The sequence below is a fragment of the Schistocerca piceifrons genome, chromosome 5 (assembly GCF_021461385.2).
Source record: "Schistocerca piceifrons isolate TAMUIC-IGC-003096 chromosome 5, iqSchPice1.1, whole genome shotgun sequence".
In the NCBI taxonomy this organism is placed as follows: Eukaryota; Metazoa; Arthropoda; class Insecta; order Orthoptera; family Acrididae; genus Schistocerca; species Schistocerca piceifrons.
The window spans coordinates 125128329-125184885 of record NC_060142.1 but is presented as its reverse complement, the minus strand read 5'-3'; the positions used below and the strand labels follow the sequence as shown (position 1 = coordinate 125184885).

Here is a 56557-nt window from a genome sequence, read left to right as displayed (position 1 = left end):
CTCCCTTTCTGCTTCTGACATTACCTATGGGTGCCCCTCTGATAGTGTTTTACTGAATTGTCTCGGTGAGACCCTCATCTCCTGGGCAGTCGACATCGATGCTGGCGATGGACGTTCTGGAGGTGTACAGAGCAAAGGACCCCCCTTGGTGCAGTCAGTTCCTTTCCTGTCACAACGATGTGCACTTCTGTGGGGGCTAATAGGGAGCTCCCTGTGCTTCCCCCATGTTTCAATCGCCCGTCCTCCTAGTAATGGCAGCTTTTCAGACTTATCACATAGCCATGTTCATGTGTCAATACCAGTCGTGTATGCCACAAATACTGGCTTTAGTCCATTACTTGCTGTAAGTAGTGGGACAAAGCTGGCGTCCCACCCCACTCTGCTTTATTGCCAATTTATTCAAGATCATGGATCCAAGATGGCGGCCCACCTCCACTAACCTAACCCCACTCCCCCTCCCATCCCCTCCTCTCTCCATTTGGAAATTGGAGGGAAAAAGACTCAGTCTCAGTTGGGCTTTGGATAGGATGGACGAAAGTCTTCATTTTTTATGTATTGTTTATTTAAACAGTTTGAGTCAGTCTGTGCTGAGTTGCTGCATAGGACAGACATAAGTCTTTATTTTGTATGCATTGTCTATTCACACAATTAGAGCTGTCCTAGACAGTAATTCCAACCAGTGTGTTTACAATGAGGTCTGGAGTCCAATTTATCTACTTCACAACAGGACCACAAGACAGTGCTGTTGGCCCTCCCCACCCTCTCCTCCTGTGACATAATCCAAGATGGCGTCTGGGGAAAAATGGCGGGGTCTGTGCTGGAGGAGGAAGAGTTTAACAGATACATTAGCTGTAATCACACAACTGAGAACTGTGTCGATAGCTAACTGTAAAATGATTAGAAAGCAATGATATTTGGTGAAGACAAATACACTTCATCAAATAATGAAGATGCAGTGGGATGGCGCTAAGTTACATTTCGCAACTCGTGCTGATAAATGCATGTGCTGTAACTGTAGATAATTCGATAAAAGTCCATTCAGTCTTCCTAAAGCAAGTGGCAAGACGTTCATTCCACTGTGCCTGCACTCCCTGCTCCATCATAGGTAGCCCCTGGAGCAGCCGCAAACTTCCTGTTGCATTAGAAATATCCTATCCCCGGTGCAGGGATATCCTTTGTCATTGAACACGAACTGCTTTGGGAGTTATTGCATCTGATGTTTAAAGCCACGCGGTATTAGCCGAGAGGTCTAAGGAGCTGCAGTCATGGACTGTGCCCCTGGTCCTGGTGGAGGCTCGAGCCCTCCCTCGGGCATGGATGTGCGTGATTGTCCTTAGGATAATTTAAGTAATATGTAAGCTTAGGGACTGATGACCTTAGCAGTTGAGTCCCATAAGATTTCACACACATTTGAACATTTTTTTGATGTTTAAGCAATGTGCCATACATAACTTGAAGATGGCACAGAAAGTGAGATGACACAAGAATATTTAAACAATTTTTATGTAATTACGCGTTTTTTTCGAGGAATGCCACTACTGTATTTGAATACAGGCTCTAAAAGAAAAGATCGCGACACATTTGTGAAATCATCCCCGAGACTCTTTCCACACATTTATGGGAAATACCCTTGTCTTCGAGCATGATCTGCTTCAGAAATTAGTAAACCCCATTGAATATGACTGTCCGGGGTGGCCGAGCGGTTCTAGGCGCTACAGTCTTGAACCGCGCAACCGCTACGGTCGCAGGTTCGAATCCTGACTTGGGCATGGATGTGTGTGATGTCCTTAGGTTAGTTAGGTTTAAGTAGTTCTAAGTTGAAGGGGACTGATGACCTCAGAAGTTGAGTCCCATAGTGCTCAGAGCCATTTGAACCCATTGAATATGTTTCTAAATGCAATTTCATAAAGATGGCTGCAGAGTAGTTTGCTTCAATTTTGCGATATATACCGCCACACTAGAGCACATACCATAACAATCAAAACCAAAATACAATTTTGACCATAATTTTTGAGAACATAGGCTATGTATTGATTGCAAAGTATGGAAAATATGGTGCCTACATTTTATTTCACGCAATGAAGGAGGAAGACTCCATTCACCACATTCACCACTCGTTCTTAGGTCACAAGATGAATCGCTGTCCTCTGGAAAAGCAGTATAGAGGGAAGATTGCTCTCATTTCCTCATTCCCTCTTTACTAAAAAGAGCCAACGGGAATGAAAATAAGTTGCATTCCATAAGCTTTGCAACATCTTTGTCACTATATTTTGCAATGGCTGTCCCTTGGAAAATTGTCAGAGAGTCTACAACTACTGTTTCACTGTGCACTTTTACGGCATTGTTCATATTAGCCAAAAACAACACTACATTCTTCTTAGAGTGATTTATGTCGCCAAGATTAGAGCCAATGTTACTTTGAACTATTCTGGCACCAATTTCTAAGGCTTGATATTTATGTTCTCGTTTCTGATTATCCCTCTCGGCAGAGACCTAAGTGAATTCATTTTCGGGAAAAGAGAATGGTCAGTCAACCGCTCATAAACCTTTGTCCGGTCTTGTCCATCCCTATTTTGTCATGATACCCACAGATCAACATGCTGCTCCCCACGAAAAAGTCACTACAAAAAAACGGTTCAAATGGCTCTGAGCACTATGGGACTTAACATCTGAAGTCATCAGTCCCCTAGAACTTAGAACTACTTAAACCTAACTAACCATAGGACATAACACACATCCATGCCCGAGGCAGGATTCGAACCTGCGACCGTAGTGGTCGCGCGGTTCCAGACTGTAGCGCCTAGAACCGCTCGGCCACGCCGGCCGGCAAAGATCACTACAGTAAACTCCTCCAGTGACGAGCAAATGGTATTTGCTCCAGAGGCTCCTCCAACCCACGTCACTAGAACGGAAATGGCTGTGCCTCTTCCTCATGTCAGACCACCTGATCTTTCAACAGAGTGCATTAGAGTCCGCTCTATGGTCTTGTCTGACGAAATCCCTGCCCAAGTAGAAGCAGTTCGATTTGTGGTGAAAGAACTCTCACCTGCAAAACTGTTGAAAATAAGTGGTGGCTAGTTTTTAATACTATCATGTCATGCATGTAAAGATGAGCACATTTTACATATTCAAAATGGCTGCTTGAATGGAAGAATGATATCATTTTCTGGACACAAGCCAATTGACCATTCTAATCACCACAATGTTCAGAATCTATAAAAGTGTTTGTTAATGATACCATGTTAAGATACTGCACTCAAAAAGCAGTAGTAGCTCCATTGTCCTTGAGACGAGCCAACTCATTCCTAAATTTATTAAAAATTGATGACAAACAAGCTTTTCCCTCAAGTTCTTATACAGTAATATCTTCTATATTGCTCAAAATGTTGACAATACAACTCTTTCCTCCTTCTGAGCCACTGATGCATCCTAGAATGATCCAAGTTAAAACTGTTTGAACAAGTAAGTGTCCAGTTAACATCGTGTGTACTGATTTTTCAGCATAAACTAAACGGAACACTTCTTTCAGCCCAGACCCTGCCATTGTGTGATCAATGCATGGCATGTAGCACATGAGTGTACAAAATTCATCCTGCCATTCTCACGAAAATAATCCGAGACTGCATGGCATGATGCTCTGGCTATCGTTAGCGGCGTATTTTAAGGCTGTGTACACTGTATTGTAATTACCTGGTGGCACGTTAGTGAATGATGGCAAATTTACTGCACTTCTTTCATGATAAATTGTGTTACTGGCAGACTTCATAAATCCCTTCCACTAAGCAACTGCTGGTAGTTGTAAAGTGGGATGGAGCCAATTACCACACATCCACAGGATATTGAGCCGTGCACGGCTCGCGTTTATCCCATTTATTGTTTGTCATCTATTACGGTACTGCCGCCACGTTTTCTTATTCCATTTACTGTCGTCACTAACTTCCTGCCTTACTTGCCCGTGAGCAGCAGCAGCAGTGTGAATCGATAAGTGCACTGTTGTACCATCTCTGGAGTGAGCGATATTATTACTGGGTCGTCGTGTGCCTCCGAGTCAGTTCGGGATAGACCAGCAGTGCAGTCGGGACGCGGCAGCAGTGAAGTCGGGGGCGGAACGCCACTGAGGTGCGGACAGCCAGTGCTCGCCGACCGCTGGCGACACACATGAACTATCCACGGAGGGACATTGGAGCAGGATGACCATTGGTTGGTCGTTCGGTGGGTCGTCTCATCAGCTGACGATATTTGCCCTATCCTTACTTACACCAATGTTGCACATATATTGTGTTGTAAATTCTGCAAATCATCAGATAACCTAAAAAGGCTAGCATTCTGCCTCACGTTTGGCATCCGCCTACCTACCGCAACTCACACTTCCTACCAGCTCACCCATTTCTCACACTTTCTTTTCTTGGAACAACTTCAAATCCATTGCGTGAATGGGAAAAATCAGTCCCAGCGCCAAACATCCTACACTCCAATCATCAACACCAATCCAGGTGCCCCACTGCACCACTATACCCACATCCCACCTTCTATGGACCTTCACATCTTGATAAGAAGGAACAGAATGTTGAAAAACTTCACAATCCATTTCGAATGCAGGTATTCACCTAAGCTGTCACTAAAATGGAAAAGGATGGGATGAGATGTCAAGGTCTCTCAGCAAATAAGTTTTGTTGTTGATGTTGGTAAGGGAAAAGCGTCCTGATCTGCCAGCATTGGAATTTAACTTATTTTCGTAACACAAACTTAAGTTACAGTAGATGTTGTGCTCTAGTGTGCTCTTGGAGTTTATTTTATTATTTTGCTTTGTTGCTGAGATAAACTACAAGTATTCCATAATGACTTCGATATTTTTATCATTGAGTGTTCTTGCATAGGAGAGGCCAGACATCTGAAAGTAAAAAACGATTTAAATTTTATGATAACTGAACAGAGCTGATGTATATACTGTGCATAAATAAGAAGATAATTGGAGAAACTATTTTCATTAAAGAAGCTTATATTAAGTAAAAATGTCAGCTCTATTGAAGGATAAAAATACATTTGTTTATGATGCTATTCGCTATGTAGGAAAAAAATAGTGGATAAAGTAAATAGGCTCTATGTATTCCCCCTCTTTGATGTGTTTGGATATATATATATATTCGCTAGCAAATTAATATTTATATTTTGAAATGTTGTTTCATATAATAGTATTAAAAATTAATTCAGTACTGTTATGTTCTTAGAATGCTTAAAAATTTTCATACAGAACTATACACGAAAGCCACATATCAAATAAGTTCTCTTTTATCATCCAAAAAATCTTGCTTAGTGAATTGCCAAAGGAAACAAAAAGAATTACATGTATTTAGGAAAAAAAACTTCAAAAAATTTTAATTAGTAAGAGTTTTTTGGAGTCCAGGATACTTGAATCATTAGCAATCATAGGAGAACAGCTTATTTCCTTAGCTGTAGTGAGTTTAGTTTCTTATTTTAAAAAATAAACTGTATTCATGCAGAAATATTTATTACTCTAATTAAGTGTATTCTGACCATTGTTATATGTTTGGTTTAATGTTGTCCATAAGATTATATTACTAATCAGCACATAATTTTGTAAAGCTGTTTCATGTACTATTATCTGTGTAAAGGTAGTCCACCCACAATGATTTGTCTGAGCACTTCACATTTACACAGACAGATCGTAGCATGTGCCTAGGGGATTTGAGAAGATATGAAATGTGCTCAAACCTGGAAATTGGAGTTGGAAGTTAGAGCACAACTGCTCAAATCTGCAGGCATTAACCACATCTGCACAGAAAAATTGTAGCAAGTGGACAGGAGATAGCTGCAAATTTGGTCCAAAAAATGTTACTGAATCAGCTATTTGTTCCATCTAATGTTTCTCGTCGGCGTGTGCGCAGTGAACTTAATGTGGCAGATACACATCAATACTCTAGAGAGTTCATTACTGAATTTTTTGACATGTATAGAAATAATACATATTTTTGGAAAATTAAGAGTCAGGAATAAAGCAATCAAGATAAGAAGGCAGCTGTTTATAACTCTTTAATAGAGAAAGTATGAGTGGCTGACCTTATGGCAAACAGGGAAATTCGTTGTGGACTGTTTACTACAAAGAGCTCAACACTGTAACGAAACCCCTATATGATATGTAGTTCATAACAAGAGTGAGTTAGAGGTGAACTGGAAAGTTCACTACCACAACACTAGAAGTAATACTTTTGAGACTATGAATCCATATCTAGCTCTCAGAATTGAGTTTTATTTTCTGGTATAAAAGTTTGTTACAGGTTGCTGGTAGGCTTAAGACAGGAAATTGAAAATTCCGACTCAGGAACGAACCAAAGTATAGCACACTGGCCATACCAATAATTTCTTAGAATTACTGAGTTCCAAACACATCTAAAACAGTAAGAATATGATCTGTACTTTGTCACAATATTGATATATTACAGGATTGAGCTACTTTATTTGACTTCAAGGAATCCTCCTTTAGGACAGCTTTGCTTGTGTTGAGTATGATTTCACTCAACACTTGTTTCAAAATTTCGGTAGAAAATTCTAGATCCTTGCCACTTCCCCCTGCAGCCAGGAATCTTAACATCATCATCTGTTGCTCATGTGGTGAAACTTTTCTCATCATACAAGTATTTGTCCATATAATACAAGGATGATAAATAAATTGAATTGAAATTATCGGCAATTCACCATACAGAATTGACTAGTGACATTTTTGCTTAGGCCATTAATAGACTTCATAATTGTTAGTTCCTTACTTCCGATATGGACAGTATCTTATAACCTCACTTTGTAAACACACTGCTACTTGACACTGATGTCACTTGCTGCTCTACTAACAGCTGGTGTGAAACAGCCTCAGCGATCTCTATATTACCTGGATGTCGAACTTTAGCTGGTTGTATGTGTTGGCCAAAGACGCTCGATTTAGTTTCTTGCCTGATTACAACATGGCTGGCACAAAATGTTAAGAGAACACAAAATGAAGATACTTTTCGAGTGTGATTCCACATCAGTCCATAACATCATATGTTGATATAAATTTTTAAGTAAGGAATTATTTATCATATACAGGTAGGTGGAAATTTTTTGCCTATCTACAACATAGCGTGCTAAACAGGCGACAAGAATCTATAGGCATGTTGAAGTTCCGTGCTCTAAGATCAGAAATCTACTTCCAGATAGTACAGTTATTACCGATCATCATTTATCCACCCTCTTCTGCGGAACTTCAACCAACCCCCAACAATGAAATTCTTTCTGATATATATGGTCACAGACTTGTTTGACTCATGAACTGGCAGACGCTAGCACATAGACGGCAATTATTCCGTGAAATTTTAGTTATGAAAGTAGTAAATCGTCTCTTATATGTTACGTGTAGTGCAAATTCTTTGGTTACTGGTTTTGTCTCCAGATTTCGAATGAACTAATGGAATACAGACTTTCCTTGCAGTTTCGCTGTAGTGTTGAAGAAATAGTATCATTACATGACACAAAGTCTTAAGAACGAGTATTAAAGAATCTAGAAATATATCACACCTATAGGCACTGAGAAGACAAGATTAGACCTAATTTTATCATCCACATAGAATTTAATGAGTCATTCTTCTAGCACTCCATAATCTATTGGAATGGGAAGAGACCCTAATGTGTAGTTCAGTGCTAGGTACCTCCTTCTACGGACTTCACTATGGTTTGTAGAGTAAGCATGCAGAAGTAAAGATCTATTACAAGATGTCTCCGATACTGCTGCACCCATTCAGGAGGTGAATATATTAAGCCTGGCATATGATTATAATTTTTTTTTTTGTAAACACCAGCCTTAAGGGTCAAATTGAGTCCTGATATATCTACTGAAGTAGCTTTGTACTGTTTGTGAAAAGCATATGTGCAAGTTTCAGGTGTGTTGAAGACAGAGTTTTAATATGTTAGTGAAGTTCACAATTGTTTAACATAGTGTGAGGATATATGTGTAAGTCATACAACTTGAATTCTATTTCGTGCAGGAATGAATTTCCTTTCTCAAGTTTGACCTGGCTACACATTTGTTTTCTTACATGATATTAAAACTGATACAAGAATTACTTTTGCATTTCTCTTATGTGCTATTAACTGTAATTTTTATTAAATGATGGTGATTAAATATATATATCAAATGTACATTCCAGAGAGAGAGAGAATTCTATTTCTTCGATTCAGAACATTTTTATTTTTATTGCAAGCAAACAATGCTAAAGAGGCGAAAAAGCTATCAAGAAGCAAAAAATAAAACAATTAAAACTGCTAACATCCGATGAGTTTAAGTTCCAGGCTTCCACAGAATATACATACAGAGTGAACAAAGCCTACTGTGCATGTTCTTAACATCAATCCACACTAATCACATGATTTTGGGACGATGCTGTCTGCCTACAAATTTCAGTATTAGCGAAATTGTAATATTTCAAGTATTCGCTTTGTTTTATATACATTTCTACATATTTCAGTTTCAGAAACAGCTATAGTGCAGTACTGCCGTTGCTAAAGATAAGTATGTGAAAGGAGGGCCAGTTGCTTTTCATAGATATGTACAACAAAGGTATAATTCTAAATGTCATATTGATATGAGGCACTTTCTACATTGAAAAATAAAGAGACACATGGTTATAAAGTCTTGTATTGTAGAGATAATTTCTGCAATCTTAGGGGTATATGTTTATGAGACAAGAGTTAGACAAATTTGCACATGTGCTTGAGTAAACTGTCAGTCAGTCAGTGTACACATACTGGTGCAGTGTTCGTATGCAGACAAAATTTATACATGACAGTCTGATTAATTTCCTCCAATTTATGCAAGTTCTTAAACCCTTGTGTGTGAACGAGCGAGTTAGCATAATGGTTAGCACACTAGAATCACATTGAGGAAGACAACTGTTCAAACTCATGTCCAGCCATCCTGATTTATTTCCCTAAATCGCTTCAAGCAAATTCTGGGATGGTTTCTTTGAAAAGGTACAGCAAACTTCACTCCCTTTCCTTCACTAATCCAATGGGACTGATGTCTCTCTGATTGGTCCCCTCCCCCAAATTAATCAACCAACCTTGTGAATGTCTAAGTATTTCTGCATGAGGCAGTTTCATATACAGTGTCATTGCACTGTAATTAATTATAACAGATTCGACAATATGAATCAGCGCAATAGAAAATGTAAAAAAAGAAGTTCTTAGCTCTTATCTTTTTATCACTCCAAAAATCTAGCATTAGTCTTGCATTTTTTATTTTTTTTTTTGTGCATAGTGTATGGTTTTGCTTTTCTGATTAGATGGCGAAAAGATGTTATAGATATTTTACTTGTCTGTAAAAATCAGTATGATAAATAAAACAAAATTGAAAACAATACTGGACAAGCAGAAGGGTAAATCGCTTACCATACTTACTGTAACAGTTTTATAGTTCCAAACTGTTGTTTGTTTGTGGCACTGTTGCGCCCTCTACAGTGTAATTGTAACACTTTTAATTAGAACAGAAAGCCTAAAAAATATTGTTGGCTATCATTTTTTATGTGAGCTATAACACAATACCGAAAAAACACAGTACCTTTGCTCCTCATATCCATAAGCTAATTTCAGTTCCTGGTATCAAACTGTTAAGATAACAGTAAAATGCATATACAAAAGTTTCACAGTACTTCTGAAGCTGATCCATCTGTAGCAGCAAAGTAATAACGCTTAAAATATGCTGAGTGCTATACAAGCTATGATGCTCCATTTAAAGATCACGTGACTTGAATCGAATGAGATGTTGCCATGTTGCGGACAGAATTCTCACTCTGCGCCTTCCAATGATCATTCCAAAGATATTTACACTCCATGGTAACAATCACAGTCTAACATAACAGTCGCGACACTCACTGCTGTAAAAGTTGTTGCCGTTTGACAGATGGAGCGACACTAGCGCTCAGAGCGGCAGGTAAGGTGAACGTCAGACGCGTCGTAAGCATAATGTTTGTTTGCATCCATTTCCTACGTAATTTCCGAATTATTAGAGTTAGTTTCTTGCCTCCAAGAGTTTGTGTAGTATCAGAAGGCATATATGTTTCTAAAAATGATTCTAAAATAAGCGCAAGTATGGACAAAAACCATGAATAGAGTGGCAAGCTACAACACATTCGTGAAGAAACACTTATGACATTTGACAGAATTGCAGCTTACCACGTTGATATCAAAAGAATATAAACACACAGATTCACATGTAAGAAGCACAGACATGTACCTCTACATGCAAAAGTGACGGACAGCTCGTTTGTCGTTCTGTAGGCCTACTGTGTTTGTCATTGTCACTTGTTTCCACGACCTTCATCTTTATATTATTCTAAGTGGGACAAGCAACTGACAAATAGTGGGAGAAATATGCTGAAAACATAATGAGCTGATTACATTACATTTCACGAAAAACCAAATATTTGAATAATTTTCAAACAATCTGTCTGTAGGCACTTTCTTTGTCCCATAATAGTTTCGCTCGAAGTCTAGCGATCTGCACATTCTGACACTTCACACGCTTTTGTAAGACACGAACAGCTGCACTTAATCTAACCACTTCATCGTCAAAGCAGGTCTTGTGTTGATGATTCTCACGAATCTGGTACTAATAAATGGAGAGTTGAACTAGCTGCTTCTGTGTCATAGGACTGTTTTACAGCTTTAGATTGACTGTCGAATCTTTGTGGCAGTTTCTTCTTCATCGTCAGTTGAGGTGGCTTATTTGGAATGTCAAACAGTTTGGATACTGCATTCCACACGAGTTTGTTATTGTCTGCGTTCATGACCTGGTTTTGTTCGAAATGTAGCGAAAAAAACCCAATATTATTATACAGGTAAACCGGGTCTTTCTTCATAAGGTCTTCTCGTCTGCCATTAACTAGTCATTTTTTCCTCCTAAAACGAAACATTCATGATTTATACACATACATTTGCAAATGAATCCTGACGATACAGTTTAGTAACATGATGGTATATACCTCTCACGATCCTTAGGAAACCTAAAAAAGACAGCTGTGGTGTCTTCTTCCTATTGCTGCTGCAATTTATTGCGCTACAAACGCTCCAGATGGTAAAAACCACTGTATAAATTAAAATAAACAATCACTATTCGCTTTCACGATCGCGCCGAACTCACAGTTCAACCTACCGGCCGCTTGGAGCGCTGCTGGCGCTGAAGGCAACAAAATCGAGGCGAAGTGTCGCGACTGTTATGTTAGACTGTGGTAACAATACAGTCTGATATAAGAATCTCAACACACTGTTTCATTTTTGTTACACACAGCAATAGCAGCGCCCCAAGTGGACGAGATAGAGAAAGCATTTGACATAATAAATATGAACAAGTATCTGGTGCGAAACTGAATAGAAATAAGTCCGGCATAATGAATATTGGAAGTGGATTAGGAGTTCCCATACGTTGACCAATAAAGGAAACTGTCACCATGACATGTCTTGGGTGGAATATACAAGGAATATTCGGCAGACCATTGCAGTTAATTACAGAAGAATCCTCAACACTATCCGTGCTTTTACACGTCAGCACAATCTCCGTACTCTTGATGAGATACAAAGAGTAGCTCTCGTAAACATCTATTTATACTCTAAATTAAATTACATGACGCAAGCCCTGCAAATGCGGAGGGAAGTGGCGAACGGGATTTTGGATGCTTTTGGCCACTTCGTCAGCTGCAGCCACATCTTCAAAATCAAGTACCAAACGTTGACACTACCGACTGAGAACAGTGTATTGAACCTTACAGATGTGTATAATAAAGCACAAGCATTGTACGTCTGTAAAACATATAAACTGTGGAAGCGGTCAGTCAATAGTGTTGCAGTATTTCTGTTAAATGAAACAGCGCCGGCCAGCCAGGACGTCCCAATAGACGTTCACCACATCCCAAATGAACTTCACCACCTCAAATATTTCTTCGTAGAATATAGCTACATTAGACATGGGAACACCCGAGAAAGATGTCATCAAAGTCAAGAAATACGTCGGTCACTCTTTGCATGACATCTGGAGGAATATACACCACCTGCATTTACCAACAAAAGTGCGGTCATTAGGGTATTATTTTGTGAATAGGAAATTTCCAATGAACTCCAGACTACATTCCATTCATCTGACTGATTCCCCTTTGTGTATCACTTGCAACCTCCCCCTTGCCTGTGGAGCTTGGAGCTATTATCCTAGCCATTACACCTACAGATGGACTATGTAACGCGTCTTTTTACGCTATTGACCATCACGCAAAATTCCGAAATTTTTTTTCGTCAATTACTCCCAAACGAGGGCCCACAAGGGTGAATGGCTGCAGTGTGTGATACCTGGGTCCTTAATCTGCATCACCACACACTTGGTTTCTAAAAGTCGACCGCTGGGGATCTCGCTTTGTGTGCAGCAGTATGCTGTGATAATATCGCTGAAGCCGAAGGATTATCTGTGCAAAATACTTTGAAACTTGAAAGTGGCGGGAAAATCCCTGTCACTTTTCTTTGTTGTTATTCTTTGATGGGTTGAATCTGTCAGCTGTTGGAAAAATGTTTTTCGAAAGAAGCTTCTTCCCGGATTATTTTTCGATAGATGATATAATGGCAACACAGGAACGTGTTCCATGTAAATTCGAAGTGCAAGTGTTGCGCTTAGGTAAGTGGTCTGTATAAAGGGTACGACTTTTATATGCCGTTATCCGATTTTCCTGCTGTTGTAATACGCAAACTGGTCCGATAACGCTAAATGAAAAACAGGACCGCATATAGCATTAAAAAGAAATCTCATTCAGGTGGTGACCTTTTAAAATGTGTGTTTGGCTTTAAATAACACCACCCAGTTCGCTTTCAGATTATATGGATTTTGCGTGGAAGCTGGTTGTGTCATAATATTTAGTTTTTTCCCCATCGTAGGTATACTGCAGATTGCGAAATTTTCGCACCAGACGCCGTTTCCTTTTATGAGTAAACATTATCGTTGGCATAACTATAAATGTTACAACTACATCTTTCGATTAAAATTTACTGAAACCAACCCGTGATTGCTTGAGAATTACATATTGTCTCATATTATGCGAGAAATGTCATCCTACTACTGAGAGATAATCAACTAATATGCTTGTTAATTCATATGTACGACTATATTGTTACAGAAAAGAATTGCTTCCAAATAACTTTAGTGCGGTTGAACAAGATAATCAGTAATCTCCATGTTGAACTGTGGGTAGTAACTGTTATAATCAGCAGATAATTGGATACTACACTCAGTGCATATGAAGAAGACATGTATTGCTGAAGCACTATAATAAGTGTTAATTGCCTCATGTGGAGAGCTGAATCAACCGATCTTGAGACTAAAGACCATAGCAACAGCAACATAGCCACCTGAAATACTTTACTCATAAAGGTGAAATGAGTCTGATGAGATGTTTCCAGTCTGGACTACACTTAACACGGGAAAAAAAACGGTAATTAATGCAACAAGATAATCAAGCAAATTGTTTTATTTACTAGGTTTCCTCGATCAGGGTTCCGAAAGTGAGCATATTAATGCTGGTACTAATATGGAACTACCATATTGGTTGGCACGTGCCCTTGGCCATCAAAGACAGAAGATTGTATCAGTGGACATTCCAAAAGTGTATAAGGAAGCATACAGGTATGACGCAGTTTATTCAGATACACACAGTTTTGTGCTGGTTAGAATAAATCCCAGAAACAAATTAAAATTATCTCAAATCCCCTGGTTCAGTCCTATGTTTTAAGGGTGATTTCTTTGGTTCTCAGGCAGGTATCCTGCTCAAGGAATCGCATGTGGTGGGAACACAGTTGTTGCATTCCTAGCTCAGTAACATTTACATGATGAGAATGGGGTACAGCAGTATGCCCTGTTTTCTTGGATACCAACATTCGTTATGAAGTGTTATGCAGGTTGAAGTTATAAGTTAGATGTCTTTTAAATCAAAAATGGGTTATGTGTTGTAGGAAGGAGATAGCTCAGTGTAAATTGAATTGTGATTATTTATTTACCTTTATTAATACTCAGCAAAAAGAGTCAAATGATTGTGGTGATAGCAACAATTAGTAATAATGATAGAAGCAAAGTAATAGCAAAATATGAGCCACTGTTATGATCGATGATTGAACACACATTGTAAATGGTACAGCTGTCTCCCATCACAATTTTTTTGCTAGTTTCAGTTTATGATAAGAATAAAAAAACAGGAAAAAAATGTCAGTTCTGGCATGCATAGAAATACTTATAAAATTACAAACAGTCGGAATGGCTGTGCGGTCAAAAATCCAGTGCTGCCAGTAACCTAACTTTGCTGCCTATTTTGGAATAATGGTCATATTTGCTTTGAAAAAGTAGTGTATATGCCATCCAATACTGTTGTTGCAGACATGTTTTTTCTTATGTTGGAGTGAGTTCCATCAATGACTTCTACTCTCAGTATCCTTACAGTTGAACTTAATTTTGCTTGTTCATTTGAGTTAATTGATTACTGTGCATTTACATTTAAGCAGCTGTGTCATGATTGACCTTTGGTACAAACTTACCTTTTCAATTTCTTTTCTTCATATTTCAATTACTCAGGTACACAATTCAATTACTGTACAAGTATGATTGCTTGCAGCAAGCTTAATAAGCAACCCAAACATGACTTTGGGGTCACTTTATAGCAATTTAAAAGTATCTAGCTCATTGTGAGAATGATGCTAAAGTGTGATGACATGATAGAAGAAGAAATGAGGAATCAATATGGAAGACTTAGGGGATCCGATATTAGAGTCAGAGTTTAACAGAGATGTGGAAGAATTGTGATCAAATAAGAGGGACGAAGTAGATAACATTCCTTCAGAATTTCTAAAATCATTGAAGGAACTGGGAACCAAATGACTACTCAAGTTGGTGTGCAGAATCTACGAAACTGGAGATTAGTATCAGACTTGCTGAAAATATCAACACAATCCTGAAGATAGCAATGACAGATAAGTGTGATAACTATCTCACAATCAACTTAACAGCTCATGCATCTAAGTTGCTGACAAGAATAATACACAGAAGAATGGAAAAGAAAATTGAGGGTTTGTTGGGTGATGATCACTTTGACTTCAGGAACAGTAAAGACACTGGAAATGCAGTTCTGACATTGGGCTTAATGATAGAAGAAAGACTGTCAAAGAAAATTAAGAAACATTAACATGATTTGTCAACCTGTAAAACAAGATTAACAATGTAAAGTGGTGCAAGATGTTCGAAATTTTGAGAAAAATAGGAGTAAGCTATAGGGGAAGATGGACAATGCACAATATCTATAAGAACCAAGGGGGAATGTTAAGAATGGAATGCTCAGATTCTAGCACTCAGATTGAAACACTTGTAATGGAGGGAAGCAGTCTTTTGCAATTGGCATTCAATCTATACAGTGGCAGAAATGAAAGAAATGTGGGATTAAAATTCAAGGTGTAAGCTATCAATGATAAGTTTTGCTGATCTTGTTGCTGTCCTAAGTGAAAGAGAGGAAGGTTTGCAGGACCTGTTAAATAGAATGAACAGTCTAATAAGTACTTATGTTTGTGCATACATACTCCGTAAGCCACCATACGGTGCGTGGCAGAGGGTACCTTGTACCACTGCTAGTCATTCTCATTCCTGTTCCACTCGCAAATGGAGCAAATAAAAAATAACTCTCTTTACACTTCCGTATGAGCACTAGTTTCACTTACGTTGCCATTGTGGTCCCACATTAAATGTATGTTAGCATCAGTAGAATCGTACTGCAGTCAGCTGGAGTATATTTGGCGTGTGCTTGCTTGCACACGTGTGTGTGTGTGTGTGTGTGTGTGTGTGTGTGTGTGTGTGTGTGTGTGTGTGTTTCTTTTCTGAAAAAGGCTTTGACTGAAAATTAAATGTGTAATAGTCTTTTTGTTGTGCCTAACTGCAACTCAGTGTGTCGTCTCTATAGTGTGTAGAAATCTATCCTTTTCCTAATATTTTTCATATGCCTACCTGGAGTTTCTATTGTTAGATTTTCTCAATAATGTTTTGTAAAAAGACCGGTATTCTGCTACGTTGGAAGAAAGCTAACACATGATAGACAAAACAAGGGGGACAGAGAAAACAGAGGCAAAGAGGGCATTGCTGATCAAAGAAAGTTTACTAGTAGCAAAAAATTTCTAAAAATGTGCGTTTGGAGCAGAGCACTGTGTGGTAGTAAAATGTGGACTTTGGGAAAGCTCAAATACAAGAGAATCGAAACATTTTGAAAATTATGTGGAGTGGTTAGATAAAAAATGAGGTGGTTAACTATGGAACTGGAGATTCTCCATATGTTCTTTTCAACATATGGAGAATACTGACAAGAAGGGACAGGATGATGGGATGTGTTAACATGTCAGGGAATAACTTCCATGGTGCTAGGGTAAGCTGTAGAAGGTAAAAACTGATGGGGAAGACAGAGATTGGAAAATATCCAACTAATAATTGTGTATGTAGGGTGCACATGCTTCTCTAAGATGAAGAGGTTGACATGAGAGGAATTTATGGGAAAGGGTGGGAGGGCTGCACTCACCAGTCAGAACACTAATGAATACGAAAGAAAAACATCATGGAGAGTCCCTCCCATCATGATCTATTCCACCATATACAGGATGTTTATATATGAACAGTGTGGTTTTAAAAACTAAAAATAATTTAATTTAGTGCTTTATATAGACAAACCTTACAGCATAAGCAGTGGCAACTGTCACAAGTTCTTGATGCATTAATCACAATCCTTCAGTATGTTCACCCTCTGTCACACATCTACATAGTAATCAAACTCTTCTCATATTCAGTGCAGCATATTCTCCATTGTGGTGTGCAGTGCGTGATTTATCCAGCCACACACTTCCTGAAGGGATACGGGCATTGGCAGCATGTAAACTTTCTCAAGCTCCGATTGGAAGAAATCTCAGGGTATTAAATCTGGCAAATGGGGTGACGAGGGGAGAAGGTTGTCGTCTGCTGCTGCAGTACATCCAATCCAGCATCGGTGGTGAACACGATTGAGAAATTCTTGTACATTCCTCTGAAATTGGGGTGGAGCACTGCCAGTTGTAAAATGTAATCTTCATAACTGGTGCCTGGCTCGGGTAACAGCCAGGTTTCCAACGTGTCTCAAAATGAGGTACCCATCACCATTTGTTGTTCATAGATAAATTGGCACTTTCTTGTGTGACACTGAATGGAAAATGATCATTTGTCGAAAGTCACAGGGATGTTCTACCAGTGCATGTGCTTGTTCTCTTTCCAGCTATGGACATTATGTGTGTTCATCGTGTGACTTACACAGGAAGTGGCTTCATTGCAGCAGATGAATCTTTACACAAAACCAGCATCCTCCATTTGAACTGCAGTCCTTCAAGAAAGTCATCCCTTTTCACTTTGTCTGCTGGTGTTAGGGTATGCACTAATCCCAGTTTGCTTTACTAAGTGACTTGCGAGGACTGTGGTGAAATGCCTCGTGCACTCTTTCAACATTTGCATCTGACACGAGGTCAAGGAGGACTCTTCCACATACAAAGGCATCTGGTTCCTATGAACTGTTGGTGTCACCTACCTTTGTTATTCTGGGCGTGGGGCCTTCCTAAACCATGCATGAAATTCATGTTGCACTGTAACCACACAATACCATTTTATGTCGCAATGCCGTCTCGGAAACGATTACGTAGTAAGCATGACAAGCGAACAGTGCGTGGCCCATGAAAACCTTGGACAGTTGCTGCTGCTTGTACTGTCAGGTTTGCTGGTATAAAATAATAAATTGATTTAGTATTAATTTTTAAAACTGCACCATTTATTTATAAACACTCTATACAAATTGATCCAGTGCATAATCAACTACTCTTTTACACTTGAGCCGCAGTTGATATACACACTCCTGCCAAAAAGCAAAAGTTTTGAGTTCCTGTTTGAGATATATGACACTACTGCCTCTTTATTTAGTTTACTGACCATGTAAATATTTCTACTTGTTTTAATTAACTTTTGTATTTTGGCAATCATTATTGCTACAACTACCTCATGGTCACTGAAACCAGTCTCAGCATGGCTGATCAAAAGTATCTGCCCCACCCCCACATAATGCAGAATTGATGACTAGATGTCACGAGAGATGGACATGCCAGTATAAAAGTATTATGTTGTCAGTGGAGAAGCGGTAACAGCATACTTGGTGCAGATCATTGGTGAAATCTTCATTTTCGTACTACTGTAAAGGATCTGTCATAAGGAACTTATTATTGCAGTAAAAAAAAAGTGTTGGTTCGTTGAAAACAAACAGTTTAATCCTGGTATTGCCAGTTTCTGAGATATGATCAACTCCTGCTGGAACCACTTTAATATCTACTGATGATCCTACTTCATGATTTAATGTATGGAATATTTTCAAGTTTTTGTTCAGAAGACAAATTAGGTGCTTCGCCAAAAAGTTACATAGTTTTGTTCATACAAAGCTTGTAATTTTGGTATACAGCCTGTTACCTTATGTTTTGAATTTGTACTTTTCCCAATAAATCATTGCTAACTGCTCAGCACTTCGTCCCTATTAATTTAAACCCACAAGTTGTTGTTAAAAAAAAAAAAAACTTTTATTAGCAGTATTATTTGATGAAGCATAATTTACAGGGTTATTCTAAATGATGAACTCATTTTCAAAAATTCGTATGCATTCAAGTACAGATCCAAAATGAACAAGCTTTATACCAGTGAAAAGAGAAAGTTTCAAAGTTTAAGAAAAAAGCACCAGCCTACCGCATGTGTCAGAGGATGATGTCCGACAGATTCAAGAAAGTTTTGTGCGCAGTCCCAATAGAGCCAGTCAAGAACTTGGAATACCCAACCAACTGTATGGAAAGTTCTGAGACAGCATTTGCTGTACAAGCCCTACCACTTACAGCTTGTGCAGGCTCTCAGCCCCAATGAAAAAGAAAAGCATCTCACATTTTGTGGTTATGTGCTACCAATAATGGAGGATGACGCATTCCTACAGCATGAAATTTTTAGCGACGTTCTACCTTAGTCGAAAAGTCAACAGACACAATGTTCGCATATGGGGTTTGGAAAATGCACATTCGCCATTTCAACACTAAAGAGACTTACCAGAGATCAACATGTTCTGTGCCGTATACTGTACAGAGGTTTATGGACCATTTTTCTTTTCCGAAAGAATTATAATGGGAATCACATACCTGGACATGTTGGAACAATGGCTGTTCCTTCAAGTTATGGAAGATTCCCAGGTCTTCATTTTCCAACAGGCTGAAGCTCCACCCCATTGACACCGAGATGTATGAGGCGTTTTGAATGAATCCCTTCCTCAGCACTGCATTGGTCGCAGGGCTCTTGAGGACTTGTCTCTGCACTTCTGGCCACTGAGATCTCCTGATCTCACACCCTGCGATTATGTCTTATGGGTTATGTGAAGGAAGCTGTTTAAGTTCCGCCTCTACCAACCACTCTGAATGATCTACAGCCATGCTGCCATGCACTCAGTAACAGCAGATACACTTTTGTGTGTTTCAGGCAAGTTTGGCTACAGCATCAATGTTTGCCGTGCAGCCAATGGTGGCCGCATTGAACACTTATAAAATTTATCACATTTCTAATTATTAAATAAATATTAAAACCTAATTACAAATTATTAAATTTATATCAAACATAATGACAAAAAACTTTGAAACTTCCTCTTTTCATTAGTATAAAACTTGCTCATTTTGGATTTGTACTTGTATAAATACGAAGTTTTGAAAATGGGTTCATCACTTAGAATAACCCTGTACTTAGTTACTTAATGCAAGTAATACCCAAGAAAATAAATTTTCACTCATAAATGACCTGAAGACGAAAACATTGTACTTGTAAATGACAGCTACATTCCCTCAGCTCCTCATGGGGTCCAAAACTCTTTTGTGGATACATGCGTGGCGAGCACGGGGCCCCAAGCTAGTGCAGCTCTCATTCCTTTCCGGGCTGCATACCTTCCCTTTCCACATCCCTCTCTGTCCCCAATCCTTCCTCCCCACCCCACCCCTTCCCCATCTTCCTCTCTTCGGGAATATGTTTTGTGCCTGCGTCCAGAGATGGACGCTTGTGACTGTAAGACGGGGTTTCTCTTCTTTTATTTCTCTACTGGAAATCCTCTATCCTTACTTTGTCCTCTTTTCCTGGACTCTTTTCTTTACCTTCTTCTCCGCTGCGGCATTTGACAATTGTTCTCTTCTTTCCTTTTTTTTTTGTTCCTCCCTTTCTCGTTCTTTCCTCCCTGTGCATGCCTGAAGGCTGACCCACATGTTCCCACGTGTAACCAGGTGATGGGGTAACGTGTAATTCCCCGCCTTGGGTAGAGAAGTAGGACACGTACGTACCCCTTGGTAAAGGCCACGTCCAGGGAGCGATGATTACCCGACCTAGCACCTTCCGAACGTGCCATTTCTCAGGAGGTGTGACCTGAGATGTGGACAATCACCTAAGGCGGGAGTGCCCTCAGAGAGGGTCCCCACTTGGAAGGAGAGCACAGCCGGAGATGCCAGTAATCCTGGTGGATACTTGCACAATGGTTTCTTCTAATTCTACAATTTCTGCCCACAAGAGAAAGCTAGATGAGTCTCAGCCATGGACAATTCTTCTTTCAGTGCCAAAGTTCCTAGTTGTTTCTCGATCTGATGAAGGTCAAGACTTCTTCACAGTCAAATCTTTCATTATTCAGAAGGATGTTGATGCAACTGTAGGTCTTGTAAAGTCTTGTTCCTGGTTACGAAATGGCACCTTGTAGTTAGAAACAGACGGTGCACTCCAGGAACATAAATTGCTTCGAATTACACTGCTACACACCTTCTTTGCCTGGGTGGAAGTGCACCGTACCTGAAATTCATCGCGCGGGGTGGTTTATACAAGATCGCTTGATGGATTATCCAATGAGGACATTCAACATTACCTTTCTGATCAGGTCGTACTGGCTGTACATCGAGTCATGAAAAGGGTTGAAAAGGAATTGGTAGCGATACGCACTCACTTCTTGACGTTTGACAGAGTTCAGCTTCCATCAAACATTAAAGTGGGATATGAGATAATTTCTGTTTGACCTTACAACCCCAACCCTACACGTTTCTATCGGTGCCAGTTGTTTAATCATACCAGCCAGTCGTGTTCCAATATGGCCAAATGCGCTACGTGTAGGAGGGATGCCCATGAGAATGATTGTCCACCTCCATCTACTTGTTTCTTCAACTGTATGGGCGACCATGCTGCTTCCTCTAGATATTCCCCTATTTTTAGAGATGAACGCATTATTCAGGAAATCAGAGTGAAGGAAAAGGTAAGTTACTTGCCAGTAGAAAGCCCACTGTGCTCCCAGTGGGTAAATAAAGGCACTGTCCCTGCCTTTCCTCGCTCTACTAAGGAAGTAGCCACGCAGACTTGCAATCTCACCTTTAGTGCCGCAGTCGTCATACTGGCCATCTCAAAGATCACCCGTTCCACCTCCCCACTATCACCAGCTCACTCTAGGGCTCAACCTTCATCAGCTTTTGTTAAATCACAGACCTCAAAATCGGACACCCGAACTTCCAAAAAAGCACCTATTGTGAAGATTTTTTACATACCCAGGCCTCACATCCATCAACTCCTCTTCCATCTCAATGTCCTGCTTCCAAGAAGGCTCATAAGGAAGTTCCTCTCCTTCTCCACCACAGCATGTGTCTTCTACAGTGCCACCCAGCGGTAGCCGCCCTCGGCCGTCTTCCGTGCCGCCGAGACACACCGCTTTGCCGAGACACACCGCTGGCGGCTGATCAACCAGCCAATTACTGGCGGCAGGAGCTGTCCCCAAACAATCCATGGATCAGGATCTTCTGCCTTTGGCTGAATGCCTTTCCATGCCGTCGGCTGCCAACTCTCAGCGGTCGTTGAGTTGATGGCAACCTTGGTGATATTTTTCCCTTTTCTGGCCACCCTGTGTCTATCCATTGGAATATCTGCAGAATTCGCTCCAATTGGGATGAATTGTCGATCCTCTTATGATCCCGGTCGTCTTCTGTTTGTAGGAAACAAAGCTATGTCCGCATTATCGCTTTGTCTTCCCTCATTTCCAGTCAGTCTGGTTTGATCTCCCCTCTGTTGATGCCACTCCAACACTTGGGGGATTATGATTCTTCTTCATGATACTACCCATTATCACCCAAGCCCCTTCAACAGTTCCTCCCAAACTGCCACTGTACGTCTTTTCCTTTTTGGATACACCTCTCTGTACCATTTACATTCTATCGCCCACACCAATGGCAAGAGCCCATCTCCTTCATCTCCTTGGTCAGCTCCCACCCCCCTATTTGTTGGTTGGGGACTTGAACGCCCACTGCCTGCTTTGAGGATCTCCATGTCCTTGTCTGAGAGGCTCCCTATTGATCGATCTCTTCCACCAAGCGGGTCTTGTTTGCCTCAACACAGGGTAACCTACTTTTTTGTATGCCTCCACGTCAACCTACTCTCATTTGGACCTTTCGGTTGGTACTGTTCTGCTAGCTCGGCACTTTGGATGGTTTGCTCTTGCTGATACACATTCGAGTGTCCTTCGACTACAGCCACAACTGCCATCTATGCACCCAAGACACTGGTAGTTTCAAGCCGATTGGGCACTTTTCTCCTCTATAGCAGCATTTGATCCATCAGTTTCCTAGCATCGACGATCATGTCACTCATGTTACGGAAGTTATCCTTACAGTTGCAGAACATTCACTACCTTGTACCTCCCCTTTGACCTGGTGCCCCCCCCCCCCCCCCCCCCTCCCAGTTCCTTGGTGAAATGAGGCATGCCATGACACAATACATGAGAGGAGGCGTGCTCTTTGCGTTTTTTGCAATCATCCTATGTTGGCCAACTGTTCCCACTATAAGCAGTTATGTGCACGATGCCGTTGCATCATCTGCGATAGGGTGAAGGCAAGCTGGGACTTCTTTACCAGCTCCTTTAACACCTTCACTCCCTCATCTGTAGTTTTGAGTTGAATTCAACAGTTATCCGGCATGTCTAGTTTCTCCCTGACCTCTGGGTTAACAGTCATGCGAGGTACTTAAGTGAACCCGGTCGCAATTTCTAACTCATTGGGTGAGCACTTTGCTGAGATTTTGAGCTCTTCAAATTACCCACCAGCCTTTCTCCCGAGGAAACGAGCAGCAGAAGTGCAACCTCTTGCTTTCTCATCTCAAAATTGCGAAAGCTGTAGTACCATTTTTTTCTAAGCAGGAACTCCAACACACACTCTCCATCTTCTACTCCAGGACGAGACAGCATCAACATCCAAATGTTGCTGCATTTATCATACCATAGTCTGTGTTACCTCCTTTGTCTTCATAATCAAATTTGGACCTACAGTACATTTCTCAGAAGATGGCGGGATGCCATCTTCATTCCTGTTCCGAAACCTGGAAAGAGATAAACATCTCCCCTCTAGCTATCACACCATCTCTCTCATGAGTAGTGTATGTAAGGTTTTGGAGTGTATGGTAAAGTGCCATTTAGGCTGGTGGCTGGAGTCCCTAAACCTTTTAACACATGCCAAATGCGGTTTCCGAAAGCATTGTTCCACAGTTGATCATCTTGTTACTCTCTCCACTTACATGATAAACAGTTTTCTCAGGAAATGCCAAACGGTAGCTTTAACGCTTGGTCTGGAGAGGGCATACTATTATACCTGTTGGAGGACAGACATCTTCAGCACACTGTTCTCTTGGGGCTTTTGAGGTCGGCTATCCCTTTTCATCCTTGAATTTATGACAGAGCGCACATTTAAGCATTTAAGGTGTGGATGACCACTACTCTCTCCCATACTTTCACCCAAGAAAATGAGATGCCCCAGGGCTTCGTGCTAAGTATTGTACTGTTTGCCATGGTCATAAATCCAATTATCGATTATCTCCTACCCGATGTCTCGGGCTACCTCTTTGTCGATGATTTTACAATCTACTACAGCTCTCAATGGACCAGCCTTCTTGAACAACATCTTCAAGGATCTCTCGATTGCTTCCACTCATGGAACAGCGAAACCGGCTTCGGATTTTCTTCCAGCAAGACCATCTGTTAAAATTTTTGGCGTCATACAGAGTTTTATCCGCCATCCCTACATCTAGGCCCTGTCTACCTTCCATTTGCTGACATTGCCAAATTCTTGGGACTTATGTTTGACAGAAAACTGTGCTGGTCTTCCCACATTTCATATCTTTTGACTCGCAATGTGCGATCCCTCAACACTCCGTGTTCTGAGTGGTCCCTCCTAGGGAGCGGACCGAGTCGTCGTCCTCCGCCTGTGTCACACCTTAGTGTGCTTGAATTGGACATTGGAAGCATAGGTTACTCCTCTGAACAGCCATCTATTCTTTGGCATCTAGACTCTGTCAACCACCATGGATTGCATTTAGCATCTGGAGCTTTTTACACCAGCCCCGTGGAGAGCCTTTATGCTGAGACAGCTGAACCTCCACTATCCAATCAGTGAGGGAACTCTATTTAGTTGGTACTTCACATAAAAACACGAGAAGTGCGAACTTTTGTTAATGTGGTTATTAGTTCTGGAACTTTGTAAACTGTGAATAAATGTTCAAGTTCTGTTAAAACGCTACCTGAGCTTTTGTGGGAGTATCCTAAGTTGACAGATACTTCCGTTTAAAATTTACCAGCAACTGATTACAAAGTGGTTGTGTTTGCTGTCTTTCACAACAGCCCATTAGTAAAGTATCACATAGTTCTCCAGATTTTACTATGTAGCACTATTTACCAAACTAGCACTGTGTTATGACTTGAATGTGTTGGTTCATTCTTATTATTTGTAGTCTGCTCTGTCATTGTGTTGTTTGTAACTGTCATAATATTTTGTTTCAGGGAAATTCTCAAGGCAGATTCTTGTGTTGTAGATCTCTACAAGTTTGGTGCATATTTTTACGAGTTTGGCATCTACATATCACTTCTGGGACACCGTGAGGGTCCAGAGATCAGGGAAATTCTTGTAAAGGTAAACAATTTTCAAAATTCTTTAAGAAACTGATATTTACATTTACTCTTAAAGATATTTTTATGTCTTAAATATCCACTGTTGAATAAAATCTTCCATCGTCAGAAGATGGGAGAAAATATGGATTGACGGGGGAGTTAAAAGCACCATTGGTGAAAAGAAAAAAGAATCACTGAGCAACTTGAATCAGGTAGATTATCAGGTACATAAAGAATTTGATGTGGCAGTGGTTAAATTGTTTAGATCCCACAAAAGGAATGAAAAAGTTTAAATTGAAACAAAAGATAAAATTGGAAGGATTTGGAAATAAAATGGAGAAAATTGAAATATGTGAAGAAAAAGAACCATGAACCATGGACCTTGCTGTTGGTGGGGAGGCTTGTGTGCCTCAGCGATACAGATAGCCATACCGTAGGTGCAACCACAACAGAGGTGTATCTGTTGAGAGGCCAGACGAACATGTGGTTCCTGAAGAGGGGCAGCAGCCTTTTCAGTAGTTGCAGGAGCAACAGTCTGGATGATTGGCTGATCTGGCCTTGGAACACTAATCAAAACGGCCTTGCTATGCTGGTACTGCGAACGGTTGAAAGCAAGGGGAAACTGCAGCCGTCATTTTTCCCGAGGGCATGCAGCTTTACTGTATGGTTAAGTGATGATGGCGTCCTCTTGGGTAAAATATTCCGGAGGTAAAATAGTCCCCCATTCAGATCTCCGGGTGGGGACTACTAAGGAGGATATTGTTATCAGGAGAAAGAAAACTCGTTTTACGGATCGGAGTGTGGAATGTCAGATCCCTTAATCGGAAAAAAGGGAAATGGATAGGTTAAAGTTAGATATAGTGGGAATTAGTGGAGTTCAGTGGCAGGAGGAACAAGACTTCTGGTCAGGTGAATACAGGGTTATAAATACAAAACCAAATAGGGGTAATGCAGGAGTAGGTTTAATAATAAATAGGAAAATAGTAATGCGGGTAAGCTACTACAAACAGCATAGTGAACACATTATTGCGGCCAAGATAGATTTGAAGCCCACACCTACCACAGTAGTACAAGTTTATATGCCAACTAGCTCTGCAGATGACGAAGATGTTGATGAAATGTATGATGAGATAAAAGAAATTATTGAGATAGTGAAGGAAGATGAAAATTTAATAGTCATGGGTGACTGGAACTCAATAGTAGGAAAAGTAAGAGAAGGAAACATAGTAGGTGAATATGGAATGGGAGTAAGGAATGAAAGAAGAAGCCACCTGGTAGAATTATGCACAGAGCATAACTTAATCATAGCTAACACTTGGTTCAAAAATCATATAATAAGGTTGTATACATGGAAGAAGCCTGGAGATACTGGAAGGTCTCAGATAGATTATTTAATGGTAAGACAGAGATTCAGGAACCAGATTTTAAATTGTAAGACATTTCCAAGGCGGATGTGGACTCTGAACACAATCTATTGGTTATGAACTGTAGATTAAAACTGAAGAAATGCAAAAAGGTTGGAATTTGAGAAGATGGGACCTGGATAAACTGACTAAACCAGAGATTGTAGAGAGCTTCAGGGAGAACATTAGGGAACGATTGACAAGAATGGGGAAAGAAATACAGTAGAAGAAGAATGGGTAGCTTTGAGAGACAAAATAGTGAAGGTAGCAGAGGATCAAGTAGGTAAAAAGACAAGGCCTAATAGAAATCCTTGAGTATCAGAAGAGATGTTGAATTTAATTGATGAAAGGAGAAAATACAAAAATGCAGTAAATGAAACAGGCAAAAAGGAATACAAACATCTCAAAAATGAGATTGATAGGAAGTGCAAAATGGCTAAGCAGGGATGGCTAGAGGACAGATGTAAGGCTGTAGAGGCGCATATCACTAGTGGTAAGATATATACTGCCTACAGGAAAATTAGAGAGACCTTTGGAGAAAAGAGACCTACTTGCATGAATATCTATAGCTCAGATGGAAACCCAGTTCTAAGCAAATAAGGGAAAGCAAAAAGGTGGAAGGAGTATATAGAAGGTCTATGCAAGGGTGATGTACTTCAGGACAATATTATAGAAATGGAAGAGAATGTAGACAAAGTTGAAATAGGAGATATGATACTGCGTGAAGAGTTTGACAGAGCACTGAAAGAGTAGACAACATTCCATTATAACTACTGACAGCCGTGGGAGAGCCAGGCCTAACAAAATTCTACCATCTATTGAGCAAGATGTATGAGACAGGCGAAATACCATCAGACTTCAAGAAGAATATAATAATTCCTATCCCAAAGAAAGCAAGTGTTGACAGATGTGAAAATTACCGAACAATCAGTTTAATAAGCCACAGCTGCAAAATACTAGCACGACTTCTTTACAGACGAATGGAAAAACTGGTAGAAGCCGACCTCAGGGAAGATCAGTTTGGATTCTGTAGAAATGTTGGAACAAATACTGACCCTATGACTTATCGTAGAAAATAAATTAAGGAAAGGCATTTGTAGACTTAGAGAAAGCTTTTGACAATTTGACTGGAATACTCTTTCAAATTCTGAAGGTGGCAGGGGTTAAATACAGGGAGTGAAAGGCTATTTACAATTTGTATAGAAACCAGATGGCAGTTATATGAGTCGAGGGACATGAAAGGGAAGCAGTGGTTGGGAAGGGAGTGAGACAGGGTTGTAGCCTCTCCCCGATGTTGTTCAATCTGTATATTGAGCAAGCAGTAAAGGAAACAAAAGAAAATTTGGAGTAGGAATTAAAATCCATGGAGAAGAAACAAAAACTTTGAGGTTTGCTGATGACATTGTAATTCTGTCAGAGACAGCAAAGGACCTGGAATAGTAGCTGAACGGAATGGACAGTGTCTTGAAAGGAGGATGTAAGATAAACATCAACAAAAGCAAAATGAGGATAATGCAATGTAGTCGAATTAAATCGAGTGACGCTGTGGGAATTAGATTAGGAAATGAGACGCTTAAAGTAGTAAATGAGTTTTGCTATTTGGGGAGCAAAATAACTGATGATGGTCGAAGTAGAGAGGATATAAAATGTAGACTGGCAATGGCAAGGAAAGTGTTCTGAAGAAGAGAAATTTGTTAACATAGAGTATAGATTTAAGTGTCAGGAAGTCATTTCTGAAAGTATTTGTATGGAGTGTAGCCATGTATGGAAGTGAAACATGGACGATAAATAGTTTAAACAAGAAGAGAATAGAAGCTTTCGAAATGTGGCGCTGCAGACGAATGCTAAAGATTAGATGGGTAGATGACATAACTAATGAGGAGGTATTGAATAGAATTGGGGAGAAGAGAAATATGGGGCACAACTTGACTAGAAGAAGGGATCAGTTGGTAGGGCATATTCTGAGGCATCAAGGGATCACCAATTTAGTATTGGAGGGCAGCGTGGAGAGTAAAAATCGTAGAGGGAGACCAAGAGATGAATACATTAAACAGATTCAGAAAGATGTAGGTTGCAGTAGGTACTGGGAGATGAAGAACCTCCCACAGGATAGAGCAGCATGGAGAGCTGCATCAAACCAGTCTCTAGACTGAAGACCACAACAACAACATGAAATAAAAAATGAAAAATGAAACCTGTGTGTGTAGATAGGAGATAGTTGGGTAATAATGTAAGATGTAAGTAGAAAAGGGGAGGAAGGAAGGCTGAAAAAGACACGGGAGATACTGGGGGCGAAAGGATGAATAGAGAAGTGTGGAGGGCTTCATCTTGGCGGTTGTTCAGATCAATAATTGTAATAGTTCTTCCATTGAGTCTTTTCTGTACGGTAAAAATGAAATGCCATTGTAATGTAATGTTAATAAACGCTACAAGATACATTCACATCACACCAACAAGATAGATGTTCTGTGTATCCAATCCTGGACAGAGTTAGTGTTGGTATATACAACTGTACTTTTTTAACAATAGAATTATCGCTTTCAAGACTGTCTTCAGATCATCTGTACCAAAACAAAATGGTATCACAAGCAGTAGAGGCATAATAAGTGTTCCACAAAATGGTTGTGGGCACTTGTACATAAGAAATTATTAGCTCAGCATAATACACTATTGACCATTAAAATTGCTACACCATGAAGATGACGTACTACAGATGCGAAATTTAACCGACAGGAAGAAGATGCTGTGATATGCAAATGATTAGCTTTTAAGAGCATTCACACAACGTGCTGACATGAGGAAAATTTCGAACCGATTTCCCATACATAAACAGCAGTTGACTGGCGTTGCCTGGTGAAACATTGTTGTGATACCTTGTGTAAGGAGAAATGCCTACCATCACATTTCCGACTTTGATAAAGGTCGGATTGTAGCCTATCATGATTGCGGTTTATCGTATCGCGACATTGCTGATTGTGGTGGTCGAGATCCTATGACTGTTAGCAGAACATGGAATTGGTGGGTTCAGGAGGGTAATACGGAATGCCGTGCTGGATCCAAATGGCCTCATATCGCTAGCAGTCACGATGACAGGCATCTTATCCGCATGGCCGTAACAGATCGTGCAGCCTCGTCTCGATCCATGAGTCAACAGATGGGGGGACGTTTGCAAGACAACAACCATCTGCACGAACAGTTCGACAACATTTGCAGCAGCATGGACTATCAGCTCGGAGACCATGGCTGCTGTTACCCTTGATGCTGCATCACAGACAGGAGTGCCTGTGATGGTGTACTCAATGACGAACTTCGGTGCACAAATGACAAAATGTCATTTTTTCGGATGAATGCAGGTTCTCTTTACAGCATCATGATGGTCGCATCCGTGTTTGGCGACATCACGGTGAACACACATTGGAAGCATGTATTCGTCAGCGCCATACTGGTGTATCAACCGGCGTGATGGTATGGGGTGCCATTGGTTACATGTCTTGGACACCTCTTGTTCACATTGACAGCACTTTGAACAGTGGACGTTCATTTCAGATGTGTAATGACCCGTGGCTCTACCTTCCATTCGATCCCTGCGAAACCATACATTTCAGCAGGATAATGCACGACCACATATTGCAGGTCCTTTACGGGCCTTTCTGGATACAGAAAATGTTGGACTGCTGCACCGGCCAGCACATTCTCCATATCTCTCACCAATTGAAAACTTCTGGTCAGTGGTGACCGAGCAACTGGCTCGTCACAATACGCCAGTCACTCCTCTTGATGAACTGTGGTATCGTGTTGAAGCTGCATGGGCAGCTGTACCTGTACACACCATCCAAGCTCTGTTTGACTCAATGCCCAGGCATATCAAGGCAGTTATTACAGCTAGAGGTGGTTGTTCTGGGTACTGATTTCTCAGTATCTATTCACCCAAATTGCGTGAAAATGTAATCACATGTCAGTTCTAGTATAATATATTTGTCCAATGAATACCCGATTATTATCTGCATTTCTTCTTGGTGTAGCAATTTTAATTGCCAGTAGTGTACATACAAGCTTTATTTTACAGAATGTGAATGATCCCATTTTAATATAAACACAAAACATGCACCAAATGATTAAATAATTATACTGTTAATGAAACAAACTTTTTAACTGTTAATCAACTTAGTAGAATGGCTTACATGTTGTATGATCTGTGGAAGTGAATGCTACTTCTAATGCTCATGGATTCAACACGAGCATCTGTACATCATATTATGTTATTACATCTGTTTGCTACCCTCAGCAACTACTATCTATATTTTAGCACTCTTGCTTAAAGGAAATATTTCACAAGCTGCAGATGATTGTCTTACTGTATGATGTATGGGTAGTATAGTAAGATGACAGAGACTTTAGTGCAACATCACAGTGTATATCTTACGAAAGTATAACTGAAGTCAACGTGATAGGATGCATTTTAGGTTGTAGATTCTTCATTATAGTTTCTGCTTTTCTATTTACAGTTGATCCAATGTGAATATTTTAATAGCTGAAGAAATTTTAGTGCTTACTATAGGCCATAGTAGATACTACTTGTACTTTGAGAGACTTTTCATGGCTAAAAATATGACATCTTTGAATGTTCCACATTAAATTTTACCAATCATTGCCTGTGAACATTAATGCCATCTTGACAGGTTTTTATAAAAAAAAAAAAAAAAAAAAGAAAAAAAAAAGAAAGAAAAAAAAGAAAGAAAGCTTGATGTATAATCATTTTGGCACTTCTGACCTCTGGTGCCATCCATATGACAGTAGTAGAGCTAATTCGGGCTGGAAGTGGGAAAAGATTTTATTTGTTTTCATACAGTTTCATTTTTCTTTAGTACGTAGTTAGGATGTTGTATTTCAGTGTACTTGTGATTTGTTAACAGTGAAAAAGAGTTCATGCTAACAGTCTGCTTTATTTTTGTTGCTCCTGGAAGCTGTCAGGTAGGCAACCTGCAACTGGTACTGCATTCCAGGCTAGTGCCCCTTCTACCCCACACAAAATCAACCTCGTGTATTTCTTAACAACTGAGCCTAGCCAAAGTGTCAAGTTTAGAGAGGAATACTGTGTAATCTAACTGGGAAGTCTGCAGAGGCCTGTACTGAAAAGTTTTTTTCCCATGAAAGGTCAAAATGTTCTGCACAATCATCAAATATCTGGTCATGCCAGTGTTTTAACATGTCTAATCTTTTGAATGATACATTATATTTCGCATATATGGCATGGCTGGTATGTGTGGGAGAGTTTGAATTTTCAAGGGGGAAAAAGTATTCAGTATAGGCCTCTACAGACCCCCTGCCAAGAAGATATCAAGGCTTCCTTTGGAGGGGAACACAGGTGTTCTGACAAGAGAATGGTCCTATCTGACATGTCAAAATCTGCCCTGAAATTTTTTTCCTTGTGTGAAATTCAAACAAATGTATTATTCAAGTGTGTGTGGGGGGGGGGGGGGGCACGCGCACATGTAAAATATTGAAAGTTGCCAATTTCATTGCCCACCAGATGTGTGGAAAAATGCTTAGTGGAGATGAAGCAGACAGTGCTTGGGCAACACTTTTGGTGTGCAGTTTTGTTTGATGGCACATCATTAAACAGATACACAACATATTCTGATCATAATCTGTAAAACGATATTCAGTTTCTGTTGATAGTTTTGATACACTTGTTCACAACTAAGATTTAGTGGACTTTGCAACTCATTTGTTATCAGTTCCTTTCACAGTATCAGTAAATGTTAACAGTGCAAATAAATCTGAATTAATATTGTTGTTTTTCCCCCATATATTCCGGTTAAGAGAAACTGGTTTTGTGTGGGTCACAGCGGAATCCAATTCAGTTAACATTCTCAATCTTGCGGAGATGCAATATGAAGAGCGTGGTATGCGATTGGCATCACCTAATTTTTCTGAAGACGTATATCCGTGATTTGCTGGTTAATGTCACTGGGAACTGTTGTCCAAGCAATGATAATTGTGCCAGTCAGAATCAAAACACGAAAACCTTTCTAGCACAAAGAAATATGCACTGCAAATGCTTTTAACAATAAGGAAAAGGCTGTGAATTTTTTGTTAAAAGGATTTTTTATTTATTTATTTTACATGTCTAATTTCATAGGACCAAATTGAGAGCAAATCTTCAATTTCTTGGAACATGTCAGTACATGAAATTACAACATAAAAGTAATAAGAGATAAACTAAAATGTTTATAAATCCAAAAAAATTACAAGCCATAAGTTTATGTAAATGCAATCAGCCATGTAACACAGGAATCAACTTAAATTTCGAGGAAGTCCTCGACAAAATAGGAGTAGTGACCCATCAGAAAACTCTTCAATTTTGATTTGAATGTTTGTGGATTACTGCTAAGATTTTTGAATTCTTGTGGTAGCTTATTGAAAATGGATGCGACAGTATATTGCATGCCATTATGCACAATAGTCAAGGAAGTGTGATCCAAATGCTGAGTGGACTTCTTTCTAGTATTAACCAAGTGAAAGCTGCAAATTCTTAGGAATAAGATGCTATTGTTACCAAAAACTGACACGAAAGAATATATATATATTGAGAGCCCAATGTCAGGGGTCAACAAGAGGTTTGTGAACTTACAACACTTATTGCTCAAACCGCCCACCTCTGAGCCAACAATATCCTTGAGAATAGGAAGTATTACCCCAAAATATAATACCATACGGTACAAGCGAATGAAAATAAGGAAAGTAGACTACTTTTAGTGTTGAATATCACTTATTTCAGATACCGTTCGAATGGTAAAAGTGGCAGCATTAAGTCTTTGAACAAGATTGTGAACATGGGCTTTCCATGATAGTTTACTATCTATCTGAACAACTAGAAGTTTGAACTGTTCAGTTTTACTAATCATATGCCATTCTGTAAAATTAAAATGTCAGGTTTTTTTAATTGTGTGTTAGAAACTGTACAAACTGAGTCTTACTGCAATTTAGTGTTAGTTTATTATTTTTGACAAACCTTGAACTTGTTGCTTGAACTGCACTGTTTGAAACAGTGCCAACATTGCACTCGACATCCTTTACTATCAAGCTAGTGTCATCAACAAAAAGAAACATTTTAGAATCACCTGTAATACTATGCAGCATATCATTTATATAAATAATGAACAGGCATAGCCCCAGCATTGATCCCTGTGGCACCTCCCCCCCCCCCCATTAACTGTGCCCCACTCATACCCCACATCACAGTCATTCTCAGCACTGTGGGGAGTGACCTTTTGGTGCCTGTTATTAATGTACGAGGTGAACTAATTGTGAGCTCCTCCCCGTATTCTATAATGTCCAATTTCTGGATCAATATTTTGTGATCAACACAATCAAATGCCCTAGTCAAATCAAAAAAGATGCCTAGTGTTGAAAACCTTTTGTTTAATCCATACAGTACCTCACGGATTCTATAATGTCCAAATTCTGGATCAATATTTTGTGATCAACACAATCGAATGCCTTAGTCAAATCAAAAAAGATGCCTAGTGTTCGAAACCTTTTGTTTAATCCACACAGTACCTCACGGAGAAAAGAGAGTATATCATTTTCAGTTGTTAAACCACTTCTAAAACAAACTGTACATTTTTTAGCAAATTATGTGAAATAAATTGATCAATTATCCTTACATACCATAGCCTTTTCAATACCGTTAGCAAACAAAGATGGCATAGAAATAGGTCTAAAATTGTCTACATTATCCCTTTTTATGTAGGGACTCTACTACTGAGTACTTTTAATAGTTCAGGAAATGGACCATTCTTAAAAGGAAAAACGACATACATAGCTAACATGTGCAGCACAGTACTTTAGTATTCTGCTAGGTACTCCAGCATATCCATGAGAGTCCTTAGTTTCCAGTGATTTAATTATTGATTCAACCTCCCCCTTGTTAGTATCACAGAGGAGTATCAATATTATGAGAATGAAAATTGCTACTCACCATATAGCGGAGATGCTATCCATCCTGGATTTTCCATTGTTTCACAGAGAAATATTTCAGATATCACTCTCGGAAAGGCATTTTCCAAGAAAGTTGTATGATTCCCTGTAGAAACTAAGTTTTTATTTAATTCATCAGCAGTGCTCAGGATGTGATTGCTAAATACTGTACGTATATCTGACTTACCAGTAACAGAAACATTTTTACTATGAACTGAATTTATATCATCGACCTTGTGCTGCTGACCAGACACTTCCTTCACAACGGACCATATGTTTTAGTTTTATCATGTGAATTAGCTATTCTATTTGTGTCCCACATACTCTTTGCTTTCCGAACAACATTTTTAGGTGCCCTACAGTACTGTTTGTAATGGGCACTGTACCTTGATTGTGACTTTCTAACCTTTTGATGTAATTCCCACTTTGTTCTACATGATATCCTTACCCCAGTACTCAGCCACCAGGGCTGTCTTTTACTGGTGGTAGCCTATTTAGACTGTTCTAATGGAAACCAACTTTCAAAGAGCATGAGAAATGTGTTAAGGAAAGCATTATGTTTGTCATCTATGTTGTCGGCACTGTAAACATCCTGCCTTTCTTGTTCCTTAATGAGGTTTAAAAAAAACTCTATTTTGCTATTGGACAAGCTTTTCCACATAGATTGTAATTATATACAACATTTGTCTGAGTACAAAAACCTTTCAGTATTAAAATTTTGTGCATCATGGTCTGAAAGGCCATTCACCCTTTTACTAATAGAATGCCCATCTAGTAATGAAGACTGAATAAAAATATTGTCTATGGCTGTGCTACTATTCCCCTGCATCCTGGTTGGAAAAAAAGACAGTCTGCATCAGATCTTATGAATTTAGGAGATCTTCCAACATCCTTTTTTTTGCACAATCACATACAAAATTAATATTGAAGTCACCACAAATAACTAATTTTTGGTACATCCTATAAAGTGAACCAAGAACCCTCTCTAGTGTGAGCAAAAATGCTCTCAAATCAGAATTAGGGGACCTATAAATAACAATTAGAAGTTTAGTTTCATTAAATTCAACTCCCCCTGCACACCATTCAAATACCTGTTGAGTGCAGTGCTGTGATAAGTCCACAGACTGAAATACCATTTTTTACATACAACGTGGTAACTCATCCACTCCACAAAGAACACCATGAAAAACAGCCAGCTAATTTGTATCCTGTTAAAGGAAGCCTCCGAATTGTCACATTATTAAAATGGTGCTCTGATATACCAGTAATGTCAGTCAACATTTGTACGTAGTTCACTTACTTTATCTCCAATACCCCTTGTATTTGGATGAAATATGCTAATTCCTTCACTACCTGGATACCTAACCTCCTTTGAAGGTGATTCCTTTGTTAGAGAGACTTCATTTAAACAGGTACACCTATCAGTTGACTGCAGTTCTAACACGAACTACCGCAGGAATTTTCCTATGAGTGATACCGCCACCACCCACTACGCTGTCACCTATAAGCTTTGCCAGTCTCCCCTTCTCATACCTATTGAGTTGCAGGCCAAGACTAGTGAAACTCAGTTCTATTGATAGGCTCAACTGGCACCACTGCAAAGTGAGCCATGCCCTCCGCCATTAGTGGCTCCTCCAGCCCCATGTTAATGCGCCTAACAGCTGCATTAAGATGAGGTCGATCATGACACTGAAACAGTTGCATGAAGTGCACATTAGTGCCACCAGTTTGAATAGCTATCTTTACCAAGTCACCACCTACATCATACTCCTTATCCCCTATCAAGACTATTCCCAGCTCCACCCAGGATCATGACCTGATACTCTTTCATAAAATTCCTCCATAACTCCCCTGTGTTAACAGACACCTGAGCCATCCCTGCACTAGGCTTCATAATGCTGGTGATCTGGTACTCATTCCCCAACACTTCCTGCAACTGCTGGCCCACACTTCTGTCATGTGAATTGCCTAGCAGCAGAACCTTCTTCTTCATTCCATTAGAATTTGCAACTGACTTAGGCTCTCTAACTGCTGGGGACTGTTGCATGTTTCCTACACATACAAGCGGATCCTCCCGCTAAACTCTGACATTTGGTCAAATCTATTGGATTGAGGGAATAAATGCAAAAGGTTCCTCTATGTGAAATCTGAATGTGAATTGCACAAATGAAAGCAAAAATTGTTCCACAGAGAAAGGGCCACGCACTTCAATGAAATGCAGAAAAGAGCGAAAGAAAACTTTTGAAAAATTCAGAACTACAGAGGCAGTTGACTGTTGCCAGTGGAGATCTGTGAGACTTAGACCCTGTAAATCACAAATTAAATTCACATTGATGATCTCAGGTCTCCCCAAGCCCATTAATCACACAGTATATTGAGTCATAAAATTACAAGGTTTACTTTGAGTAAACAAATAGAGGAAATACCATTAACCAATCTGTTACTGTGTAGAGTTTCGTAGCTCTTGTCACTGCAACTGCTGATCAGTTAGGTTTCGTGAAACAACTTCTGTTTCCACATCTTTATGTCTGCGGATTCAAAGTGAACTAGCATCTTTCTTTTAATGCACTGATTACTGAAAAAATGTAGTCAATGTAGCAAAAATTTGAAAAATTAAATTTTCAGTATTTCATTTCAGGCATCTGCTTACCAGGTAGAGAAAATGAATCACTGCTATTGTTTGACCCTTGGTCTGTGCACTAACAAGACATATATCTTTCAGGAGTATGCAATGAAAAGACTGTGATTAGGAAGTTATAGGTTGTTGCTGTGGTCTTCAGTCCTGAGACTGGTTTGATGCAGCTCTCCATGCTATTCTATCATGTGCAAGCCTCTTCATCTGCCAGTACTTACTGCAACCTACATCCTTCTGAATCTGCTTAGTGTATTCATCTCTTGGTCTCCCTCTACGATTTTTACCCTCCACGCTGCCCTCCAATACTAAATTGGTGATCCCTTGGTGTCTCAGAACATGTAATACCAACCAATCCCTTCTTCTAGTCAAGTTGTGCCACAAGCTCCTCTTCTTCCTAATTCTATTCAATACCTCCTCATTAGTTATGTGATCTACGCGTCTAATCTTCAGCATTCTTCTGTAGCACCATATTTCTCTTCTTGTCCAAACTATTCGTCGTCCATGTTTCACTTCCATACATGGCTACACTCCACACAAATACTTTCAGAAACGACTTCCTGACACTTAAATCTATACTCGATATTAACAAATTTCTCTTCTTCAGAAACGCTTTCCTTGCCATTGCCAGTCTACATTTTATATCCTCTCTACTTGGATCATCATCAGTTATTTTGCTCCCCAAATAGCAAAACTCCTTTACTACTTTAAGCGTCTCATTTCCTAATCTAATTCCCTCAGCATCACCCGACTTAATTCGACTACATTCCATTAACCTTGTTTTGCTTTTGTTGATGTTCATCTTATGTCCTCCTTTCAAGACACTGTCCATTCCGTTCAACTGCTCTTCCAAGTCCTTTGCTGTCTCTGACAGAATTACAATGTCAGCAGTGAACCTCAAAGTATTTATGTCTTCTCCATGGATTTTAATACCTACTCCAAATTTTTCTTTTGTTTCCTTTACTGCGTGCTGGATATACAGATTGAATAACATCGGGGAGAGGCTACAACCCTGTCTCACTCCCTTCCCAACCACTGCTTCCCTTTCGTGCCCCTCGACTCTTATAACTGCCATCTGATTTCTGTACAAATTGTAAATATGTAATTTATGATTGCCCACTGTCATTTCAGGTTTATAATCCTTGACATATTCTTAAAATGCAGTCATTATTGGATTATCAGTTTACACTACCATGTTACGAGAACTTGATCGGTGTGTCTGGTATTCAGAACAGCAGCTGGCACCATTTCATGCACCTTCCAGACTTTGTCAAAATAAGACTTAGTAATTACAGTGAAGTGCTTAAATGATTCAGCTTAAACAAAAAACAGTTCCATTCGAGAAAAACATGGGAAATTCAAAAATTATGGAAGAATTGTGCTACAAGAACTGTCATAATATTATGTACGTAAGTGGGTACTGTTCCACCGCAACAAATTTAATTCCTAATTGAACTGATGGGAAATATATGATATGTAAAGTAATGCTCTCTTGTCATGGTTGCTTCTGCTCATTTGCTGATTCACACACTAGGCGGGAATGACTGCGTTAATTGCAGTTAAAAGCAGTTCAGCATGTGGCCAAGCGTCAACAATTTTTTAAAAGCACTTTCAGTACATTTTAGCTGATTAAAATTTGACAATTGAATCCCTGTCAGATGCTGTTAGTGAGTCCCTCTGTTAATTTTAATCTATAGTAGATACCTTGAAAAAAAAAACTGGTGCCCAGGAAGCTTAGGTCACACACATCTAGAAGAAGGGAATCAGAAGCGATAAACAAAACTACAGCCCAATATCCTTGCCTTCGATTTGTTGTAGAATCTTGGAACATATTTTGACCTCAAACATAATGAGGAATCTCGAACAGAATGACCTCCTCCAACTAGCATGGATACCAAAAACAATGATCATGTGAAACCCAACTCGCACTTTCCCCACGTGGTGTACTGAAAGCCATAGATGAAGGCAGTCAGTTACATGCAGAAGTTCTCAACTTCCAAAAAACTTTTTACTCAGTATCACACCCTGCTTCTTATCAAAAGTAGAGAGGACACAGCAAGTTACCTCAGATGTCAAATAATCGACTCATGTAAAAGTAACTGTGGATGTGCCTCAGGGAAGTGTGTTGGGGCACTTGCTGTTCATGTGTTGTATTAATGATCCAACTGACAATATTGACTATAACCCCAGGGTTTTCACTGAAGATACAGTTATTGATAATGAAGTATTGTCTGAAAGAAGCTGCACAAATATTTGTTTCGATCTTGATAAGATGTCAAAGTGGTGCAAAGACTGACAACTGGTTTTAAATTTTCATAAATGTGAAAAACATAGTATCGTATGACTGCAATATCAGTGACTCACTATTGGAATTGGCCAACAGAGTACAAATACCTGGGTGTTATAATTTGCAGGAATATGAAATGAAATGATTACATACACTCAATCGTAGGTAAATCAGGTGGCAGACTGCAGTTCAGTGGTAGAATGCTAGGAAAATGCAGTCAGTCTGTAAAGGAGACAGCATACAAAATGCTCATGAGACCCAACCCAGAATACTGCTCTGTGTATGAGGCCTGAGCGTTTTGTATGCTGTCTCCTTGAACAGTGGTTGCTTTTCCTTGGTTTTCTATCAGTGGACTGCAGTCTGCCACATGATTTACATATGTCTGAGCCTATGTGATCATTTCATTTCGTATCCCTACAAACTGATATGGACAGGTATTTGTAAGAGTTGGCCAATTCCAACTGTGACTCATTGATGTCATAGTCGTAGAATACTAGGGTGTTTTTCATTTTGGTCACAAGTTTGTTTGACCCGCAGGAGAGTGCTGAAGATACGTGCAAACCATCCTGTGGAAACATACTTGCAAAGTTCTTAGAACCAACTTAAAGTGATGATTTTAAGAATTTATTACAACCTACTAAAATCTTTTCCATTCCATTGTGATAGATTGGTACAGCAACTGATTTTGAATTGTTTAAGAAAGAACATTCTTGGTCACAAAGTTATTTAATATCAGTATTAAGTTTCACCCTTTTGGGGCATCATCAGATTGTGTAAAAGGTACTGAAGATGTAGCCCATTTATCATAAAAACGTATAAACTGGAAAGAGGACTTTAAACACCCCAACTAACTCACAGAATAGGACCATTTATACAAAATACACACATTATAGTTATTAAATAACTTTGCAACCAGGACTGCTTTTACTCTTGCAATCTTGTATACATTGCTCCTGTAGAGATCGCAGAGGCAAGATCATACTAATTACAACGTACACAGACACATTTAAGAAGTCATTCTTTCTGTGTTCCATATGTGAATGGAACAGGAAAAAACTTTTATAACTGCTACAATGGGATTTATTATATGCTGTACACTTCACAATGGTGTGTAGACTATACAGCAGTTACAGATGTAACTGCATTTCTTATGGTGTATTTTTCCTTTGTAAAAAAAAATTTCAAGATGGGTTTTGACAAATGAAATTGGAGAATTCCCTTATGAGTTATTGTTGTTACGATCTGTTAGCAATTCAGATACTTTGCCTTTCATTCCCCTAACAGTTTTATTAAATACACATACTGTGCTTTCCGATCTGCATTCTTCGTTTACTGAACTTCTTCCATTGTTAAAGGAATGATTTGATTTGATTTTAGCAGGCAAGCTAAAACAGCTTTGGTCTAACCCACCACTGCCCGCACTGAAACAGAGTTAGTTGTGCAGTATCGCTCCCTGTATAACTAGTAAAGTCAACCAATGCCCTTAAATAGTGCAAGGAGCCCCTTTACCAGTTCTTTGTTAAATACAATTTTTTCAGGTCTAGTTGTCCCGAAAATTCTGTCTCCCTTGCTCTCCAGTGCGGTGCATTCGAAGATTAGGTGTGATGCAGTTTCTTCACTCTCATCACAGATCCTACATTTAGAGTCTTCTTCTGTTATACCCATTGTATGTCGGTGTTTTTTGAAATTCCCATGGCCAGTCATCAGTCCTGCCATGAGTTTAATCTCTTTCCTGTTCAAGCCCAGGATTACAGAGCTTCTTTTAAAACACAGCTTTGGCGTCATTACTGTGCCATGTTTTTGTTTATAGACCTTGGTCCAGTATTCTGCGTGCTGTCTTCTGAGCCTGTTCTGTAGTTCTAGTTTGATCATAGCCTTGGTGACTGTCAGGACAGGTTCCAGTCCAGTGAATGGAGTCTTTGCCCCCATCCTGGCCAATCTGTCGGCTTGTTCATTGCCACCAATCCCCGAGTGGCCAAGGAGCCACACTGGGCTTACCATGTTGCTGCCCTAGCTCCACCAGAACCCTGTGACACTCTGCAACATGCTTAGGTCTTGTTGCAGGAGTTGCCAATAATTTCAGGGCTGCCTGGCTGTCTGAATAGATGTAGATGCTACAGTCCTTGTAGAACCTACGCACATTCTCCTCCACACACCCTGATTGCAGTAATTTCATTTTGAATACCGAGGCCCATTTTCCTAAAGAGCTGATGCCCTCCAGTCTTGGCTGAACCCCTGTACACCCCGGTCTCAGTGCCTTGGTCTGATTTCGACCGATCAGTGAACCAAACAATGTCCCCTGTATGGTGTCGAACTGTTTTTTTCCCACTGCTCCCTGGTTCCAAGTATTATATTGTAAGGCTTGTTGAAGCATCTGGGAGTTATTATATAGTCAGCTGGCATTTCCCCAACCATTTATATATTTACTTTACTCACTATTTTAGTATGTGAGTCTGGATATCCCCATGAGATCCAGTTTTTACCAGTTTTGAGTCTGTATGCACCAGCTGCTCCCTCTATCTTGACCCAAAGGTGTAATGGAGGCATGTCCAGCATGTTTTCCATCCCAGTGGTTAGTGTGTTGCTAATTCTGCCTGTTATGGCTAAGCAGGCCAGTCTCTACACCTGAGCAAGCTCCTTAGCTGCAACTTGCTGTTCTACCCTCTTCCACCACACTGTTCCCATAGGGGATCCTAGGTCTAACCACCATGGTGTATAGCCAGTACATACCTCTTATCTCTGGGGCTTAGGCCCCAGTTTTTACCACAAGCTCTTCTGGTACTCACTAGAGTATCTTTCACCTTGGTAATGTGAGGGGTCCATGTTAGTTTCTCATCTAAGGTTACCCCTATATATTTCACTATCCCCTTCACAGGTAGAGTTTCATCGAAAAGCTTTAGATTCCAACTTGAGTGTTGGATATGCTTCTTTGTGAATGGTACCACAACACACTTCTTAGGATTAACCCTTAGATCCTGTTTCCTGCATCAATCTTGCACAATGTCCTGTGCACCTTGTGCCATATTCCTGTCTGTCAGTAAATTTGCCAAGTATTACTATGACAAGGTCATCTTCCTCAATGAGTTCATTTACCACTAGATTCCACAATAAAGGGGACAAAACCCCTCCTTGTGGACAATCTCTAGTGGTGTTAATTACCATCTTTCCATTTATCATGGTGGTCTCTACCTTCCTTCCACTAAGCATGGCCATAGTCCACCTACATATAGTGGTCCCTAGGCAATGCATCTCTGCTGCCTTAACCATGGAATCGAAGATAGTGTTACTAAAAGCCCCAAGATGTTCAGGAATATGCAAAGGGCTATTTCCTGAAAGTGGAGTGCTTTCTCCATCTTCTCAACAAGTTAGTGGAGAGCTGTCTCACACGATGTACCTGGTTGATATGCATGTTGGTTTGAATGTAGAGGAGCCCTAGTTAGCCTCCTCTCTCCAACATATGCATTAACCAGTTTTTCCAATGTTTTAAGAATGAAGGAGGATACACTGATTGGTCTCATACCCTTGGCCTTGGTATGATCAATTCTCCCTGGCTTTGGAGTAAAGACAACCTTCACTGCCCTCTAGTCATTGGGAATGATTCCTGCTGCTAGATTAACCCTGAATAACCTGCATAGGACTCTTATAAGATTCTCTCCTGCTTATTGCAGGAGAGCTGGAAAGATTCTATCTGGGCCAGGTGACTTGAACAGTTGGAATCTTCCTACAGCCTATTGGATTTTACTGAAGTTGTCACAGTCCTTGGCCAATTCCCAGTCCTCTTTTCCAATGCCTGTGAACCATTGTCTCTCAGGGATCGCATCCTGGTCTGTGTTATCTGCCAGAGCATATTGAGGGAAGTGAGTTTTGAGGAGCAATTCCAGTGTCTCATGAGCTATCTTTGTATATTCCCCATCCTCCTTCCTCAACGTACCTCCTGGATTAGTTGGTACTCTAGTGAGGATTTTGTGAAGTCTGGCTTGAGCAGCCGTGCCTCCCACTTCCTCATAGAATGCCTTCCAGGATGCCTCCTTTGCATATCTAATTGCAAGGTTGTAGTTGACAAGGCCCTCACAATATTTTGCCCATTGTCCTTTACATTTGTTAAACAGTCTTTGTACCTGTCTTCTTTGTTTTTCCAAGTTGTTCCTTCATATGTCTCCAGTCTGGTTTCCTGGGATTCTTATAGGCCGTTTTCCCCAGGGTTTATACATCCAGGAGATCCGGGAAAAACCCGGTAATTTTTTCATCTGGGAGAAAACTGGGAAAAACTCGGGAATTTTTTAGAATTCTGGGAATTTTTCATTGTTTTAGTTTTCAGTTAAATTTTTGTGATTTTGTAAGAACCAATACTCTAACAAGAATATTACTGTATCCCGGTTCTGCAGAATAATACTGCAGCAACAAAACATGAACGAGAGAAAAAAATGAAAATAAAACTTAAGTCACAAAGGAAGTACACCATATACAACAATAAAACACAGCACTCATACCAAGCTGTCTGCCAACAGCAAAGTGTGTCAAAGGCTTTAGGAAGACTATATGCAATGCTTCGTAACAACAAATTGCCTCCAATGAGCATGACGTGACAGCTGTTTACATTAGATTCGTTTGAGCAGTTGCGGGTGGGCTCTTCTGAATGCACAGTTGAGTCGCTTATGACTAGTACCTTCTCCCACTTCTGGCTACAGATGTGTGGCTGGGCACTACTATCTAATACTGCCCCAGTTCGGAAATATCGGAGATAGGGGGCTGATCCACAGAGCAGTCTGAGTTGTAGTGGGGAGGTGGGTAGTCTCCACGTGACCTGTGTTTACGTTTAGTGATTTTGCTTTGCTGTTTCCTCTTCATTTATTGCTCTCACATTAAATGAAAACAAAACGGATTTCTGAGGGGAGCTATCAATTGAATTAAAATACGTTCACATAATTATGGAAGGCTAAAATATGTTCAGGTTTTATTTCCACCTTTCTGACAGTCAAGCATTAATTGCCTTGCAGAACAATGAAGTTATTTTTGTTGGTTAGCTAAAGAGATTTGGCTTTTTTTAATCTTTTGCAGTGAGGCAGTCAATTTATTTGAAACGAAGTGTTTAATTTCACACATTTGGCTAGTTTCAACTGTTCGCTGCACATTTTCTGTCTTCTAGCTCATATGGCATTATGCCATAATAAAGACTCAAACATGAGATAATACAGTACTGGTACTCCAGAAAATTTACACCCGCATCTGGACATATGAATGTGCACTTTAAGCTGAATTATGCATTTTAGTGTGGTTCCCGAAATTCCGATGCTCTTGAAGTATCCTCTGATGTCTTGTTTCTTTTACACATCCAAATATGCGGGCTTCCTGCGTCATCGTAGCTGCGCAAGCGCAGTGACTCCTGTTATCTGGCGCTCTCTGGCAACTGCTGAAATGAACCAATTTCTAACGGGTCACGGGAAAATATTGTGGATGGTGGTTTGAAAAGCTTTACTTTCAGAGTAAATTTCCTTTTACGCAAGGTGAACTATGAACTATGTGCGAGAATGTACGATGAATTTCTTACATCACAGAGCGCTTGACTCTCATTTAAATATCAACTCTTTGAGAACGACCATCTAGAAGAATTTCGAGCCCAGAAGATCAGACATTTACATCGTTATTAAAAATTTTATTGGAACATTTGTGTGATGTATCTTAATATCAACATTATATGTGGAACCTTAGCGTCTCTTGCAGTTTGTTAATCTTAGAGACCAATATTATATGTCAAAGCTTTGTTTTTCTTGTAGCAACACTATGTGTATTAATTAAAACCATTAACTTTTCTTATTTGTCTGTTCGCGATACTTAAGAGTGATCTTGCTATTGGCTGACTACGTCATGTGTCCTACGCTGTCATCAGCTGGCGAGATCACATGACATGAGCTATGACTGGCTTACAAAAGCGTGTCGCAATCTCGATTTCTATGCTTCGGAAAGTAACATGCGGTGTTTGGTGGAATTCGAATTTATGCCTTTGTAACACAAAAATAAGCAGCGTACATGTTGCTGCACATCAAAGATCTTTCCAATACGTGTCTTTCTTCTGTTTTTGTTCCCTGAGAAGTTTCCTCCTCTGGGCCCCATACAAGGCTTTAATCTTGATCTGGTCCAACTTCTCAGTTACAGTTCCCACTTCTTGCTCAGGTCTAGACCCTGATTCAGTAGTGGGAGTGCATTCCATCGGTCCTGACCCTGATGATTGGGTGTGTAAAGTCTCAGTTTTCCCCTCAGTTTGTTTTCATCAGTCGTGTTCATCTCGGTCCCACGAGATTTGTGGATCTACACAGTTCACACTACAGAAACACCGCACGGTGTAAGGTTACCTACTCAGGGAGGTTGACCGGTATCCCTGTGGCTCTGTTTGAGACACATCTTTCCATGTGCCAGCACCCCTTGGCACATCGCGTCATACACTGGGTTGGGGAAGGGAATTGGGGAAGGACTAGGAGTGGATAAGGAAGACAGGATGTTGTGGGACACTCTTAGTCTGATCCATCAGCTAAGGCCTTTCCGGCAGTAGGTCCTCAACCTTCGGCATAGCCCTCAGCTTCATGCAAATATGCAAGCCTCTCCAACCACACGGACAGTGCTTTGTCAAGGTGGTGTACCCGGAAGAGTAGTGTTTAAAGGAATCTTCCTGCCTTCATTTTAAATTGATCTATCCCTTCTATATGTTATCACTATAATTTGGCCGAGTGGTCCCAGATCCCCTTACTATACTGTCATTTACAAGCTTCACCAACCAACCCTTCCCAGTTCTATTCAGGTGTAACCCATGTCTAACGTAAACTGACCTATGGACACACTCAACTAACATCACTTAAATGTGTGCCTTGCCAGCAGCCATCAGTGCCCTCTCAGGTCTCAAATTAATGTGTGCCACAACACTGTCAATAGTTGATTGTAATGCCACAAGAGCTGTTTAAAACAAACACTAATGGTCAGAGTTTGAGTAGCAATCTTGCCTCCAAGTCACCGCCTATATCATAAGCACATTTCCTGCCACTGTTCCCAGTGCCTCCTACTACAAATCTGTTAACTCTTTTGCCACCTCATTGAATCCAACATCTATTTAAAAATGCGGATGACTTGGTGCTCTTACCTAATACGTCCTGCAGTTATGATCTTCCACTGCACCACAACTGCTACCTAATACGGAATCCTCTTCTTTATGTTTCTATCTTACTGAGGCTTACTAACAACATTGGATGTCTACTGCATCTTACGTGCTCCTAGAATTATTGCAAGCCTCTTTTCTCATAAATCTTGACAGGTGGCTAAATCTGTTTTCAACGTTCAAATCAAATCAAACTATTGGAGTACATTCTCTTCCTAATGGCCTTATTGCCAACTGTCAATTCAAACTTCTCCACAATCTCCCTCCATAGCCTCTCTAGTTATTGTCTAGCATCTATTAATTGTGGTCTGAAGGACACACATTCTCATCCCCTGCCCCATTATCTACTCCCACTAAATGTTCTGCAGCTCCAGGAGAGGGCTTCATTAGATTCCCTGTTAGCTTCCTTGTGACCCCTGTTAGCTTCCTCATTAGATTCACCCTAGTGAAACCATTTTTAATCAATTCAGAAAGTACCCCAAAACTTGTTGAACTAAGACAATTTGCCTACTGCTAACTCATGATGTCAAACTTTACATCATCTTTAAAACACACACACAGTAATTTTCTTGCTGTTGCCCCTGCACATGTAGTGATAACTTACATTGGTCTATAGGTATCAGTAAATGCTCACATAGACATGAAATTCACGTAGTTTTTCCTTAGCAGAAGACAAAAATTGTGCTAAACACACACTACTTTAGTTACAAAATCAAACAAACTGTTTTATAGGAGTCCGATTTCAGACTCCTACAGTCATCAGGAGCCGTGCAGGATGCGTTGATGAGGACCTAGCTGCACTCGAGAGCACCAAGAAAACATTGACAAAAACATATCTATTAGGCAGTAATACAGGATTGTCGTTCAAAATGTCGCACCGCGGCCGGGCTGGCAGAGCAGTGCCTTGTCAACAGTGGAATGCCAGCTTACACTCAGCTCGCAGTTTGCCAACTCAGCAAAGCGTAAGTGCTGGCTATTACATCATGGGCCACTGCCAACCTGCAAAATCCGGCAGCCTCCAGCTCTGCATATTGATCTTGAAAGTACTCTCTTTGACATTGAAGATTTGCAGCTCGAGCCAGGTCCACTTGCAGATCTCGGCTCTCGTTAAGGAGACAGGAGCCGGTAGCATTGGTGTCTGCCCCAGGAATGAGACGAGCAGCAGCAAAGCTCCCACTCTCAAAGGCAGATGACAGACAGCATCCAGGTCACACAGGTCAAGCCTCTGGCAGGCTTGTAGGGTGATAGTGGACCCCATGCGCCATTGGTATTGCATCAGAAGTTGGCAGCTAGCCACACTGAGCCTTCTCTCTCACAGGATAGCTACAACTCTCACAAGGGCTGAGGCTATGCACAGGGCAGTCAGCAATCGGCACTTAGCAATGAGAAGGGTGGGATACTTACATTGGCACTTCCCATGCACTCTGCAGCGGTGTGGATGGCTATGACATAATGTGTTCTGGTTTCCCTCACTGTCAGCTCTCCTAGTGACTTCAGACTTTTGCAACTTCATGTTTCAGAGGCTCTCTTCTGCTGGGTCAGCACCTGAATATTTATTGTTGCATTGAATGTAGCCTTGCTTACAAAACTCTGCTTTGTCACTAGTATGACAATATCTCTCAAGATCCATGATGTCATTATGCTTTGCTTGCAGACTTGGGTGCTCAGTCATTCCCCTGTGCTGCAATAGCTTCCATGTTTGCCGCAGCTCACTCGGGGTTTCCCCATAGTCAGCAGTCTATGGGTCATTGACATGGGTAGTTTGCCTTCCGAGAGCTGCCAATGTAGAACTTGGACAAACTTTAGTGTCCGCAGGGGATACTGTCCTGGGGTGTAACACCTCCCCCTTCCTTCAGAAAATTTGTCTCGAAGTTTTCACTTTGGAATACCCATACCTCATCCTACATATTTTGTATCAGTAGTTACAGATTATACAACTTTAAAAAACCTAAAATCCAGGGTGGAATGTAACAATATTATGAAAAGGCATATAAAGAGAAAGAGGTTTCCAGAAACCTGAACAATTTATTAGTCAATAATCCAACCAACATGGACATTCTGAAAGAAGTGGAGGCAGAAGAGATTACACGGGCTCTGAAGATAATGAAGAAAGAAAAAGCAGCTGGACCTGATGAGATCCTACCAGAATTCTTGAACTGGGAACTCTAGGAAGAAGGTGGCTTCCCAAACTCTGCACGGAATGTATCAGTACGGGTGCTCTCCCCAAGATCTGGAAAGAAGCAAAAGTTATTGTTCGAGCTGACTAGAATCATAAAATGCAAACAGACCTACACACTACTCAAGAACATGTCAACACACAGCAAAATCAAAGTCTCACTTCATGGCACAAACAGCAAGAGCATGGTTCTGAATAATGGTCTGCCACAGGGCTCAGCACTAGAACCCATTCTCTTCAACCTGTATATAGCTGACATGTCAGAAACTATATCATGTAAATTTGCATACGCTGATGACCTAGCCATCGTGTATCAAAGTAAAAATTTCAGCGATCTTGACAAAACAATGAATGCAGAACTGGAAGTCCTGAACACATATTACTCCAAGTGGCACGTACACCTAGCCCCCAGCAAAACAATCAACACAAAAATGGACATTAACAACAGAGAATCACATAGAAAATTACAGCTTTATATGAATGGACAGCAGATCAGACATGAGACTAAGCCTAAATACTTGGGTGTGAAACTAGATTGCACTCTTAACATACAATGCACACCTAGAAGAGAAAAACAGAAACTAAAATCCCGCAATGCTATCCTTTCGAAATTGGCTGGAATGATGTAGGGATGGGGAGTGAGCACTTCGAGGACATCAGCACTAGCTCTAGTCTACAGTGTAGCTGAATACTGCTCACCAGTGTGGATGCGAAATGCACATGTAGCTAGTGGATGTCCAGCTGAGGGAGACAATGCAAATAATCTTGGGAACACTCAGGGCCACCCCCTGTGCTTGACTTCAAGTCCTAGCCATCATAGAGTGCACTGAAATCAGGCAATCACAGCTAGCGCTAAGAACACAACAAAAAATCCTAGACAACCCGGACCTCCCTATCTACGAAGACCTAACAGCCACAAACAGGCCTAAATCCAAGACAGCTTACAGGAAAATCAGCGAAGAGATTCAAGGCTTCAACTCAAAAACAACCTGGAAGGAACTATGGACTGCAAGTGCACACAAAACTGCAATTTGGTATATGACCCCAACAAGAGGATTGAAGGACTGAACCTCTCAAGGAAACTGTGAACAACTTTGAATCGCCTAAGAATAGGTGTTGGCAGATGCAAGCAACTACTGAAGGAGTGGGCCATGTCAGAAAGCTCTGAATGTGAGTGTTATGAAATCCAAACAATGGACCATTTACTCATGTGTGAGGTGTATGGATACAATGATGATTTGAAAGACATACACAGACTCTGATTTATAGTTACAGCACAAACATGCATCCTATAACGCTACTATGCTACTGCCAGACCCGACACAGCTATGCTTACTAAATATTTGGCCTTGAGGAAAAGTGTTGGCATGCAATTGTTTGTCACAACTACTTGTTGGGACATAAATAACAGAAGGATTAAAGGTAATCAGCTATAAACCCAAGTGAATGGCTATGCCAAACTGTGGCCAATAGCAGAGTTCTCCACCCCATGATGAGACTCACTGCTGCAGACATCTTTGATATCAGTGACTGCTCCACAATCCATGCCATCTGGATCCCTCCAGTCATCTTTCCCCAAACACAAAGTTCTGTGAATTATGTTAACGAGAATTTTCATTGTAACACGTCGTTAAATCCTGCAATCCTCTCGGCCTCAATCTCCACTCCACTAGCTCCTTCCCCTGCACCACCTCCAACCCTGCACGTGAACTGTAATCTCTCTCATTCTGTTCCCACACCCTCCCCTCTGCAGTCTCCCTATTACTGTTTTATCTACCACATTATTGTGCACTGTACGAACTCCCCACGAGTAGTCAGAACAAGCTCACTGGTGCCACATTCCTATCCCATTCACCTGCTGCCTCCCCCTGTCAGGCTCCAACAATTCCTCCCCAACTCTCCCTCCACTTGCCTCAGTAGAGCTGCAGCGTTAAACACTGCTGTCACCCAGAGAATGTAACCCTGCCGGTGTGCGTGCATGCATCCATGCTGTTTGCTCAGGAGGAGGATTCATCTGAAAGTTTGATCGTTCATGGTTTAACACACGAGCAAAAACCTCTGGAACATCTATATCTGAAGTGAAAAAATGCATGGAAAAACATTACACAAATATTTGAGCATATCCTGATAAGATTCCAGTTGATAATTTCCTTAAATGTTTAGAAGTTGTTGTCTATAAAGAGAGCACATTTCTTTTGAACAGATTTGATACATTTGTTGCATCTTATGTTACCAACTACTCTTAAGTGGATTAATTTCAGATCTGTGCTTAGAAAAGTTTGTCTTTCCACAGACATTTCGAGAGCGCCTGCGCCAGGTGACAGACTGGGCACAGAATATGGAAGCGGAGCCGGGAAGAATTCTCCGCCTCGACACTCTCGAGCGAGGTCTGCTCCATTCGGGGCAGAAAGCTCATTGTCAACTGGAGGTGTGGCTGACGTCTGGGGCTGGAGGCCTTGTTGCCTCAACAATGGTTGTGCAGCACAAGAAAAGACGCCTTGCGATGGAGAACCAGATATAGAAGGCTGTTTCCGTCATCCCACTAGTATGTTATAGCATCAGCTGGGGGCAGTGCTCCCAATATCCTTAGTTGTGTATTACTTCTTGTACTATGTTGTCCATGTAAATAAAACCAATATTTAATTAGTAATTGATTAAGGTAAGAAAAAAAAACTAGAGATGGATGTGCAACTTTTTAGCTATTTTTAGACAAAATAACTTCTGTAGTGTTAGTTAATGTAAGTATTTGAGCAGTTTTTACTTCAGTAAACTGTGATATGTAATCTAAATTGACTGTCATAAATTTAATAGTTTAGGTCATCAACTGTGCATGATTTTGGATGGTTCAATTGTACGGCCAAACTTCATTTTAGGCTTAATTTATGTACTTTCATCACTGCACCTGCCTGAAAAGAAGACATCTGTTGAAAGCTAAGGTACATATCCGTGCCTCATCAGAACTTTTTTCTGCAGATTATTTAAATTCTGTTATTTCCAAATGGAGAATTAGGATACCTTATTTTAGCATTAGTGCTCACTTTCTTCACTTTTATATTGTTGCCATGAATGGGCTTGTTGTAAACATGTACTGTTAGCATTTAAAAGCAACTGAACTAATATATATATATATATATATATATATATATATATACACACACACACACTCCTGGAAACTGAAATAAGAACACCGTGAATTCATTGTCCCAGGAAGGGGAAACTTTACTGACACATTCCTGGGGTCAGATACATCACATGATCACACTGACAGAACCACAGGCACATAGACACAGGCAACAGAGCATGCACAATGTCGGCACTAGTACAGTGTATATCCACCTTTCGCAGCAATGCAGGCTGCTATTCTCCCATGGAGACGATCGTAGACATGCTGGATGTAGTCCTGTGGAACGGCTTGCCATGCCATTTCCACCTGGCGCCTCAGTTGGACCAGCGTTCGTGCTGGACGTGCAGACCGCGTGAGACGACGCTTCATCCAGTCCCAAACATGCTCAATGGGGGACAGATCCGGAGATCTTGCTGGCCAGGGTAGTTGACTTACACCTTCTAGAGCACGTTGGGTGGCACGGGATACATGCGGACGTGCATTGTCCTGTTGGAACAGCAAGTTCCCTTGCCGGTCTAGGAATGGTAGAACGATGGGTTCGATGACGGTTTGGATGTACCGTGCACTATTCAGTGTCCCCTCGACGATCACCAGTGGTGTACGGCCAGTGTAGGAGATCGCTCCCCACACCATGATGCCGGGTGTTGGCCCTGTGTGCCTCGGTCGTATGCAGTCCTGATTGTGGCGCTCACCTGCACGGCGCCAAACACGCATACGACCATCATTGGCACCAAGGCAGAAGCGGCTCTCATCGCTGAAGACGACACGTCTCCCATTCACGCCTGTCGCGACACCATTGGAGGCGGGCTGCACGATGTTGGGGCGTGAGCGGAAGACGGCCTAACGGTGTGCGGGACCGTAGCCCAGCTTCATGGAGACGGTTGCGAATGGTCCTCGCCGATACCCCAGGAGCAACAGTGTCCCTAATTTGCTGGGAAGTGGCGGTGCGGTCCCCTACGGCACTGCGTAGGATCCTACGGTCTTGGCGTGCATCCGTCCGTCGCTGCGGTCCGGTCCCAGGTCGACGGGCACGTGCACCTTCCGCCGACCACTGGCGACAACATCGATGTACTGTGGAGACCTCACATCCCACGTGTTGAGCAATTCGGCGGTACGTCCACCCGGCCTCCCGCATGCCCACTATACGCCCTCACTCAAAGTCCGTCAACTGCACATACGGTTCACGTCCACGCTGTCGCGGTATGCTACCAGTGTTAAAGACTGCGATGGAGCTCCGTATGCCACGGCAAACTGGCTGACACTGACGGCGGCGGTGCACAAATGCTGCGCAGCTAGCGCCATTCGACGGCCAACACCGCGGTTCCTGGTGTGTCCGCTGTGCCGTGCGTGTGATCATTGCTTGTACAGCCCTCTCGCAGTGTCCGGAGCAAGTATGGTGGGTCTGACACACCGGTGTCAATGTGTTCTTTTTTCCATTTCCAGGAGTGTGTGTGTGTGTGTATATATATATATATATATATATATATATGGTTATAATAGAGGGAAACATACCACGTAGGAAATATATATCAAAAAACAAAGATGATGTGACTTACCAAATGAAAGTGCTGGCAGGTTGCCAGACACACAAACATACACACAAAATTCAAGCTTTCGCAACAAACTGTTGCCTCATCAGGAAAGAGGGAAGGAGAGGGAAAGACGAAAGGATGTGGGTTTTAAGGGAGAGGGTAAGGAGTCATTCCAATCCCGGGAGCGGAAAGACTTACCTTAGGGGGGAAAAAGGACGGGTATACACTCGCACGCACACACATATCCATCCACACATATACAGACACAAGCAGATATATATATATATATATATATATATATATATATATATATAATAAGTTTTTTTTTTAAAAAAGTGGACTTTCTTATATGTCATTGGTTTCCTTAGTCATGCTCTCTGCAGCTCAAAGTAAAATAAACTTTTAATGATCAGTCAGTAAGTTACCAGTGTGAAAAAAAGAGTTCACAGAAATTGTTTAACCACAAAACGACAAATTACAAAATTCAAACCAAATAATGATGTTAGTACATAGGAATCAGATGAGATTTTGTATTTTCTATTTTTCTTACACTGTAGCCCATTCTGTAATTTTAGCAACAAATTCATTGCCTTCTGTCTATATATTGACATACACCCCCTTTCCGTAAGCATATTCTACAACACGATCTTTAAATTTTCAAATACCAGTTATAGAAATTGGACTCAAAGAAGTTTTTTTTCAATAAAAAAGGTGATGTTTACCGATTTCTAGAACAAACATTAATAATTATAAATGTGATACATACATTTTCAGTGTTCGTGACATCAGCTTATCACTCTCATCCTTCACCCAGTTGAGCTTATTACTTCTGTAATATCATTGTGTAGTGAAGGCTTTCTGTGGTTCTGTAGCTGCTGTATCATACAGCATATTTTTCCTTAGTACTGTCTCATTTCTAAACTTCTCCTTCCTTTGTCTATGACACTGCTTTGCCCGTTAACCCTGATGCTTCCCTCATTTCCAATAGTGTCTTCAACAATGTGTTAACAACTGTGTAGGTAAAGTCGTTTTATGAGCACCTAATTAAGATTCACAGACGTTGAATGGTTTTGTGGCTGTAGTTCAGCATTGCATTGTCCCTCTCTAATATCACCCTTCTCCATAGTCTACATAGATGGACAGGGCATGACTTATTGTTAGTGAGAAATTGCAGTAAGCCCTAATACTAGGGGGGGGGGGCTAATACTGAGGGGGAGGGGGGGGGGGCACACTTGATACTGTCATAATTTGTCTCCTTTCCAGTGTAAAAATTTACAGTATACAGGATGGTTCAAAATTGTGTTACCATACAAATGTTAGATATCTCCTTGCACATGAAACTTGTTGATATTGTAGAGTAGATTATAGTTTTATTGGTCCTGGTAATCATATAATACACAAATAGTACATTCTGATGTAGGACAAGTCAATGTATCACAAAATATAATATTAAATTTGCATTAACTTCATTAATTCTACATTAAATGATGACTGAGTTACAATATACAGAGCAAATATTGTACAAAAATAAAGAGTAGATATTTTAAAGCAGAAAGAGCATGTACTGTATTGGCAGATTAATATTTGTATTACAGCTACATTTACATGGTAAGTCATTAAAGCTCTAGTAACATGTGTATGATACATCACTAAGGCAAAGACACAAATCGTTAGTGAACTTCCTCAAGGAACTCGTGGAGGCTATAGAAGCAGTGATGAGTCAAATATGCCTTAACAGTTGACTTGAAATTTGCCATGTCATTTATTGATTTAATTTGTGGTGGGGAAGTTTATTATAAATAACTTTCCCATAATTCAGGGTTTCTTTTTCATTCAGGATAGTGTTGGTGGGCTCTAAATGAAAGTTTCCTTTTTTCCTGGTGATACGAGCAGATATTTTCATTTTTCTGGAAGAGAGTGGGATTTTCCATTGAATATTTTTTCACAAGCACAGTTATCTCATAAATACATACACATGGAAGTGGGAGGATTTCTAGCTTTTTAATTAGTGGTCTACTGGTTTTGTTCTATTTTGCACCTTCCATTATTCTTATAATTATTTTTTGTAGCCTATAGTGCTTTTGGCTAAGAGAAGAGTTACCCCAGAAAATGATTCCATATTTCTGTTGTGAGTATATATAGGCATAATACACAGTTTTCAGAGAATCTTTGTTGCAGCATCCCTCTAATATTCTCAGTAAGTAGCTTGTAGTTCTTAATTTCTTACAGACTTTTTCAATATGCGTCCCCCATTTAAGGTTATCTTGGAGCCGTACTCACAGGAACTTAATGTTGTCTACATTCTGAAGGTCTTTGTCAGATATCTGTGTCTGAACAGTTTGCTTACTTTTTTTCATATTATAGAAATTTAGTGCCACTGCCTTACATACATTTATTACCAATTTGTTGTGACTGAACCAGTTTTCAATATTGTTCAGTGTCTGTTGTAGACTTCTAAAGCGTTTCCATTTCTTTCCCACTCACTAGCACACTTGTATCATCAGCAACCTGGATGGTATTTAATGGTTTCATGGTTTGAATAGAGTTAGTGAGTTTTATGAAATTTTGATGTTGCATTTCAACCACTTGTTTTCAACTGCTTAAGTATGACTTTATCCAGTTGTTATGTTTCTCTAATCCCCATGTTGTCAAGCTTAAGCAGTAGTTTTGTGTGATCTATGATATAAAAAGCCTTATAGAGATCTAGAGATATTCCAATGATGTTTTCGCCATTATCTAGTTTCTGAAGTGCTTCACTTAGTAGTTCAAAAATTGCTGTATCAGTTGATCGGCCTTCTTGAACCCATGTTGTGCTGTGGATAGTATTTTGTGCTCTTCCAGAAAATCTACTACTCTTCTTTGAAAAATTTTTTCTATGATTTTTGAGAATACAGATAGTAGAGCAATGGACCTGTAGTTAGCCACTTCATCCTTTTTACCTTTTTTGAATAGTGGTTTGAACTTAGCTGTTTTTAGGCGTGATGGGAAAATTCCAGTTTGAAAGGAACTATTATAAAGGTGAGCTAATGGTTCAATAATGAGATCTCCACATTTTTTAATAATGCTGTCTGGGATGCCATCTATTTCAATGGAATGATTCACTTTTAAAATTTTGATAACTTACAGGACTTCTTTCTGGGTTGTTGGAAAGAGAAACATTGAAGTAGGATTTATGTTGGTATATACAGATGATACTGGACAGTTTGTGT

At 40.4% G+C, this 56557-nt stretch overlaps 1 protein-coding gene across 1 annotated transcript; it reads left to right on the top strand.

The window, feature by feature from the left end:
* The first annotated feature begins 12526 nt into the window (after nucleotides 1–12526).
* LOC124798601 (DNA replication complex GINS protein PSF3) lies at nucleotides 12527–51512 on the top strand. The gene is made up of 4 exons (XM_047262074.1): nucleotides 12527–12700; nucleotides 13558–13702; nucleotides 24960–25089; nucleotides 50986–51512. The coding sequence occupies exons 1-4, from the start codon at nucleotides 12595–12597 to the stop codon at nucleotides 51211–51213; spliced, it is 609 nt and encodes a 202-aa protein (XP_047118030.1). The 5' UTR covers nucleotides 12527–12594; the 3' UTR covers nucleotides 51214–51512.
* The last annotated feature ends 5045 nt before the right edge of the window (nucleotides 51513–56557 follow it).

Excerpts from the sequence above, each read along its gene's own strand:
- LOC124798601 (XM_047262074.1), top strand. The coding sequence starts at position 12,595 with ATGTTTTTCGAAAGAAGCTTCTTCCCGGATTATTTTTCGATAGATGAT. Across the intron at positions 12,701-13,557 it reads AGTGCAAGTGTTGCGCTTAG|GTTTCCTCGATCAGGGTTCC; the intron begins GTAAGTGGTCTG and ends TTTATTTACTAG. Across the intron at positions 25,090-50,985 it reads TCAGGGAAATTCTTGTAAAG|ACATTTCGAGAGCGCCTGCG; the intron begins GTAAACAATTTT and ends GTCTTTCCACAG.